The following is a 72,089-nucleotide window of genomic DNA, read 5'->3' as shown; positions in this document are numbered from 1 at the left end:
CCGACAGTACACTTTTTTAGTTTAGTTAGGCTTTTAGTTATTCTGGTAATTTTTTGCTTTTTAACTCTTCTTCTTCATCAGGTGTCACTCTTTTCCGCTACTCTGAGCGTGAATTTAACAGTCTCTTCGGGGTTTCATTTTCTACCGGTTCTTTCACCGCAACCGTCATCAACACTTTGTCAGCGGTCTCGGGTCTTTTTCTTAGCGCATCCTGCTCGGCCTTGCAGGAGCTATCGCAGCTTTGATACCCGTCACCAAATGCCTGATCATCAAATGAACGGTACCTTTTTCCTCGATGAACTCATAGAGTTTTTGTTTTGTTCTAGAGTTTATTTCTAATTCCCGTCGTAGTAAGGAAAGCCACTCTAATTTTCATCATTTCTTAGGTGGATTTAATGAATACTCTAAAAGTTCTGCTGCTGATTTGACTCGAACACACTTACCTTCCGATCCGTGCCCTTTGAATTCACAAAAAAGCGATTATTAAAGCATTTTATTCAAATTACGCAACTGATTTTATATCTTAAATTCGTCGTACCGTTTTAAAATCCGTCCATCAAAATTTTTCATCGTCCGAACTAAAAATCACAATAATGTTTACGAAGCTAGCGCGCATGTATTTGTGTAGGACGGCATGACAAATGTTATTCTGCAAAATTTCTGCAGGTCATGCAAGTTTTCCCGGCTGCAGATTGACGGAAATCGCTATCTCCGTTCGTTGTAACTTGTAGATAATCGCTTTTCGGGATCTCATGCTTGGTAGGGAGGTCATAGTATGATTGACACAGCCCCTCATGGTAATCGTATTCAGAGCCAAATTGGCGTAAATCAGGAATCCATCTGAGCCTACCCCATTTGTACCCAGAGAGCAGAGACCTGCTAGAGTTTTAATGGGAACTATTAACCCATTACCATTCCTGAGAGGTATCATCCTTCCATGATTAGGTAGCAGAATAGCATGACATACAGGACAAATATGGGTTACTAAATTGAACTGAATATGGTATGTTGAACTGCTGTAATTCAACAGGCCCGCTGTCAAGCCCTGTCTGCGGTACTACGCTGTTGATGACATGTGCACTCCTCTCGGCACATTTCATCCACTATGCCATCCCCGCTCAGGGGTAGCAACCCGCTTCGCACCGTGGCAAATCGAAAAGTTTCGAAGATCACGTGCTTGGCTGCATTCCGGACAGGCTGACGTCGCGGTGTGTCCAAACCGTAACACGTATTGTCTGAAGCAGCTGTGACCATGCAGCTGGGCAAAGTGGAAGCCGACTTCTCCATGTTTCCAGCTCTGGATGTGTGTTTAATGACTTTAGTCTTATATTCTCGGAGATAACTGAGAACTGAGCCGGTTCATATGCTATTGTTTTTGTTTGAAAGGTGTTATTAACTAGTAGAATACTATTGAGCTATTTTATAGTTCAAATAGTTCTTCTTATAGTTTTCTCATTGGACCTTATAATACCTTTCAAATAAAACTAATAGCTATATTGCCGCATTCTTTGATGGTAGCGAAGCTGGAAAAAATGGGATTTCCCGAATGGTTGACACGGTGGATATTGTCATATCTCACCAGTCGCGTTGCAGTCGTCTCTACCATTTGAGATACAATCCGGTCTGCCCCAAGGAAGTCACCTGGACCCATTGCTGTTCAATCTCTTTGTAAACGATTTGTGTTCCACGATAAAATCGTCCAAGTATATGTTTGCCGACGATCTGAAGTTCTATCGGGTAGTTGCTTCCAGTGTTGAGCTCTGCCATACAGTTTATGTCTCTCTATTGTGCGGTTATACGCAGTATCGTTGAGTATGGGGCGCTTGTATGGGTGCCCTACCACGCTGTCCATATCAACCGGATCGAACAAATCCAGCGTCACTTCGCTCTGCGGTTGCTGCCCTGGGATGATCCAGTTCGACTGCCTCCTTACGAACATCGGCGCGCTTTAATACGTCTGCCAACGTAGGCGAGTAGGAGGGCCTTGCTGCAACGACTATTCATTTTTGATCTGCTAGGAGGTAATATCGACAGCCCGCAGCTCCTAAGTCGAGTCCGATTCAACGAGCTGATTTCTTTAGGCTTCCATTGCACCGTACTCAGTTCGCTCAAAATAATCCAATTGACGTATGTTGTCGTATGTTTAAAACTACTGTCTTTAATACTACTAAAGAACTGTATGTACGAAATTTCGAAGACTAGTAAATAAATAAATAAATAAATAATAAATAAATAAATAAATAAATAAATGAGGGGCCCTATAGCCACAAGGTTAGCGAGTCGGCTTTGACAAGTGAGTGGTCGTGGGTTCGAATCATAATAGAATCAGGTCATTCGATGTTAAATGAATTTAGAATGGGTTTATTCTCACGTCCCTTCAAATTCTTCCTTCCTGCATTTACCAACAACGGAGCCTCTTACCAGGGTACGTTATAACTTACTGTACTTACTGTACTGTACTTGTGGTTCTTACTTGAGGTGCGAATGAAACCTCTTATCCAAGAGCAAATTATAACTTGTTCCACTATCTGGTTCCAAGAACGAGATTGGTAATGCAAGGTAGTAACGAAAAAGCACATGGAGTAGAGCGGGGCATAAGTGCGATGTTTGGAGTTGTCATCAATTTTCGTGAGATATAAAGAAGGACAACAACATAATATATTTTATAGTGATGCAGTAACTCAATGTCTTCACATTCAACTATAACTCATCTGCGGTAATAGTGTTTTGCAAAATAAATTCTTCTTTCTTTTGATCAAGTGCAGATTCGCACTTTTACCCCACTAGCGGGGCAAAAGTGCGAATACCGCGGGGCAAAAGTTCGAAGCTAGAATCCATAAAATTAGCTCAGCAGTAGCTAACAAAACCATATTATCTTCAGTCTGCGTTATGTTTCGGTAAGGAATATTCTCAATTTGCACCTTTTCTATTTTGCGCTGGTGTATTGCAGCCTTTGTTAGATCGAAACTTTTCCAAACGTTTGTTTTTTGTTTAATCAGCGAAAACACATTGTTTTTCTTCGGCCAACATCTGGAAAGCGCACAGTTGTCTGCAGATCTTTCATTTCTAGTATCTGTAATATAGTGCCCAAAGCTTTATATAATTAGCTATACATTTTTGCCTCGTCCATGATTCGCACTTTTGCCCCGCCCGTGAATCGAACTTTTACCCCGCTAGGCGCTTGACGGGGTTAGATTAAATTACGGAAAAGCGAAATATATTTTGTAAATTATTTTCGCCGTATTTTTAAAACAGATATCTGAGTGATGTAAAACGCTGCTACAAATTTTCAACAAGTAATATCCTCCTGTTGATATCATATTTGCCGTATAACGAAAAATTACATTAAAACCGTCCTAAAATAACATTTGCACATAACTCAGCAACTATGCTTCGTAAGCAACCAAAGTTTACGTTAGATTCAAGCTGTCAAAGTAGTCACCCATCCATGCCAATGTAGAAAATTTACTCAGAATCTGCACCGATAAATCATTGAATCGCACTTTTACCACTTTTACGCTACTGCTGGGTTAATTTAATGGATTCTAGCTTCGAACTTTTGCCCCGCGGTGTTCGAACTTTGGCCCCGCTGGTGGGGTAAAAGTGCGAATCTGCGCTTGATCAGAAGAAAGAAGAATTTATTTTGCAAAACACTATTACCGCAGATGATTTATAGTGGAATGTGAAGACATTGAGTTACTGCATGATTATAAAATATATTATGTTGTTGTCCTTCTTTATATTTCACGAAAATTGATGACAACTTCAAACATCGCACTTATGCCCCGCCCTACTCAGTAATTCAACAATGATTATTGAAAACGAAAAGTCTCTACACCATTGAAGTAGTTATAACTGATTCCTGTCCATTTTGATTGATTGGATTTCGATACTATATAATCAGAATGAGATTCTTATAGAGCGTGCATCAAAATAATTATAATTATGATTTCAACCTTTCGCGTTGCATTTGTGTTGGTTGCTGAAATCAACAATATTATTATTCAAATACGATTTCGTCCTAAATAGCAGTAATTTGGATGCCTAAATGCGTATCTTCTGGTAAATTGCTGTTTTAGTCGACACAATAAAATATTTGCGCTGAAAATGGAAATCGCCCGAATGCGTTATTGGATTAGCTCAAAATTTTCATAATACATGTAGCTCCTAAAGGTCTTCGTTTAAACTTCTGTTCCCAAGCATCCACAAACGCTTAATTCTATGAGTCGTTGTGGTAAAAGCAAATTTTATTGTACAGCATCCGAAAAAAAGATGAAATGACCAACTGCCGGCTGTTTTCAAAGTAGTTAAAAACATTAAAAACGTCAAAAAGGACCTTCTTTTACTAACTTTATTGCTTCTGAATCATGCTGAAAACGGACAGCGTGGCCAACGCAAGCAAAGCGTCTGCAGAGCAGTAATTTAACAGCAACAGCAGATGTACAAAACAACTGTTCCTGGCAGGAACCAGTGGCTACTGTATAAGACAATCATCTGTGATGATCATATTATCTGCACCTTGGCATCAGTAGATCTGCAGCTTAGTAAATGTTTAGTGCAAGGGCTGATATTTCCAAAAAAAATTCGTATATTTTACCATTATGAACAGGCAAGGCAGTGGAGCAGACTATGTAACCTGTTGTATGTTCTGCTATGTGCCGTGTGTTATCCTTTGACGTAGGATTACGCCTTATTTTATTTTTCATATTAAGAGAAAAACCATCAAGTGGACCTTTTCATATGACATCAAAGAAGCCTTATTTTAATTGTTAAGTCCTACCCGTAGCAGATTTTAACATTTACATTTTACAGCTTTTACTTTTACATATTCAACTTGATTTATAAGCCTTGAAACAGTTGATCATTTTAAAACCACATTAAAATAAAATTTAAAAAAAGTTGACCAATTATTCAACAGACTTCTCAAAAGCTTCGGAAACTCATATGACCAACTCACAATAAAATCAACTAATAACCATACTAATTGTGCTCCCTGAAGATAGACCATATCTCATCTGCAATGGTTATGGGAGTATAGCAAAAAAATTAAACATTTTACCTATCTTTAACGTCAGTAACCTGAAATTGATTTACACATATACATTGTCATCATTTCACTAATGTCTTTTGCCGCCTGTTGTAGGTCAGAAAAGTCCGAGCATGCGATTAGCATAACGAATAATAAAATTAGTCATTCAATTAAAAACCTCAACAAGGAAAAACGTCACTTGACATGACAATAAATAGTTTGAGGCGTTGGTTAGCAACAAGAGTGACAACAGCTCCTTATACTTTTACTGACCCGAGTATTCGAACAAACACGGAACTGGGACCAGATGTCAAATTGAACCTGTCGACTGTTCCACCTGCCGATCGCTATGACTACGGCAACGACTGGTACACATAGACGGGCGCTAGTTATGAATCATTTACCGGCCTTTTTGCTCAGGTTGCATTGAATATGACTACCTCTTATATGCAACCCATTATCGAAAACAGACAGATATTAATGATTACTGCAAGTGTGCCATAGCGAATAACGAAAAATATCAAGATGTGCATCCTTACGGAAATGATGACGTAGACATGGGTTGCGTCAGCTTATTACAATGTATGAGTTTTTAACATTACTGCAGTCTACAATCACAAAGTTCATAGCCAAAAACGAACTTGTATTTTACCTCTATTCTCCCTTTCAGAAATTCAGCTACTTGTACAAATGCTATATCATTCCAAATGCAAGAGAAACGCACCCCTTTACCCATTTGAACCTTCCTCCCCCTTGTAAGAGACCATCTCCCTCCTTTATCAACCACCCTGCGTTAATTCTTTTATGTCAAAAATCATGTGTTTGACAAAAACGATTGATGAAAAATTGCCCGGACGTTCCGGAGTTATGGCGGAGCATATATTCATACTCACGTCCCTCGTCCTCTCCTCCTGTCGGCCTTCTGTCACCTAGCTAATTATGCATCGGTTTGCTCTATGAAAATCTCTATAACGGTAGTAAAACAACCCCCTCTTTTCTCACAGTCATTTGCGCTACTACAATCGGTCCCTAAATGCAAGAGAAATGCCACCCCTTCTACTTATTTTAAACTGCCCCCCTCGTTTTAAATTGCAAAAAAATGTATGATGTTGAAAATATTAGATCAAAACTAATAACATCATTCGATTGCGCGGCCAAAGCCCATAGAAAAAAGTATATTTGCATACATTGGAAATATTTGAACCCGAAAAATGACTTTTTTTGAAACTCTGTAAAAAGAGAAGAGGATTTACTGCGTTTCTCTAACAAGTACACTTGAACCACAGAGAGCACACTAACAGGCAATGAGCGAGAAGTGTGTAAAAAAGCTTTTATGTAATGAACGAGTAATCCCTCGATGGAGACCTCTTAAGCAATAAGCGGCACACTAAAATATGATGTCGCTGCCATCGCTTATATGAAACTCCAGCACAAAGTAATACACCAATCTATATATATATATATATATATATATATATATATATATATATATATATATATATATATATATATATATATATATATATATATATATATATATATATATATATATATATATATATATATATATATATATATATATACCTATAAAGAAGGATTTCTGTCTGTCTGTCTGTCTGTCTGTCTGTCTGTCTGTCTGTTTTGTGTTCCTTATAGAATCAAAAACTACTGAACCAATCGGCGTGAAAATTTGCATGTAGAGGTTTTTAGGGCCAGGAAAGGTTTTAGTGATGGTTAGAGACCCCTCCCCCCACTAAGAGGGGGGGCTCCCATACAAATGAAACACAAATTTCTGCATAATTCGAGAACTAATTAAGCAAATAGAACCAAATTTGGCATGTGGGTGTTTCCGGTGACAAGAATTTATTCTAGGGTAATTTGAGACCCCTCCCCTCTTTATAAGGGGAATTATAACTCCTCTCCCCTTTAAGAGGGGGGGTTTCCATACAAATTTCCTCATAACTCGAGAACTAATCAAGCAAATGGAACAAAATTTGGCATGTGAAAGTTTTCGAGGGCAAGAAAATTTTCTATGTTGAATTAGGACCCCTCCTCACTTTAAGAGGGGGGCTCCTGTACAAATGAAATACCAATTTCCTCATAACTCGAGAACTAATCAAGCAAATGCAACCAAATTTGGCATGTGAAGGTTTTCGAGAGCAAGAAAATTTTCTATGGTGAATTAGGACCCCTCCCCACTTTAAGAGGAGGGGCTCCTGTACAAATGAAATACAAATTTCCTCATAACTCGAGAACTAATCAAGCGAATTGAACCAAATTTGGCATGTGTGTGTTTTTGGAGACAATTTTTTTTTCAATGATGAATTGGGACCCCTCCCCACTTTAGGAGGGGGGGTCCTGTACAAGCGAGATACAAATTTCCTCATAACTCGAGAACTAATCCAGCAAATGGAACCAAATTTGGCATGTAGGTGTTTTTGGAGGCAAGAATTTTTTCTGTGATGAATTAGGACCTCTTCCCACATTAGGAGGGGGGGCTCCAATACAAATGAAATACAAATTTCCCCATAACTCGAGAACTAATCAAGCAAATGGAACCAACTTTGGCATGTGAAGGTTTTCGAGGGCAGGAAAATTTTCTACGGTGAATTAGGACCCCTCCCCACTCTAAGAGGGGGGGCTCCTGTACAAATGAAATACAAATTTCCTCCTAACTCGAGAACTAATCAAGCAAATAGAACAACATTTGGCATGTGGGTGTTTTTGGAGGCAACCATTTTTCCCATGATGAATTAGGACTTCTTACCTTTTTAGGAGGGGGGAGGGGGCTCCCATTCAAACGAAATACAAATTTGCTCATAACTTTAGAACTAATCAAGTAAATGGAACCAAATTTGGCATGTGAGAGTTTTAGATGGCAGAATTTTTTTTCTGTGGTGTATTACGACCCCTTTCCCTTTTAAGAGGGTGGGCTTCCATACAAATGAAATACAAATTTCCTTATAATTTGAGTACTAATCAAGCAAATGGAACCAAATTTAGCATGTAGGAGATTTTTGAGTCTTGAATTTATTTTATGATAGTTAGAGACCTCTCACCCCTGTGGTAGGGGGATATGGACTCTCATACAAATAAAACAGAAATTTTGGCGAAACTCAAAAACTAATCCAACTCGAGAAATTCGAGACTCTTCCATAAAACATTAATCAATAACAAGACCACAAAAACTATCTATAGTAACACTAGATCATTCAGGACGAGCCGGTCGCGAGTGTTGCCGGTGACCCGCCGTCGGAAGCGCCGCCCACTGGGGGACTTGCAAAACTCGAGAAGTGATAAAGATCATCCGAGATTCATGATTTATGTACAACACAGGTTAATTTGTGGCAATACGAAGTTTGTCGGGTCAGCTAGTATATATATATATGGGTCATTCCACGGAAAATTTACAGTCAAAATTTTTTTTCTCTTCGGAATATTTTTTTTACGTTCTTTGTGCAAAAAAATCGACACGTATTTTTGTATTTCGATGTTACTGTTGGAATTCGCAAGATATGATTTTTTAAAGTATTGTAATTCGAAAAAATCACTATTTTTTAAATACTGATTGTAAACATAGTTTGTAATATCAAAAAAATGACTTTCTACCAGATGTGTTCATCCCCAAGCTTTCAAAATTAGTATACCATACCTCCTCTCGATTGTTTTTCAATAGTTAAATAGTGCATTTTTATAAACAATTGCAATTTTTTCAAAGTTGGAACTTTTTTTTCTCAATTTTTTTAATTTTAAAATATTTGGTCATCTTTCTCGAAGAAGCATGCAAAATTTGGAAATGGAGAAATGAAAACTCTAGAAGCTATGAATTTTTATATCGAAGTGAGCGTGAGTATGTTTGTATGTTTGTATGTTGCACCATAACTCCAGAACGCCTTGACCGATCTCCTCCAAGCTTGGCACACATGTTCCTTGATAAAAGAGAATCAGCACTGGGGGGTTGACAAAAAAAAGGGGGGGGGTTCATAACAGGGAGGGAGCCCTTAACTCCGAAATGCCTTGACCGCTTTTCATCAAACTTGGCACACATGTTGCTTGACATAAGAGAATCAGCACTGGGTGGTCAACAAAAAAGGGGGAGGCTCCGTAATAGGTGGAGGAGAGTCCCTAATAGGGGAAGGCCATAACTCTGAAACAGTCCTTGAGATAAGGAAATCAAAACCGAGGGTTCAACAAAATGGGGGGTGAGAGGTTCCTTAATAGGTGGGGCAGGGTCCCTAATAGGAGGGGAGACCATGACTCCGAAACGGCTTGACCGTTCTTTATCAAACTTTGCACACATGTTCCTTGACATAAGAGAATCAGCACTGGGTGGTCAACAAAAAGGGGGAGGTTCCGTAATAGGTGGGAGAGGGTCCCTAATATGGGGGATGCCATAACCCCGAAACGGCTTGACCGTTCTTCATCAAACTTGGCACGCATATTCCTTGACATAAGAGAATCAGCACTGAAGGGGTTGACAACAAGGGGACCGAAATATTTAGACGGTTCTCCCATAAGGACAGGACAAAAGAAGGAGCTGATGACCGGAGGTTGCTGACGAGAAGGGGGGAGTAACGCCCACATGACTGTAACAATTTATCCGTATAACAGAAAAAATCTAAATACGAAACATTAAACTGCAATGCTCGCAGCTGTAGATTTGTCAAGTGTATTTATGCACCGAATCAAAGTGACCTGCATAAAAAGTGTTCGATCATTAGTGCTAATTATTGTTGACCGACTCTGTTTGAATCCCAGGGGCAATCATTCAAACAGCGTGGAATTCATCTGAGAACACCATGTTTTACCCTTGGTAAACTTTATGTGGCATGCTGCAGAGTGGGCTCAGCCAATAATTTGTGCATACTTGCTCCTGGTGGTGACACTAAAAACATTGTTTACAAACAAGTTTTGTCTTGAAGTGAAGTCTTGAAGTCTTGTTCCTGTGTTCTTCTGACATAGATAGCATATCTTTGGCGATTGTACTTACGAAAAGCGTTCCATGCAGCAGATAATTGTGTCCTCAAGTAAGGACACCCTGACCGCGAATACCTTCAAAGCGCTGTAGAATGCCTGATTTCCAATTTTCTTCGTTTGGCATTTGACCATGGCGGTTTTGGCAGTGGTTTGAAGCAGGGCATGCAAGTAGCTGGCATGCTGTTTAGAATAAAGCGAAATCGACGGACTGATTGTAAGACCATTCAAATATTGCTAAGCGTGTTGTCAATGCAGAAAAGTCGGATTCGGCAGGTTCGGATACTTCTTATCAACCGCTTCTATGTGACTCGCTGCGGGGGGATTAAATTTCCGTTTGATTTCACGAAGGAGGACTGTATCTTCATTGTCCAAGAAACTCAAATGTTCTAAAGCTTCCCTCGATTCTCTCTCTAAAAGTCTCTCAGCTTTTCTCAGATCAGTTTGGACGTAAGATGTTCAGGGAACTAGAAATTTCACAGTTTACTATGAAGAATATTTTGAAAGATGATCTTCTGACACATTCCAGCGTTACGGGACATAATCAGCATCCATTGTTACCGTGTGAATCACCTCCTATTTCACCAATTTTTTGGCAAATACCTTGCAAAGTAGTTGTTTAAAGAGTACTTTATCTTCTACTAAAATTCCAGGGATTTGATGAAACAGGAACCGACCTGCATAGTAGGGATAATGTCCCGTAACGCTGGGATGTGTCTTCTATTGATTACATACAAAAAACAAACGGTGCACGGTTTGACTTGGGCGATAGAATGGGAATGTTTCTCCAAAATTTTGAAGCTTCCATTGCTGTTCTTTGAACCTGGGGTTAAAATCAACACTAAATATTACTTCGATGATGTTTTGAAGAACCATTCGCTTCCCATCGCCAAAAACATTACAAGAATGCATCATACTGCTTCCAATAAAATTCTGCACCGTCTCACCAGGCGAAAACTACACATACTTGGCGTGACGAATCTACCAACAGGTGAATTCAAGAGGGTTTTTAGTTTGTTTTTTGTTTGAGTTTGGGGATTGAGTTGTGTGACACAAATAGGGACAAAGGGGGACGGTTGGTCTCAAAATGCCGAAATATGACGGGCGTCATATTTCAGTCGTTCCTTAACTTCAATGTTGCACACCGTAATCGTAGCCAACCTTACTCATCGACATTTTCATTAACATTTCTTGCTTTTATTTCCGCTTCTGAGTTCAGAAAACTTGCCTCGACATTGTCTACTGCACAGACTTGCGCCACATTTTATTGTAGAATTGTTTATTCTTTATTCAGTATGCTTATATGTGAGTGGTTAGGTGGAGTCCGATAGGTTCTGGATAATCATAGCTTGTGATGGATGTTTAGTTGTACTATCGCTCCTGCGTTAGAAATGGAGAAGGCATCTCATAAAATCAGCTGGTATTTTGCAGTTGCGGTCAGCGAACAACCGCCTACAAACGGCCATTGATACTGAGAAGCTGTGTGTTATACCAGAACTCGGCGGGAGATTCTGAAACTGAAAGTGATTCAATATGCCTAGTTAATTATTCAATCGTATTTACAATCATTGAGTCGTACAATCGATCGGCTGATCGTAAATAATTATTGCAAATCATTTATCTGAAATAACCGTTTAGACTTGCCAGCTTGTTGTTGTGGTAGTAAAGCGATGACATCATTTCGTTGTTGATTGATTCCTGATACATATTTCAATTAATGACCGAATGTTAGTTTTCTAAAGTCAAGCTAGATGTTTATGTTAAAGAAACGAATCACTTCTTGGGTAATATGATTATTCCTTTTTATCATTTTTTAAAAGAAAAGTCTAAAATACTTTCAGATTATTAGTCTTTGCGGTTGCTCTATAACACACCCAAGATACCGGTTTGTCATATTTTCTTTTTTACGTAGAGCAGACGAAAGGCTGTTTCCAGCGTTTAGCAAAGTACCCGAGCTAAGCAATAAACACGATAAACAACAAGACTATTCGAATATTTTAGGTAACTATAGGTACTGATTACTTCGGTTGAGATGTAAATAAACTTGTTTATCAGAATATGGCTTAAGATCTTTTCAGCTGCCGGTCATTAATTATCGTTGGTCAATGTTTTGGAAGCAATTACACTGCTAAACTGTTCGTAAACTGCTGATGTTTTAAGTGTATTAAAGCGTTGACAAACTTATCGTTTATCTATTGAAAACGGGGTAAACTTGTAACCATTGTTCCCTTCGGTATATCCAAATCGGTTGGGTGTAGGCAGCCACTGTCCGCCATTTCCACTCGTAGAAAGCTGGTCTGTAGCTAGGACAGGACGTGCCAAGTGTCAACCGCGGCGTTGACCCAAAATTGACCCAATTTCTGATTGGCTGAAAGTAACGAGCAACCGTTGACTGGAAAATATAACGCGGCATCGCTTTCAGTGTTGCTGAAACTCAGTGGGAATACGTCAATAAGTTATTATTTCCCAATTTTAATTTCTTTTGTATTCTGTAGTTCTATGCTTGGTTTTATATTAGTTTTGTTTGTACACGGATTTTAATATTCAAAATAAAATGCAAAACATGATTTTGGTCGCATTAACTGTGGCGTATTCGGGAGCTGATTTTCGGCAAACGAAGTTATTCTTAAAACAATATGTGCAGGCAACAGTGGTGCAGAGTGTACAAAGAATATTCAATCGGGATGGCGGTCATAATGAAAAGAAGAGTAAGAAGCCAGATGGCACGTCCTGTCCTAGGTCTGTAGTACAGACGGTAGAAGATAAAGTATAGACGCGCAGAGAGAAAAGCTGTCTAATTCGGCAACACTTTTTTTTGGTTATTTTATTCAAATAGTTTGGGCAACCAGTTAGAATTGGATCAATCTTCCTATAATCAGCAATAAGTTGCGTGAATCGCGAGGTATATTCCGTGGAACTTCGCGAATTACGACGCATATTTTGCCAATTGAACAAGCCAATTAATTTTTTAAAGCATTATATGGTATATTGAGGGTAACTAATCCATATGTTGTTAGTAAATCAATAGTTTATGTTTTAACACTTCAAATAGATTACAAAACTTAGTCTTCCCTGCCTATACAAAACACAAGTTTGTTTACTTTGCTCATTTGGAGCCTCGATTTGACGGTTCGATTGGTATTTTATGCCACGCTCTTTGCGCGTCTGTACTTTATATACCGTCTGTAGTCTGTAGAGCTTCGCTTTTGGATCTTCAGATTCACCTACAAAACTTGTTTTAAATTCACAATTCATTTATTTTTTTAGAACCGATTTCTTGACATTTTGATACTAATATCACAACTTTCGACAGCCCAGTTAGCTTCTAGGTACGATACTTTAAACCCAAAGCTTTGCTTTTTTTATCACAACCTCATGACCTTGCATTCAAGAGTTATCTTTCAAAAACAAAAATTCAGGAAAATTACGAAAATAATTATTGCGCAAATATTTTCTTTTTTACTTTTGCAGAAAAATTGTATCTAGAACATAATTATTAACTTCAAATTTTTTTGTATGAGTAATTTGGATGCTTTATTTCAATTTTGTTATAAATCTGAATTGAAAAAATTACTGGGTAGAGCGTTAGATATGAAAACCGTAAAACAGAAATTGGACTTTTTCTTATTTGGCGTTCTTTCAGACAATTATTTTTGTATTTTTTTTTTTTTGAAACGATGGTTCTACAATTGATGAAGGGACGGTAGGGGAAAGAAATGAAAATTTTTTGGTGAAGGAGGGGAAGAGCGGAAAGGAAGGGGGGGGGGGTATTGGTAGCTATGCTTGACAAGTAGTCATTTTGCCTCCTACCTTTTGTCAAAATGACTACTTGTCAAGCATAGCTACCAATACCAAAAATTTTCATTTCTTTCCCCTACCGTCCCTTCATCAATTGTAGAACCATCGTTTCAAAAAAAATATTAATATATGTATGACCACATTTCAAGGTCAAGACTAAAAACTTGAGATTAGTCAATTATTTTTGCATGAAAATCAAAACTTGAGCTTCTTTTGAGTATATTTTCATGAAAAAGTAGTCATTATGATCACATCATTTACGATGTTGCCCGTTAGAGGGTTAATTTAGATGCGGACACACACACGCACTTGGCCATGCACACATAAAAAACAAAGTTAGACTTCATTTTTTGCACACAATTAATATCACTGAAAGTCTAAGCGTTTACAATTGTATTTCAATATCTTAGGTACAAGCTAAAAGAACATATATAGGTTATGCATCTCACGGGTTTATGTTTGTATAAAAGACGGTTCTCATATTTTATTTTTAACCCATTTACCCTCGGTTTCCATACAGAAAAGGTTGCTAACCTTAAGTTACCTCTCACTGAGCGTACTTCAATGGCATAAATTTGAATTCTAGATTATTGATGACGGATTGTCCTGATTTGAATCATTGCTTCATTCCAAATCAATTGCCATACCATAACAACTTCTATTGACATGTGGCTCGTGTACCTGAGATGCCAAACCAAGTCAGCGTTGATTTGCCGCAATCGAATCATTTTTTTTATTCAAGAATCTGTTTTGAACCAAATATCGGAAAATAAACAATTGTCATTATAAACTGTGATTAGTGATCGGACCGGGTAAAGTCCGGAAAGTCCGGTCCGATACCCGGTCCGAAGTCCGATCGGAACGAAATTTTTGAGTCCGATTTTTTATCGGACCGGAACCGGAACGAAGCGTTCCGGAACCGGACCGGACCAGGTCTTCCGTTGAAAGTCCGGAAAAGTCCGGAGCACTTTTGATCGTAAAACTGACCGCAGTGGAAACGATGACTAGGACTTGCTTTATATGTTTAAAACTAATTTCCTTTAACTTCCTCAGTATTGAGGAAAGACAATAATTTCGCTAGCAATAATACACTTTCTGTTGAAGGCTCCAAAACAAGTCCAACGAATCGATTTATTTTTGAAAAATTAGCAAATATCTGCGGGTCTTAAAACCGAACGTTTCGCAGCATCGGTTCGTGCCTTATGATCCCTCAAAATTTAATTTCAAAGAACTAATTTTAAAAGTTATGTAATTATAGCACTTCATCTTCTCGAATGCCGATATTCACGCTTATGGTCCAATATGAAAGATAACTCAATAGTTTCATCGGATTTTTCAAAATTATCGTATAGGTCTGGGCCAAGAGTCTCAGATTTTCATGAAATTTTGCTTACGAGCATAGGATGTTAACTTTTTAATGAAAACAATATGTTGTCCTGTTTTCCCAAAAAACTCCACCAGAAATTTTTCGATTTTTTCGAACACAGCTCATTTCGAATGTTTATACTTTTAAAACCAAGCATTACAGAACAATTTTTTTTATGAAAATGCAATAAAATTTTCAGCAATCCAGGAAAAATATTAGTTGGAACAAGCTTTCCACATCATTTTCTATGACGGTGCAAAATTCTAAGGAAATATTGGAAAGCCCATGTTCTAAGTCTTAAGAAATTTTGAAATATAGTGGACTCTCGGAAAAGTTAATCGATTGGTGAATGGGTCGATTAACTTTTTCGAAATATTACCTTTTCTGAGTAGTCCTAAGAGTCATTGAGAATGATAAACACAAAAGCGAAAAATATATTCTCGGAAATATGTAGCAAGATCTTTATGAAATAAAGCTTCCCTACGATAAAACTCAACCTTGTCGTGGTGTAGGGCTTTTTAACTAATCAGTAAATGAACAGCGGTCACGTTTACTTCTGAATGTGGGTATATGACAAAATACTTTTATGATTTCAAGTGGAACTCGAGGTTAAAATTTACCAAATTCAATTGTTATGCTTTGTTCAGAAAGTGCTTTTATACAGTTTAAGAATAAGGCCAGTATGGGGTCCCTGATAATTAATAGATGAATGTTTTTGGGATTCATCCATATTTATCACAGCTGTCACAAATATCTCCGAAAAATGTCGGATTGGTTGGGTCGATCAGGGGCTTAGGGTTAGTAAGGGGATGTAAGCGGGATACCGGATCCTGTTGGATGCCGAAGGAACACTCTACAATGATTACGGGTATAATAATAGAAGTGCTTAGGTAGCAGATGGGAAAATTAGGTCAATTCGTGTCGTGTGTTCGAGTCTCGGCTGGGCGGTGCTGCTAGATAGTCAGTAGGATTTTTGCACTGGCCCCGTGGCTGACCTGTGCCTGATGGCCGGCCGCGGGGTCTGTCGATAGGGAGAGGTTGAGTCTTAGAGAGTTTCAGCCCACAGCTTTACTGCACTAGCTCTTTGGTCTCGAGGGTTGGAAGGCGGGTACGTCTCTATAAAGCTTTATAAGCTCTAAAACTTCTGTCGACTACCGCGAACGTCCGGGTTGTACTGCGCTCAATTTACTTTGTATCTTGGGACAGTGCATAAATGTTGGGGGAATGAAAGATTCAATTTGCCCTGATAAGTTGATAACCGCCAATGCTCCGAAATTTGTCTTTCCTATTAGTTCATTTGTCGTTGTTTGTGTTAGAAAATAGAAAGCGGGCGCGCGGTTAATGACCGGTGTCAGGCGGGGCTGACGAATCCTCCACTTCGTTATACTACATTTTACAACTCAAGTATAACCGCATTTCAAGGTCAAGAATAAAAACATGAGATTAGTCTAACTCAAGTAGCACAAAAAGTCCAAAGTACATTTACAAATTCGATCTATCATTTTTCTTCTCATCATTATTATTATCATCATCATCGTCATCATCATTATCATCATCATTATATTTAAAATATGGCATTCCAGCCTTTGGCAGAGAGATCTTAGAGTCAGTTCATGGAGTCTGCGCAGGGCCGGAACGCCTCCGTCTGCGGGCATAGGTGTGACGGCTATGTTTGGGACTCTATCTGTGTTTAAGTGGGCGACATTACCTGCCTCGTCAGGTAGAACTGATGTTTGAGGTCGTGAATCTGACACAATCTCGAGTTTAGCAAGTTTCTGAGGAGCTCAACCTAAGATAACTCATTTTGGCAGTTACGTCACTTCAATTTTTCCTCACAATAAAGTAGAAAACAATCCCCCTGTTACTTAGCCAGATAAAATAAAGCGGATAGCACTTAAATATTCGCAGTGATTGTATAACATTTCGCTGAATACCATTTCGTGAAAAAACCTTACGCGGAATGTCCCATTTCACGGAAAACCTGTTCATGAAAAGTACCATTTCGATCCTCGGGGTGATCCTCTCCTTACTCGTTGTCGCTCGTTCGGACCCAACTGAAGGAAAGTAATAGAGGTCAGTAGACCTAGGAAAACAAATCGACCTAGACAGAACTGATTTCTGCGGGGGGCTGCAGAAAGTTTTTGGTGGTCTTGTTATTGTCTGTTATGTTTTATGGAAGAGTCTAAAATTTTTCGAGTTCGATTAGTTTTCCCAAAAATCCTACAATCAAATTTTCACGCCTACATGCAAATTTTCACGCCGATCGATTCAGTAGTTTTCGATTCTATAATGAACATGCCGACAGACAGACAGAAATCCATTTTTATAGGCATAGAGGATTAAGCGACCAGTTAGATAACCCGAAAAAAAGAAAAAAACATCTTTTTGCAATAATACTTAGTCCCTTTCAGTAAATTTAAAATAGTCGGTTATACTAGTTAACTTTTGATTTTTCGTAATCCACGCCAACGTTTTGATAATGTTCGCGTTTATTCTTCGTCCCTGCTGTTCCTTCTTTTGCATTTAAAACTCAATCTAAGTTTGCGCTTTTCCAGTATGTTATCAAAAATCCTGAGATAAGTATGTGCCCGTATTGAACAGTTACTGTTGCTACAACTGTCCGGTACAAGACTTTAATTTAATCCCAGTTATGATGAGACTCTGTAAGAAACTGTAAAAAGGCGTCAAGAAATCGAAAAAGGAGAAATAAAGATAGAAGGAAAACACACGTGTGTGAATGAACGCTTTGGATAACCAAAAAATTTAAACTCTCAGAAAAGTTAAGGCAAAAATTAACTTTTTAGAGTGTTGCATGTGAGCTAATATTCGCTTAACTTTTCTGAACACTTAACTTTTCAGAGAGTTAACTTTTTCAAGAGTCCACTGTATTTCTTTTCTTATTTGATAATTCATTTGTCTGTTAGTGTCAAAAATTTCACTGCAGTGATTTTATTTTTCTACAGGAGTTTTCCACCACCGTGAGAAATATTTTTTCCAACTGGTATTTTTGCTTAGTGGTTGAGAATTTTTTTGCCGTTTCATAAAACAAATTGTTTAAAAGTTATGAACCTTTGAAGCAAGTGATGTCCGAGAAAACTGGAAAATTTGATTTGAAGTTTCCTGAGAAAATAAAAAATCTGGAATTTAAATTAATTTTCATTAAAAAGAACATAAACTGGCGGTTGAAAGACATTTTTTTAATTAAAAGCTGACTTTCATGTCTGAAAGTGTACCATTCCATGATGGGTAAGCTACCAAGCACAAATTAATGGTGTCGCATTTTCATTTAGTTTAAATGATCCGTTTCAGGCCGGTTAGCGTTTAGAAGTTACAGAAGGTTCCACACATTCAAAGCTTTGCCTTTGACATTTACCTATTTTTAAAAAATTGGTCAATTTTGCATCCGGACAATTTCGGACTTCCGGACCGGAATCGAACCGGAACTGGAACAGAGCTAAATCGGACCGGAACGAAATCGGACCTAAAAAATTCGTTCCGATTTTTTACCGGACCGGAACCCGGACTTCAATTTTCGTTCCGATGTCGAACACTAACTGTGATATAAAAGTGGTATGTTTCGGAATATATATAATACACAAATGATGAATATATAAATAATAATAATAACTTATCATGGCTGCTAGACTTATCATGGCAACGATGGATGGGATCCAGTGCTGTGTGAGAATCTCGGGTGGATTGTCGTACCTATTCGAATCTCGCAGGAGACTTCGGCAAGAAGATGGTGTTTCCGGCCTGCTATTCAACATCAGTACAACAGACTAAAACGCGAAGCAGAGAAAATTGGATTGAAGATAAATACGTCTAGAACGAAGTATATGCTGGCGGGCGGGACCGAGCGCGACAGGGCCCGCTTGGGCAATACCGTGGTAATCGATGGGAATAAGTTCGAGGTAGTCAACAAGTTGATATATCTTAGCTCACTGGCAACGAAGGACAACAATACGAGCCACGAGAGTAAAAGGTGTATCATCGGCGGAAGTCGGGCCTACTACGAACCTCACAAACACTTGCAGTCGAACAATCTGAGCCCTCGTATAAAGTGCATACTGTACAAAATGCTAATTAGACCAGTAACTGGTCTGTTGTTCTCTATGGGCACGAAACGTGGATAGAAGACGACCTCCGAGCACTCGGAGTTTTCGATCGGCTTGTGCGTGTTCTTTGGCGGAGTATATGAAGGCGCGGTAACTTTTCAGCTTAAACTGTTTTATCAGAAATCACTTCTTGAGGCGGACAGTAAAGAAATCAGACCAAACTCGTGTTTTTAGTCTGTGACCTCATTTCAAGATCAGGCATTAATATGTCACATTAATGGAGTTACAACGACTACTTGTTAAGCGTAGCTACCAATAACCCCTCCTCCCCTCACCATTCCCCTCTTTCTCCTCAATTACAAAAAAAAACATTACTTTCCCCTACCGTCCCTCCATCAATTGTAGAACCACCGTTTCAAAAAAATATCAATTAGTAAAGAAGTTGTAAAAGACTTAGAAGTGTACTCAGACTTGAAGCTTTCGTTCAGACAGTCGACAAAGCTAAGCGGCAATTCGCGCTTATGATCAACCCACAAAAAACTTCTATGTTTATAAATCCAGCAACCATTAACGAAACCATCATTTTGATGAAACAATTTGGAATCCAAGAAGTCGCCTGGTCCCGACAGTATAGCTCCCAACTTTGTGAAAGATCATCACAGCATATTCGCACCGTTATTAACCGAAGTTTTCAATAAAATTATTTTGACATGACAGTATCCAGAATGTTGGAAAGTTGCTCGTGTGTTCCCAATTTTCAAATTCGGTGATCCGAAAGACCTGAACAATTAGCGTCCAATCTCTTGCTTATCTGTGCTCGACAAGATTATTGAAAAATTGCTTGTAAAAAGAATAAACAATTATGTGGACTACTACAAATTGCTAAACGCTCATCAGTACGGGTTTCGCGAAGGTTCTAGCACGCTCAGTGCCACTTGTGATCTTGTGGAGGACATATGCGACTCGTTGGATAACAGGAATATAGCTGGCACCCTGTTCATTAACCTTGAAAAAGCCTACGATGCGATAGACCATAGGATATTAGTCCAAAAATTAGAACTTATTGGAATACGAGGCATAGCAAAACCGTTACTGAATAGTTACCTCAATAACCGCCAACAGAATGTTTCAATTGGCGAGCATCGAAGTGAACTGCATCAAATATCTGCCGGAGTACCAGAAGGCAGGAACTTGGAGCCTGTATTGTTCTTGTTGTTCAAAATTGACATATCCAACCTGCCGCTCAAAGGAAAACTGCACCATTTTGCTGATGACACATCTGTGTCCTACCAAGTCCTATTGACAATACAGGAACAAATCAGGCAAGATCTTCTCCTGCTACGAGGTTTCTTCAATGCAAATTTGCTTTCGTTGAACCTAGGCAAAACGAAATACATGCTATTTCACTCTGCGTACCGACGATTACCGCCACGTGCAACTTTGGTGATTCATGGCAAAGTTATAGAGGAAGTAGCTGAGTATACTTTTTTGGGACTAACTTTGGACTCCACGTTGAGCTGGTCAGCACACATCAACCAACTCAAAAGTAAATTCTGCTCGTTGTGTGTACTGCTGAGAAAAATTTCTACGTTCATTCCAAGTAACTGGTTAACCAAGTTGTACATTGCACTGATCCATTCAAGACTCTAGTACCTAATAGCAATTTGGGGCCAAGCAAACAAAACCAGGCTGAAGGAGCTACAAGTAATACAAAATTTCTGCCTTAAAGTAGTTTTCAAAAAACTGTACCTGTTTCCCGTACCTGCCGATAAGAGCTATGCATGAGATGCAGCTCATCACTTTTATGCACCAATTGCTATCAACAACAACAACAACAACGCATCACAACATGATAACCAGCAAAATCCAAAATGAATGTGCCTCAAGACAAGTCGGAAACCTTGCCCTCACCAGATGCAGAAACCAAGTTGGAAAAAAAGGTTTACACATGCCGCCAGTAAACTCTATAATGCTCTGCCAAATACTACCAAAAATACCAAAAGTCCAAAAAACCTCAAACTTTTGATGAAACAAGCCTTCAAATAACAAATTCGTCAATTCCTCACCTAATTAAACTAATGCGCTTTATTTCTTCTGCGCTTTCCACCGTCTCCGCCTAGGTCCACCACCGCCCACCGTCTGCAGCCCAACACCCACCACATATCGCTTACCAACAAACGCCATCGCCAAACAACCTATCATCGTCATACCATAATCATGTATAAAAATCCAATGTAAATGTTACATGCAAATGTTATTATCTCAGCACACTTCTTCAAAAGAGCTTCGCTCACTGGAAGGTGTCTCAGTTATTCTAATGAGTTATTGTAATGTTTATAAAATGAAAAATCAGAGGGGTTGTGTACAAGACACGACCGCATATATAGGTGACGCAGGACTACGTAAGTCTCTTTGTAGTGATAGTAGCATGTATTCATGCTTGTAATCATTCGATTCTTCATGTATACATGCTATATGCAACATATATACATGCTACATGCGTTGTATGTAACATTTATCAAAGTAGTAACATTGCATACGTTCAATTCTCAAAAGATTGTGCATTTGAAAACAATTTAACAAAATCAAGAACACAAACTATTGCTTTCCTGCTACCTTACTGAAATTAAAGATTGTTTTTATTACCCATCGTTGAAGAGATTTTACCAATTCAATCCTATTTTATCAACAGCACATCTTTTCACTACACTTCTAATGAAATGGCAAGCATGCGTATTCATACAGAGTCCTATTATAACCGAACACTACAGCAGTAGCACATTTTTCCAACACACATATCAAATTCGCCGAGATTTAGTCGTCTCGCAGTAAAGAATTTGAGATCTGTTGGGACAACGAGCTTGTGTCATTTTTTCTGGCACACTTCCCTAACACAGACATCTAATTGGACTAGGTTTAATCGCGTTCGTAAGAAATATGTTGGCACGAGGGGGCTTTGTCACTCTTTCTGGCGTACTTCCCAAGCAAGGACATCAAAATGGTCTAGGTTTAACCGCGGTGTTAAGAAATCTTGTTGAAATGAGGAAGCTTTGTCACTTGTTTTGGCTTACTTCCCAAGCACAGATATCAAATTTGTATAGGTTTAGATCATTGCAATGAATCTTCCAACCAATCACGAAGCGAGAATTCTGGTAAAACATAGGTTCATTATTTTCAATTTTTCAATAGTTCAACATCAAGAATCCATACTTTTCTTCATTTGGGTCAATTCTTAGAAGATTTTCCGATCGATTGGTGTAAGAATATTGAAAATCGATCGGAAAACCGCTGAGCTATTAGCGCTCAAAACCTTTCATTTTTCGTGACGCTCGCATTTTTCGATTTTTTGGAATGACACCCTATCTCAAAATTTGCCGTAAGACGTAGTCCTACGTCAAAAGGTTTTTATGCCTATAGAAGAAGTTGCTCGAAAGGTACAACACTTCGACCGGATTTTCCCTGGAAAATATGGAAATACATAAATTCGCGCGATACATAAATTTGTTCAAGAGAGCTAAGGAGTTCAGTGATCAGGACCAATGATGCCTCCGGTCGCTGTACTAAGCGTTAATTAGATTCCATCCATGTTCTTCTGCTATTATTTGGCTCCTACATTACATGAATTGGATTCATCGCATCGAAACTATTTGGCTGATGCTTGTAGGGCACCCTCTAAGAAACCCATAATGGGTCAATCCTAACCACTTGTTGCCTTATGGCAATTGCTTGTTTTTACTGCTCATAAATATCAATTTGAGTTAATGATTTAAGAACGCAGTACCCGAAACACAAAAAAAAATTGTATCACTATTTGCTATAAAGAATAACAAAGTTATGTGAAAAACAAATGGTAACTTCAATGCCATTATTATCTCACTAAGGCAATGATGATGACATCGAAAGCAGGCAGAATTTCTTTTCCGAATTCACGCTAATCCGGTTCGAAATATCCGCTCACTGCGGTTCCGATTCGAAAGGAGCAGTCGTATGCGCAAAATTTAGTGCAATATGGTGCATACATATTTTCCCTGTGCCCTTTCCACTGCAGAGTTTGAATGTGGGCGACGAGTAGTTTGTTGCCTTTTCTACTGAATGCAATTGCACCATATGCACATGTCTACCAGTGAATACGCGCCAATGAGAGCTCCTAGGGTCTCAAATAACAAACATTGACTCCCGGTTTTCCTCGTAAACCTGGTGAGTACTTTGAACCTGCTTCATTTGCCTACTGCATTGGGTGAGGTTCTCAGAGGTTATTTAATTTATAATGAATTTGATGGATGCACTTTTATTTTTACATTGCGTTTGCGCCTCGTCCGATAGCGCACCGAATTGACGTCGTGCAACGGAATTCCGGGAATGATCAATCGGATACTTCCAGCGACACCCCCTGTTGTCGCTACTCTTCACTATTATCCGCGTAATATTTTTAAAACACGGAGTCGTAGTGTAACATGATCCGTTGGAAAGTAAAAACGACTTAGTCGGTAAGTTTGATTCATGCTGTTTTGCAATGAGTCGGAATGCATGACTTTAGTTAGACTATTTCAATAAAATAGGTAAATTCGCATAGTGATAACAATGCAAAGTGAGCGTATTTTTTCAATGCGGTATGTAAGATTAATATACAGTGGTATTCCGATTATATCTACAATCTACACCTACGTTAATCTACTCCCGATTGTAGGCACCGATTTTGTCTACCATTTTGACCCGTTTTTATCTACCTTATTTTTAAATTGTCATTTCAACCATTCAGCATAAATATTTGGAAGTTTTTATGAATTTTTACATAACAGTATTTTATATGACATCTGCGGCATGTAGTTATACACAGAATAGGTATGAAAATGCTAGAGTCAAATACACAAAGTAACATCTATTTATTTAGTAACGCTTCTTTTTTTCTTTTTCTTTGTAAGATTTTGTGAAATTTGATGCTAGCTGGGTTTGAGCTTCTGTCCAATTTTTTTCCTGAAATGCTTATTAAAATACTTTCCATTTGATATTAACATCATTTAACTTGTTTCAGTGGTTCAAAAGTTATAAAGTTTTAAAGAAAAAAAGGCGGCAAAAATGATCATTTTTGGGACCACACTGGCTCAGAAAAGAGAGCCTCAAGTGACAAATAAAAATACGGGTCTAAAATTTATTGCAAACGAATAAGTCCACAAAATTTGAATCAAATCGGAGCAATTTTGAATTTCGATATGTCTGTTTTTCTTAAAATTGCTGAGTTGATATGCATTATGGCTAATGGTTGATATGAATAAAATGAGTCCTATGCGTAAAATTACACTGAAACAATACTTAATTGAAGAAATTGGTCAATAATAACCATATATTTTGTTCTTTTAAATTATTTTAGAGCAATTTACTTTTTCCCAAATTTTTCTACTTTCCAAATATATCTACCAAAAATTTTCGGAGGGGTATATGAAATCGGTAAACCACTATATACCATTCCCATAGGTCAAAAATTTGTGTAAATCTGAACTGTTTTAAGTAATGTGAGCAATTCATATTTTTTTATATTTTCCAAAATTTTCTTATATAAAAATTCGTATAAGGATACAAACTTTTTTTATACATGAACGTAATTTTTGAGATACCTGGTTGCTGCACTAAGGAGATTTGTGATAGAAACTGTAATGTACTCGATGGTGTTCTAGTTGTATCCACAGTTACCTTGTATCAATTTCTCATACATACCTGATCTGCAATCTTTTACATGCATCATACATCAATCTTTTATATTTATATTGTTCAATAATTCATCTGACGCTGTTGTCTACATGAATAAAAAAAACTACTAACTAACTTAATTAAAGGCTGTTGAGAGCAGCGTTGTTCTTTGAATTTACTACATGAAACATGGAAATCAAAATAATTGTATAAACTGTTAAACAAACAACACATAACACGAATGGGTTCATTCTGGCCATATTCGGTGCGTCTAAAGTCCAGTCGAAGAAACTCTCTGTTTCGTTGAAAACTTGGGATGGCACTAATGTTGATTTGAGCCAGGATCGCTGAGCAATCTAATTCGCCGACCAAAACCTTTCTAATGAAGAGGACTCTTTCAATTTTCCGTCGTCTTTCCAAAGTGTCCATATGCAACAAACGACAGCGGTCTTGATACGGAGGCAGATCGTATGTGTTTCTCCATGGAAGATATTTAAGCGCGTATCGTACGAATCTACTCTGGATGGCTTCCAATCTGGACGACCAAATACCTGTATGAGGGCTCCACGCTACAGCTGCGTATTCAATTACGGATCGCACAAGGGAGTAGTAAGGAGCGCGCCGGCAATATGGATCCCAAAATTCTTTGGTGACTCGAAAGATAAATCCCAAGTTTTTATTGGCCTTCGCTATTATGTACGAGTAATGCTCACGGAACGAGAGCTTCTCAACCAGGTCTTTACGCCAAGGTCTTTGATAACTGAGACTCTATCCAGTGACTCGCCATCGATAGTGTAGCTCCATTGAATCGATTGTTTTTTGCGGTTGAAAGAGATGACCGAGCATTTACGCACACTAATGAGGAGCTCGTTCGTTTTGCACCAGTCGACGAAGTTGTTGAGAAGCCTTTGAAGTTCGCGACAATCTTCCATAGACTTTACACTGAGGAAGATCTTCAAATCATCCTTCTAATGCAACTGTTAAAAAACAGCATCGTAGTATGATGTAAGTTGTGACGAAATGTTGGATTTGTAATTTGTAGTCTATTCACTTTATTCATATGTGTGACCATATTTTGCCACGGTCACAATAAAACCCTTTGGTCACAAGCCAGCTTGAAAATTACCTTTATTTATATTGTCATTTTTCTTGTAAATATTGTTAGTAAATATCTAAACAAAAATTAACCATCGGTACTCCGTAGTAATATGTTTGAGTTTGTTTGATTTTTGTTTAATAGCCTTATGTGGTGTCAAATTAGTTATTTTCTTTTTGTTATTAATAATTCTTTTTTCTTGTTAGCAATTAGTTACATTTTTTTCTAAGTATGTTTATTAATTAGTGTATGAAATAAAATAAATATAAATTTAAAAAAATACTAATAAATACTGAGTCAATTGAAAAAAAATTATATATATTCTTTTTTTTCGTTTCGATTATAGTCACTTTCGGTACCTGTGGTCAGAGGACCCAATGAAAAAAAGAGCTACTTTGTAAAAACGCCGCCTGAGAAATAGTTAAAACCCGGAGGTTATTAGTGCACAGGGTCAAATGACCAGTAGAATATCGCCAAGTACCGTAAAAGTTATTACGATCAACGCCATCTCGGGACGGTAATCCGTTCGTTAAATTCGGGTTGCCGCCGCAGTTTTGGGTGAATGCGCAGTATCTCCGGGTTAGTTTAGTCGTTTGTCAGGCCAGGAACTGTAAATTGTTCGATAGCTAGTAGACAGTGCTACTGATAGCTTTGGATCACCCACCGTACCAGCAAATTACTGTTCGGCCGTTTGTCATTAGGCCCTGTGAGTGATATTGTGGACACCCTGTTATCGAAGTGGGACGCCGCTGCGTCCTTTTCCGTAAACCATCAAAGTTTGTGCAGCCCCTGGATCGCCCTTCGCATCGCCCGTCATCACCAAGTCGACCAACGAACAGCAGCAGCATCTTCTGCGGCACGCGGTGTGCCCGAAGGAAGTTTTTGTTTGAAAATCTGCAGGTACCAAAAATACTAACACTTTTGCTAGAAAAAAATAAATGTATGGTCTGTAATTCTTCAAGCTGTTAATTTCTTTTATCTTTGTGCTTCCTTTGCTTGTTTCTGAAGATTGCTCTATATAATTGTTTTCTGCTCAGTGACCATTGGCGTGGGTTGTAAGTTCACCATTTTAGAAGTTTCAGCAGGAGACCAACTATTGTTGTATAGAAATCTCTATTGTACAAATCGTATTGTAACATATGGAAGTTAAAAATAAAATGTATATCACAATTCGCATTTACTTTTGACGTAAGACGACATCGTACGGAAAGCATATTCGCACAGCCCCTATGAAGTAAATTTTTTTGTCAGGTGGTATTTTAGATCCTATTCTTACAGTCACCTCACCTTGCAGTCCCCGTTGGATCTGTATAACAACTCCAAAGACCGGAGTCGCCCAACTGACTTTCAGAATTTTGGCTGATATGTGGAATCGTGTGGAATATGTGGAATTCATATTCCATAGAACATATTTGTTCGTCGAGAGTAACTTTCAAAATGGCGTTCTAAATACGACTAAATAAGACTAATAAAATTACTTGTTTGATCAAAATGGTGTCACAGGAAAAGTAGTAGGAAATTAGGTGTAATTTAAAAAAAATTACACTGAGCGAAAAAAAAACTTTGTAAACTAATAAGGTGGTAACATTGTTAAGAAAAACTTTATTATATACTGTTCACATGCCTCCATGATAGCGATAGCGCAAAGTATTTTAACATTCATAGTGATTCACTGCTTCAAGCAAAAGTAATTTCGCTCTACATGATAAATTGCCGGTTGTTTGCTTAAAAACCGCTGTATCTCGGGATCGGCCCGGAAGATCTCACGATAATAAGTGATTTTTATGTAAAAAAAATCTGGAAATTTTTGTGATCAAATTGTACTCATTGAGTGAAAATTTTTTGTTGGTAAACAGCTCTGTAAACTAAGGTGAAAACTAAGGTTGTATACTAACCGGGAAGGCGGTATAATGAGTCTTGGCACTATAAGATGGCAGCCCCATCGCGAGACTCGGTAGTGTTGCCCCAGTACGGCTACACACCTAAATTAAACTTAAACTAACAACATTCAAGCATATTCGGAGCGGAATATTCGGCATCGACCTAGGCGACGGAACAAGGACGACGAATGGAGACTCGGGACTTGGAACTACAGATCGCAAAATTTCGCAGGTTGCGAGCGGGTGCTGATTGAACAGCTGGAACCCCGCAAACTCGGCATCGTAGCTCTGCAGGAAATCTGTCGCAAAGGAGAGAAGGTATGGAAGATCCGTGGCGGAAAGGCCCAGTTTTACCAGAGCGGTGGCGCTACCAACGAACTGGGAACGGGCTTTGTAGTGCTGGGCGGAATGCAGGATCGCGCGATAGATTGGAAGGCGATCAACGAGAGAATGTGTGTATTGAGGATAAAAGGCCGTTTTTTCAATTATAGCATCATTAACGTGCACTGCCCGTACGAAGGTAGACCCGACGATGAAAAAGAGGCGTTCTACGCGAGGCTGGAGGCAACGTACGACAGCTGCTCGTCACGGGACATCAAGATCGTCATCGGGGATATGAACGCCCAGGTCGGTAGGGAAGAAATGTATAGACCGGTGGTAGGACCCCATAGCCTGCACACCGACACAAACGATAACGGCCAACGATGTATAAACTTCACAGCTTCCCGAGGCCTGGTGATCCGAAGCACCTTTTTCCCGCGCAAGGATATCCACAAAGCCACCTGGAGATCACCTGACCAATGTACAATGAACCAAATTGACCACGTTCTCATAGAGGGCCGGTTTTTTTCTAACATCACGAACGTACGCTCCCGTCGGGGTGCGGATATTGATTCTGACCATTACCTAGTAGCAGTACATGTGCGCTCAAAGCTGTTCACCGTATACCGGACACGTCAAAGCCGTCCTCCTCGGCTGAACATCAGGCAGCTAGATAAACTACAAGCTGCCGAGAACTACGCACGAGTACTGAATGAGGCACTGCCTTCTTCCGAGGAGTTAGGTGCTTCAAATCTCGAAGACGGTTGGGGCAGAATACGCTTGGCCATCGGAGACTAGGCAGTAGGTATTGAGTCTCGGAGTACACAAAATGATTGGTTCGATGGGGAATGCCAATAAGCGGTGGAGGAGAAAAAAAAAATGCTTGGAAAAATTATCTAAGTATTGCCACTAGAGAGAACCTGGCCAAATACCGACGAGCTAGGAACCAGTTGACCACGATCCTGAGGAGAAAAAAGCGCCAAAAGGAGGACAGAGATCGTGAAGAATTAGAGCAACTATTCCGAGCTAATGACACGCGCAAGTTTTATGAGAAGATGAGCCAAACTCGGAAGGGCTACACACCGAAACCTGACATGTGTAGGGACGAGGGAGGGAATCTAATTACAAACGAGCGCGAGGTGGTCGACAGGTGGAAGCAGTTCTTCGATGAACACCTCAATGGCGAAGTCGCAGAAGGAGGCGGAACGGAAATTAACCTAGGAGCGCCCATTGAAGATAGTAATGTCCTAGCACCTAATCTCCAAGAAGTCAAACGAGCTGCTCCAAGAAGTCAGGCTGCTGAAGACCAATAAAGCCGCTGGGAAGGACCGCCTATCGGTAGAGCTTTATAAACATTGCGGAGAAACGCTAGCAAAGGCTCTACACTGGGTTATTTCGAGGATTTGGGAGGAGGAAAAGTTACCGGAGGAATGGATAGAAGGAGTGGTTTGTCCCATCTACAAAAAGGGTGATCGGCTAGACTGCTGCACCCAAGTAACCAGTAAGCACTAAACACTAGTCCTTGGACAACATTGTATAAGCATACAGAACTATGATTAAAAGCATATTTTTCTTTATATACTTCTGTAGAATTCACATAATGCTAAAAAGGCGAAATAGCGGGTTGTTGAAATGCTAGGCCACAAGCATCCAATGAGCATTATCAGTGTTTGTTTGAGGCTTAAACGAAACGTCATTTTGTCTACATTATCGACGTATCGAAAAAGTATCGATGGCATATCGTTTGCTTGTTATGGTAAATAAAAATAGATTCGGTCGTGATTTAAAAAACTAAAAAAGCTAGCGATTTTTTGCTGCATCTCAAGGGGAGCAGGATAAACAGAAACCATTTTTAGAAATGCTGAATAATCTTACCACCTAGACAGGACTCGAACCGGGAGTTAGTCATGCAACCTCATTCGTTTCCTTGCACCTTTGCTATCTAAACCATAGCGGATGTGATTGAGTGAGGTGAAATTAGTCGCATTTAAATCTTGGTGATATACCCTCTCATATCATAGCTACTTGTCCTGCATTACCAATAGGGTAGAAAAAGACGGCAACCGTCAGATGGAAGAGGGCACAAATAGTGGCCGCGGAATAGCAAAATAAGAAGTCAAGTACAAGCCGTTCATCAACACTTACGGCTCGTTTTAATGCAATTGACTAAATGCATTATATTGTTACGTTATATGCGCATATATTGCTTTCTTTAATGCTGATTTACGTTAATGCTTCTATGCATCAACAATGTTAATACCGTGTACCCCCGTTGGTATGACCTTCTTTAATCTGAACATTTTTAATCTGTACCCCGGTGGTATGAATGCGTTCACATTAAAACCCGATCAAGCGTCACACACAATTGACGTTAAAGTTGACCGGTAAATTCAAAAAAAGCAAAAAAATTTAATGCGTTTCCTCTTGCTCAGGAGCTTTGGCAATATAGCTCATATGCAACTTACCTCTCTCCAGCACTCAAAATAGACCAGTTTAGTCGAAACTGCCGAGCCCATTTCGTCTTCTACAAACCGAATGTTTAGAATTCGCGCATGTTTGAAATGTTTTCAAAACGTTTGTTTTCGTCAAATCAAAACAACCAGTTCATAGGGTGAGCGTCTTGCGCATATGTTGAAATGAATAGAGTTACCAAATATTCAGATTAAAAATGAACTGGCCCAATCTGAACGAGCTGTTTTTCATATTAGCGGGGGTTGAGTGTATACGTTTTATAAGCATTAAGATTGCTAATATACAAAAGTTTGGCACTTGGGATGCAGAATTATTTCCAATATACGGTTTTAGATTAATGCTTATGGTTACTTGGGTGGTACGTCAATCTGACAGATTCAATTAAGTTTTCTGTCAAGAAATACTCCGAGATATTTGACAGCGTCTGAAAGTTTTAAAAGTGTTCCTTTCAATCTGATGTTGGTTAATGCAAGTTTTTTGCTTCTCGTTAATGGTATGATAGTAGTTTTATTGGAATTTATGTTGAGGCTCTGCCTATGACACCATGACGAAATCAAATTTGAAGCAATTTACATTCGGTCAGCGATAATAGAATCAAATTTTCCTCTAACAATTATGACTATATCATCTGCGAAGTCAATTATTTCAAAGCCTAGCGCTGTCAACTTTTGAAGAAGATCATCAACTATTAAAGACCTCAATAGAGGTGATATTACGCCTCCATGTGGGCACCCTTGTTTTCCTGCTATCTCTTACAATTATGCCTTATGTTACTGATTAGCTTCGTAATCAAATATGATTTGCTTGTGATCGGATAAGGATTCTTCATTCGATACGTACCAATTTTCTATTTTATCAGTCATCGTTGGACTGCATAGTGTTAAGTCAAGTACTTCTTGCCTTATTGCGGTTACAAAAGCTAGCTTTTCCCCTTTATTGCAAATATCTATATCATTTGATGATATAAAGTCTAAAAGGAGTTCACCTCTGTTATTGGCATCTGCGCTGGCCCACAGTCCAATTAGAAATGCTTCGTTTCGTTTCTTGCAGTAAGAAACCACATTTACTACTTCTGATGGAGGTACTTCACCCACGTCTCCTGGAAAATATGCCGATGCTACGCAAATTTCAGTCTTGCCATGGGTCGTTGGAACCTCCATCATTATTGCAGTGATATCTTTTGTAATAAATTCTGTAATTGGAACATTTTTTTATGTTTTCACTTACCATGGCAGTTCTTTGCGAGAGCTCACCTTCGGCATAAATCAATTTACAGGAATTCCTTGTATCCTACCTTTATAGATTCACGGCTCCTGGATCAGTGCTACATCCAGGTTGCTTTCTGTAAATCTTCTCCAAAGTACAGCAGTTGCTACCTGAGCATGGTGAAGATTCACCTGGACAAATTTAATGTTTTTTCTACGTGGGTTTATATGATTTGTGGTACGACCGGGTTGTTTTTAGTTTAGTCCTGCACCGTTGCCACCACTAGGTCCTGAGATTTGACTGATTATATCAGCATCACCAGTTTCCTCTTGGGTCTTATCGATATCAGGGTCACTCCTGAGCGCTGATCCCCCACTTGATTTGTTATTTACATTTAAATTAGAATTTATTATTAATTAATTGTTTCCATCCCGATGGTTTTAATTTGCTGGGAGAAAGAATCAACTGTCCTTTACCAGCTTAGAACAGAGGGAGCAATTTACTGCACGGGGTCACGGGGTGCCCTGTTACCATACAGGCCCCGTTTGACCTTGGGAGACTTAATTAGACCTCCCCCCCAAGCACTGATCCTTAGGTACGGATCGCGTTAGACCGAGGATTGGGATCCTTTTCTGCAATTTACTCAGAATGCAGCATACTCCAATGTTGCTTGCTGCACTGGGAGCAAAAGTTTTTTACAAGATTTGCCGCGGAAGAGACTTGGTGTGCTAGTCTAGTTGGATCCATCACATGTTTGCCATGGAGCCATCCAGATCTACATACCGAGAGACAAATCTCAACACTCCTCCTTTATCCTGGCTTGTGACAGACAGCTCAGTTCCCGATCCAATTTCCCCATCACTTGTTCACTCTTTTTATGGAGTCACACATGCTAGTTCATCAGCAAAGGTCCCTAACTGGCGAAGTTTGATTTAGCTTAGAAATTTTTTTGATTGTTTGCTGTCATTAACTCATTATTTTAAATTTTGCGACTGATTTAACACCGACCAATTGTGCAAAGTTTTTTCCGTCAGGGTTTTTTCTTTCCAGAAAGTATACTTACGTTCCTATAACTTTTCTTTTGACGTCGTTCTGATCAAGTGAAAGTAGATTTCAAGACTTTTTTTTGGAAAAAAAATCTCATTTCTAAATACACCCGTTTGAAAAGTTACTCTCGACGAAAAAAAATGATGTGGTCATGGTTACTTGGGTCGGCCATCTCCGCTGCCAGAGCTCTTATTGTTATTATCATTCAAGATTGACCGATCGTGCCAATAAACAGAATACGTGTCGTCGAACAGTTGCTTAAATAGTGTGTTGTTTTTCAGCCAGGTTTCCGTGAAAGCGTAGATATCGTAGCATGTGTCACTGCAGGCTAGCTGGTAGGTATTCGGCGAGGGAACTGGTGGTACCACCAATGTTCTGGTAGTATAGAAAAATGTGCGCTGGTGGCTGCTAGAGCAGCTGATTGCGAGCTAGAAGTGGAAGTGATATCAGGTCAAGCAACGCCACGAGAAGATGGATACTTGCCAAGGGGAGTAGCTTGGTAAGCCCTGGTCCCAGCACTAAACTCAGAGCCGGAACGACTTTGGTGGCAGGAACAACTTAACTGTAAAACCGATAACGGACGAGAATGAGCTACTGTTTTACCAGACTCTTAGCGAATATGCGTTGTGTTCGCGGGAGCTCAAAATCGGGAAAAAGTTGGAATGAGCGACGTTCCCTCGCTTAATTCGCACCCCTGAAAATAACTTACAAAAACGTTATTTTTCAAGTGACAGTAGTATGCAATGCTTTCTTTGTTAAACAAGAGTGTTATTCGTGCAACTTTTTACAGGTTTAAAGCAATAATAAGAACATAACTTACAAAAAAACTGACCCCGGCAGTTAGGTTCCAATCCTACCCCCGCAGAAGTCACGAATGACCCAAGCTATTGTTAAAGTAACTATAATCTAACAAAAATGTCCAAAAACCGGGTACCGGTACCGATGCTGATGTGGCAAAAAATGCTGATGTGACCATTTGCCTTCAAAATGTCTTTATTATACTTCCATCACTCTTATTTTATCAAGTCTGGCTGGTAAACGGCTGAATAATGCGTACCGTCGGTGCCTTGTGCACGTGTAGGAATAAAATAGACCCTACAGTGGTTCATAGCCTCTTATTCAGCAACTCCTATTCCTACCCCCTCGTGGTACCAGCCGAGATACGAGCAACTTTGGTGGAGATCGGGTAACCAACCTTGGTGGAAGCCAATGTCGTATGCTGACAGAAAAGGAGGGCTCTTTCGAGCTTCGTTGGCCCTCCGGCGAAACAGGGGGTTGGTGTAGCAGGCTTTGCAAGCCGTCACCACGAAAAATACTAAAGCACGGAACGAAGAACAAATAAATTCTTACTGGAACAATCAGAATAGACCCACGCGACGAAAAAGGGCTATGGATTGGAAACTCGGGACGTGGAACTGCTGATCTCTCAGCTTCCAAGGGAGCACTCGGGTGCTCTCCGACGTATTGAAGAGCCGCAAGTCCGACGTCGTAGCGCTGCAGGAGGTGTGCTGGAAGAGCTCAACGGTACGTACGTTCAGAGATGGACATACCATCTACCAGAGCTGCGGCAACATACACGAGCTGGGTACAGCTTTCATAGTGACGGGCGAGATGCGGAAACGGGTGATGGCCAATCAATCCTCGAACGTGCAGGTTGAGAATCAAGGGCCGATTCTTCAATATAAGCATCATCAACGTGCACAACCCTCACCTCAGAAGTACCGATGACGACAAGGATGAATTCTACGCGCAGTTGGAGGGTGAATACGACCGCTGCCCAAAACATTATATCAAAATCGCCATCGGGGATTTCAATGCTCAAGTTGGCCAGGAGGAGGAATACAAACCGGTGATTGGAAGGTTCAGTGCACACCAACGGACCAATGAAATGGGCCTAAGACTTTTCGACTTTGCCGCCTCCAAGAATATGGCCGTACGTGGTACCTTTTTCCAGCACAGAATTTATCACAAGTACACCTGGAGGTCACCAAATCAGACAGAATCACAGATCGACCACGTTTTGATCGACAGTCTGCCGACTTCTCAGACATTATCGACGTCAGATCCTATCGAAGCGCTAACGTTGACTCGGACCACTACCTAGTGATGGTTAAGATGCGCCCAAGACTCTCCGTTGTGAACAACATTCGGTACCGACGCCCGCCTCGGTTAGATCTCGCGCGGCTGAAGCAACCAGACGTCGCCGCAAACTACGCGCATTCACTCGAAGCTGCGCTGCCGGAAGAGGACGAGCTGGACGAAGCCCCTCTCGAGAACTGTTGGAACACTATCAAAACAGCCGTCAGCAGTGTAGCGGAGAGCATCATCGGGCATGTGGCCCGGAATCAGCGGAACGATTGGTTGGCGATGAATGTAGGAGGGTGATGGATGAGGAGAACGCTGCGCGGGCGGGCAAGATGCGCAGTGCCACACGTCAGAACGTGGAAAGACACAAACAGAAGAAGATGCAGCGAAACCAAATCTTTCGGGAAAAAAGCGCTACCTGGAAGAACAGGAATATGCAGATTTGGAGCGGCTGCATCGTTCTCAGGAAACGCGAAAGTTCTACCAGAAACTGAACGGAACCCGCAAAGGCTTTGTGCCGCGAGCCGAAATGTGTCGGGATAAGACTGGCAGTATTCTGACGGACGATCGTGAGGTGACCGGTAGGTGGAAGCAGCAATTCGACGAACACCTGAATGGCACCCAGGCGGAGAACCATGGCGGCGGGGAAAGCGATTTCGACGGTGCAACAAACGGGGAAGAGGTGCTAGCCCCAACGTTAGGCGAAGTTAAGGAGGCCATCATGCAGCTAAAGAACAACAAGTCAGCTAGAAAAGATGGTATCGGAGCGGAGCTTATTAAAATGGGACCAGAAAAGCTGGCCGTTGGTCTGCTCCAACTAATTGCTAGAATTTGGGATACGGAACAGCTACCGGAGGAGTGGAAAGATGGGATTATCTGCCCGATCTATATAAAAAGGGCGACAAATTGGACTGTGAGAACTATCGAGCGATCACCGCTCTGACTGCCGTCTATAAAGTGCTGCCCCAAAACATTTTCCGCCGACTGACACCAATTGCGAACAGATTTGTGAAAACGTATCAAGCCGGCTTCGTCGAAGGTCGGTCTACAACGGATCAAATATTTACACTGCGGCAAATCCTCCAAAAGGGCCGTGAATACAGAGTTCCCACGCATAATTTATTCGTTGATTTCAAAGCCGCATATGATACCATCGACCGGAAAGAGCTATGGAAAATCATGTACGAGAACAGCTTCCCCTGGAAGCTCATCAAACTGATTAAATCTACGATGGATGGTACACAGTGCTGTGTTCGGATTTCGGGTGGATTGTCAAGTTCATTCGAATCACATAGAGGGCTTCGTCAAGGTGAAGGTCTTTCATGCCTGCTGTTCAACATAGCGCTACAAGGTGTTATGAACCGAGCGGATATCAACGCGCGGGGCACGATAATCAACAAATCTAGTCAATTCGTCTGCTTTGCCGATGACATGGATATTATCGGCAGAACATCTGTGGCGGTGGCTGAACAGTACACCACGCTAAAGCGCGAAGCAGAAAAGATTGGGTTAAAGATAAATACGTCTAAAACAAAGTACATGCTGGCCAGCGGAACCGAGGCCGAACGACGCCGCTTGGGCACTGGTATATTGATCGACGGCGATGAGTTTGAGGTAGTCGACGAATTTGTCTATCTTGGCTCACTGGTAATGGCGGACAATGGTACCAGCCGTAAGATTCGGAAGCGTATTACCAGCGGAAGTCGTGCTTACTATGGACTCCACAAGCAATTGCGGTCGAGCAGACTAAGTCCCCGTACAAAGTGCACCCTGTACAAGACGCTTATTAGACCGCTTGTTCTCTACGGGCATGAACCATGGACAATGCTCGAGGAGGATCTGCGGGTGCTCGGAGTTTTCGAACGACGAGTGCTAAGAACGATCTTCGGCGGTGTACAGGAGAACGGAGTATGGAGGCGGAGGATGAACCATGAACTCGCCCAGCTCTATGGCGAACCCAGTATCCAGAAGGTGGCTAAAGCTGGACGGATACGATGGGCAGGGCATGTTGCAAGAATGCCGGACAACTACCCTGCAAAGATGGTGTTCGCCTCAAATCCGGTAGGAACAAGACGACCAGGAGCGCAGCGAGCAAGATGGTTAGACCAGGTGGAGCGAGATCTGGCGGAGAGTACTCGGTGTCGGAGGAATTGGAGAGCGGTAGCCCTCAACCGAGTTACATGGAGAAACTTTGTTCAACAGGCTTTGTCTTAGGGCGGCAAGCCACCTAAGTAAGTAAGTAAGTATTTTATCAAGTCGATATGATTTGATGTGCCGCAAAATAAATTGTCTCAAAATACAAAAATGTCCCCCGGAACCAGATTCAGGTAGTGGATGTTCCAGAACCGAAGCTGAAATGACCATTAGTCAACAAAATATTCCTAAACTTACCTTCGGCACCAGTTTTAGGTCATACCTTTCAAACGAACCAAAGAAAACGAAATTCGGATTGAAAATAGATGAATGAGAGCAAGCCTAAAATTTGAGTCATTTCGACCTCAATGACAATGTGTAACATTTTTCTAATGCATTGGGAAGATTAAGCATAAATCGTTGAGTGTAGAAGCATAAAGCATAAGCTTTAGTACAAGTACATTTCTCCGCGCATGAAAATAAATTTTGATTATGGCTGCATATTGCCTATTTACAGGAGTAACTGTATAGACAACTAAGGCCCCGTACAGAGTAAACGCGACAGCGACGCGACACGACTTCGCTCTCATGTTGCCAAATGCACAGTCCTGCTTCGGGCGAAAAAGGGCTGCGCGTATAACTACAGCAAGAAATGTCGCGTCGCGTCGCATGTCGCTTGCACTCTGGCGGTACCCTAAGGTACCTCAAGGAATTGAGAATCCTTAATGAGTGAAAACAAATGACAAACGCATAAAATAGTTTAGCTAAACTTTCAACGGATGAACCTTTCTGAAAATATAAGCATTTCAAATTGATCACTTTTTACGGAATTAAAAAACACAAATAAAATTGCAACGTGTTGAGAGGTATAATATATTTCTGATGCTGGAAGTAGGAACAATAAGTAAGAAGTAACTTTCAGCGCTTCCAGCAGGAAGCCTCTGTTCTCTTTTGATATTTGCTTGCACTCCACCAGCCCAGTATTATAGTTTTCAGTTCAGCAATTGTTATCGGGCTGCGTTCAATCATTCAGCAAATTTGTTACATATTACAGTAAAGATTTGTATAACGCGGTTGGTGGTGCTCTACGCCCATCCCGATATCTCAGCTGTCCATTAACCAATATAGTTGATTGTTGGTAGTTGACTAGGTTATACCACATGCTAACAATATACCAAAAATCAACTATATTGGTTAATGGACAGCTGAGATATCGTGATGGGCGTAGAGCACCACCCACCGCGTTATACAAATCTTTACTGTAGGTACATACCTTTATTTATTTGATGAAAAATATGACAACTGACAAAGCTGATCTCACTCAATGTTAAAACTAAAGTAAACTAATAATCGCATAACTGTGCAAAGGACATAGTTAACATTGACAGACTCTTTGGTGTTCTTCTTTCTATTTATTATGACCACATAAATTCTTTTCAATATATTTAAAGATAAACACTTTTGGATTCATGGCGATAGAAACGGTTCGTCGATGATATGTACACCATATTGAAAGACCACAACCACAAACACTAAATAAATTAGGTAAACTCCCAGCATGAAAAAATAAAATTCACGATAGAACGAAAGCAAAAAAATTGCCATTTTTGGGCCTACTGTTCACTAGGAAACAAGACGACAAGCTGAAGTTCAGTATTTTTCCCGTACACCAACGTTCGAGGTTAAAAAAAGCAGCTTATCACTCCATGGCGTACCGGTTTGTCAATCTTCCCATAGAGATTGAACCAGAAAGCTGCTCATTTAGCCCTCTAACGGGCAACAACACAAAAACGATGGCTGGATCGCAATGACTATTTTTTCATTAAAGTACACTCAAAAGAAACTCAAGTTTTGATTTTCATGCAAAAATAATTAATACATGTAAGTATATGGAAATGGTGAGCCAGGTAAGAAAAAGTCGAATATACCTTTTTTTTTGTTTTTCATGTCTAACACTCTATCCAGATATTTTTTCAATTTATGCATATTACAACATTTGAATAAAGCTTGTAAATTATTCACAGAAAAGTTTTGAGGTCAATCATTTTGTTCTAGATGTCCTTTTTCTTCAACTGTAAGAATATCCCCTTTTCGCGCAATAACATTTTTCCTGAACTTTTGTTTTTGAACGCATGGTCAGAATGTTGTGATTATATATCAAAAAATCAGTTCTAAATACATTTTTCATATTGTCAATTTAAAACAAATATCGTATGTGACTCTGGAGTTCCAAAAGCGAAGTCAGTCTACAGGCGGCCTAACCCGTTAGGGTTAAATGGGTGCGGCAAGAAGTTTGTGGATAAAATAATAGGCAAACATCTCCGCAAAAACAGTCTCAACTCTCAAGACGCCACCACTGTCAGTTCAATAGCCCGGGAGTCAAAAGGCGGATGCATACAATCAAAGGAAACAAGGAAACTGACATGATTTTATTCTAAAACTTTTACATTCATTTCGACGTAGAACTTCTGAACCACTCTAATCTTTTTTAATTGCGTGGGTGGAATCTGTCCGAAAGCTATTCTTCAGGTTTGGGAATTAGCTAAACTTTCGTGTTCACTGGTGTAGGAAATTTAGGCGTTTGCTTACGGTCATTTTATACCATCATCAAACCGTAATCATGGTGAATAGAGAAATCTATACTCACCATGACCGCAATGTTGTACGTATTGCAGTATCGCTATAGAGTGAACGAACTGCTTATTATCCGTGCTTAAAGTATCGGTGTGTTTTTACCCCTTTTTCCCTCTACGCTTCTTACTACTTTTCAACCAATCTACCTCTAGAGCCAGGAAGTGCGGAGACTAGTTATAATTTGTCCGTCCTTGGACAAGAGGCTTCATTCGCACCTCGAGCAAGTATCATTCTTATAACCAGCCCCGGCTAAAGGGGAATATTTTTAGTTCAATCACACAATATTATTATATTTATTTACCAACAGACATATTGTCCTTAACGATAATTTAGTCTAACGAAGTCGAACCCAACTGACACTTGGCTAAAAATTCGTTGTAGCCCAACGATGGCCCCGTTTGCTGCATAATTTATCCTTCGAAACAAAAGTTGGAGGAACATTCTGCTACGAAGAGCTCGTAGACTAATATGATTGAGAAGCCATCGACAATCGGCCCTTGCCATCAGGATATCAGCTACAAGGATTGCTCTGCACAGATTTCTCCTGGTTGCTAGGGTGTCCAGTACAATTAGCATCAAGAGCGCTTCGTATCTTGATGATAGCTGGAGCGAGTTGTTCCAAGGCAGGCGACGCAGGGCGAATCGAATGAATTTGCATTGTATTTTTTCTAACCGATCGACGCTGTTGAGGTAATGGGGATTCCAGATCGCCGAGCAATATTCCAGCTTCGAACGGACAAGCGTGGAGTACAAATTCTTCAAGCAATGTATATCGGTGAAGCTTTTCGCAGTTGTCATGACTAGGCCAAGACTGCGGGATGCTTTAGCAACGATGTAGCTGATGTGCTGCTTGTAGGTCAGCTGTGAGTCAAGGAGGACTCCTAGGTCCTTGATGCAGGACTCTCTTTTAATCAGTTCACCTCTTAGATGATAGTTGAAAAGGATTGGCTGTTTTTTCCTGGAGAACGACACCGTTGAACACTTGCTAATGTTGAGCACCATTATATTTTCGTTACACCATCTAGAAAAGCTCTCCAGTTGCTGCTGGTGCAGAAACATGGCGTCTTCAACATTTTTGACCTCGAAATAGAGCTTAAAATCATCAGCAAAGGAAAGCCTGGGCCCTCGTAGCAAAAAGTTTGCATCGTTGAAATATAGCACGAAGATAAGCGGGTCTAGATGACTGCCTTGTGGAATACCGGAAGTAGCAACAAACTCGCTAGATAGTGATTCTCCGATTTTAACAGCCAGATGCCGATCAGCCAAGTAGGACTTCAGCCTACAGAGACTGTAGATTACAGAGGCGACTTGGCACTCAAAAACCGCTGAATTTTGAATCAAAACGGAGAGTACCATCATAAGCAAAGGTAACTGTCCGTTTTGATTCAAAATTTAGCGGTTTTTGACTGCCAAGTCGCCTCTGTAATCTATAGTCTCTGTACTTCAGCCAGAGCAATAGGATGCCGCCAAGTCCCATCATGATTCAACTTATCAAAATCAACAGAGAGGTCGGTGTAAATATCGTCCGTTTGGAAACGCCTCAATCCGTAGCATAAGTAGTAAATGAGAGAAGATTCGTCGCGGTTGATCGACGTGGCATAAAGATAAATCCATGTTGAGAATCGTCGATGAATTGCTTAGAATTGTAGAACACTGGTCCCAAGATTACTTCTTCGAATAGCTTGGATGCCGCACACAATGTATACACAAATTTATGTCGGTAAAACTTTAAAATAAACCCGAAAAGCACTAGACCAAGAGGATTCAAAAAGGAAATCCGTTAACATGGCTTATGAGGAAGCAAATAGTTTGGTCACATTCTGGAGACATATAAACGATAAATTGACGCTAGGAAGGTAAAGTTGATATATTATAAGCTACTCTGCGACTGGAAGTGAAACAATAAAGCATTATGGTTGTTATAACGTAACTATTATCGTAAATTATCGTAACTCTTTCGTATAATTGGGCATGGTAGAACAGACAGATCATAATAGTATTTTCGCGCTATTGAAGAATGATTAATTATAAATTAAGAATTTGATTACGAATTTGATACAGTAACCTACAGATTTAACTACATTGCATTACAATACTTCATTATGGCTTAGTTGCTCACGATTTGTGTTTTAGATCAATTGAAAGTCGCCCGTTGTCATAATGATCTGATTTTGTTCCGGCATTTTTGGATGAACAATTAGTAGAAATATTGTCAATTACGCACCCTTTCGTCGCGGGCGAAAGCGTCACCAGAATCGTCGCGAGGGCAAATATCGTTTATTTTGTCAAGTAAATCAATAGCTTACGTGCTATGCAAACATAATATATACTTAAAACTTACATACAGTCAAGCAGATTCTTTCTGCGACGATTTCAAGCTATCAAAAAAGTGAGCAGCGCGTTTTGTTACCAAAGAAACGGGCAATATTGTCTTTGATTTTTATCAATGCTTTAATGTTGCTGTATATTGCAGACACGATTTTCTGTTATTTTATGCGTTATAAGGCAAGTGGGACCAATCGCCACTTTGAAAATTCTGCTCAGATTGATTTCAGGTAAATCGATAGGAATCGAAATGATACCTACCACTTAAAAGTTACTGTGCTGCAAGAATTTTAAAATAATCATAGGCATAGATTCACAGTCGAATAAACCCTAACTATGCATTTTTTAGGTCCCGCTTGTCCCGGAGTACGTTATTTAATTCAAAATACAGCTTTTAAGTATGAAATGCATTGTCTCTTAAGTTCTGATAGTGTGGTTGTACGTCTGGTGGTCCTAAACATCGAATTGTGTATCCTTGTGCAAAATTCCTTTAAAGAACTACGAATTTTGTGAAGCACTACATAGTTATTTAATTAGGTATTCTAATCTCTACCGCATTTCTAATATTATATCTATGGACCATTCGACCTCACAAATATCGAGGTAGCATTCGTATGCATCGAGATAGCAATATTGTGTTAACTACTTTAAAAATAAGCACCAAGAAAACAATTCGTTGCTTCACCGACGACCATTGCAAAGTGGTATGTTGCAATAGGTATGTTTTTTTTGTGCGAGTTGATGGGCTACAGCGTATTGCTATTTGGTTTTCGGGCCGACTCGCGAGTTAACCATGCAAAATAAGCCGGCCGAACTAACCATAGCGGGTCAATTGAACGCCGTTCCTCGGACCAAGAGGACTTAAGTTGCCTGAATTAAGCTCGAGGTTTTTGTCGGTGAATTGTCATGTAATAGTCATCGTATTCAGTCGTCTCCTTTTTTGTCCGTGTCTGACTTCTGGCCCTTGCTTTCTTGACTTTTTATACGCGCATTGCTATTTTAACCTTTCTACCGCACATCATTCATTTCCCATAGCGTGATGATTCTGTTCACTCTTGTCCTATAACATTTGCAAAAAAACGTAAGACAAAATATATTGTAAAAACAAACCGCGTTAATTCAAAAATGGTCATAAAGCCGTATTAACTCCAAAATTGTCATAAAACCCGCGATAATTTGAAAATCGTAAAAAAGTGTATAAAGAGGCTTGAGATGCAAGTATGAGACTAACCTAGATATTCGAAAATTTTCTTGTTAAGCCAGTACCACGAAAATGAAGATCACATTTTTTTATAAATTTAATATCATGGTAACGGTACTACGCAATCAACCATAGTTTATATCTAAAAATATTATGCACATGCGAGATTTAGTGACTCGAAAACTACCTGAAAACAAAAATCTGGCATCATGAAACAAGCCAATATAGTCCCTAAGTTGATAAGCATTTCCTCCTATGAACGTTAATATGCAGAGATATAGCGCCCTACACGCTTAAATCTGTTGCAGTAGGTATATATGTTGATACTAAATTTACTAAACATTTTATTCGACAACTGAAGAGAGATCAGAGTTTTCATAAATCTATAAACATTTTCATAATCTATTTAATTTTGTGTAACTTAGGGTTTTGCCACAGAATGGTTTAGACAATTTTAGACAATAAACAAAAGAAAAATTTTTTGAAGAACACACTTGTTGAGCAGTTGATTTTCACAAAAAGTAAAAACAAATATACTTGAATACCACACTATACGGTTTATTGATACGTTACGAATACACTCAGTAAACTTTTGAGACGAAACTCGACATAAACTACTAAACATATATCTTTACTTTTTAGTGTTAAATACTTACGAATCTGCATCAGCTTCGCTTGTCTGTTTCTCGGCTCTAAACCTTTTAGCGGGTGGTGGCTTTTCTGTAGAGCTTTCGGGTGACGGTTCAGAATTTACAGCAGCTTTTGCCTTAGCTAGCCGTACAGATGATCTCACGGTTGGTGCAGTTTGTGGTTCGTTGCTAACCTTTTCTTGCTTGTGTTCGTTTTTTGACTCGCTAATAGAGGCATTTACGCATGCCGGTGCTGATATCAACTTTGCTGACGATTCAATGCACAGTTTCGTTACCACAGGTTCTCCAGTATGTTCCACCTCGGTTGCAGGTTCCACAGATTTAATTTCTGTCTCTTTTGCACAAGACACGTCAACTGCTCCCGTTTGCTTCTTTGCTCCTGCGGATTCTGAAAGACAATTGTCTTCCTTGGATTTTGTTGTGATAGTTTCCTGAGTTGTTGAATCTGTAACAGTTGTTTTTTGTAATGACTCTTGCACATTTTGTGTAATAGGCGCTGCTTCTATTGGAGGCTCAATATTAGCGGGTGTCTCTTTTCCCTGCACTTCATTTGTTGCGTGTTCACTTTCCGTAGCAGATGTCTTAGTCGTATCAGGTGTTATTTGTTCTGTTTCGCGTTCTTCGGTTGTCTTATTCGATTGTTTTTCCATTTCTGTCGCTTTTTCAGAATCCTGATTTTCTTCCAGCACATTATTTCCTGTTGTCTCCTTTGTTTGAGATTGTACTTCATCGATTGATTGTGATGACACTTCGCCAACCACAGCTCTTTTGAGCGCGACTTCTTCAGAACTCGCTGCTATTTTTTCTACTGAAGCGCCGTTTATGCTCGATTCTTCGGACGATTGCTCTATGTAGCTATTTTCATCCTTTAGACATTCTTTCTTAACCTCAACCTCGGTAGGTTCGACTTTTATTTCCGATTTGATATCAACATAAGTATCATAGACTTTTGTTCCACTGATAGTACATGCAGTATCTGCTTGCAATTTAGTTTCATTTGCTTCCAAACAGTTTTCATTGATTTCTGATACCGACGTAGTGGCTGTGTCTCCATTTGTCTGTCCTGTTTTAGTATCTTTTTCAATCTCAACATTTTTGCCATTGGTCATTGTAACATTGGTAGTAGTGTTTTCGCTACTGGTACTGTCATTATTAGTTTTTTGCTCTTTTGTATGTTTCTTCAGGTGATCTTTGTAGCTAGACAGGTTTAAATAGACCTTATCACATGCATGACATTTGAACGTTACTCGTTCATTGGGATGATTGCTTCTGTAGTGCTTGCGCAGTGATGTACTGTCCGTTTTCGGTAAAGTACAGTGTCCACATCGAACTTGAAAATCATTCTGTGGATGGTTGGTAGTAATATGGCGTTCCCGATTAGATAAACTCATGAAAACCTTCGGGCAGTATGGACAGTTATGCAATTTGAGGATTTCCGTTGAAGTGCTGCTATGAAAACGTAAACGATGCTCTTCCAACCTAGCTGGATAACCAAAATCTAGACCGCAGTCAGGGCACCGGATCGTTCGGTTTGCTCGATGCTTTCTCGAATGTGCCGTAAGAAGTTTTTTGGTTTTGAAACGCAGCATGCAACGACTGCACTGAAACGCTCGTATAGTCTGATGAGTTGTGAGACTGGATTTCTGTTTGAACAGTTTGGCACAGCAATGACATTTGTAACGAGTCTGATAGCGGTGCTCTTTTGGGTCGTACTCGACGTCATGATGCACTCGCATATGCTGCCGACGATAACGAATTGGTTTTACACAAAGTGGGCATTTATAGAGTAGCATGAATGTTGGATGAGCTTTAATTAAATGCTTTTCAAAGAGATCTTTCGAGTCCAGTTTTTTATCACATTTAGTGCAAGGAAATACTTCAGAAACAGAAACAGGGTTAACAACTGTTGGTGGGGGTGGTAATGGTGGTGGTGGCAGCAGTGGTGGTGCTGGCGGGGACGATAGAGTTGACGGATGAACGCTTGCTTCATGCTTCGCTAGTTTCTTTTCATCGTCGAACGTTTCATCACAAGTAGTACAGCTGTGGATCGGAATTTCAGTATGTTCTTTTTCAATGTGTTTCAACAGCCAATGACGGGTAGCAAATGCTGCATTGCAATTTTGGCAGACAAAAGGTAGCATGCCCAGATGCACTACAAGCAGATGGATTCTCAGCAAAGTCATTGTTTTCAAATCTTTCGAACATCGTGGGCATATGGGTGTTTTCAAAGGTGGATCAGATACATGCATAGTTTTAATATGCTCTACCAATAGCTCACGAGAGCTGAACGTTGCCAAACAACGTTCACAAACTTGTATAGTATCAGTAAGGTTCTTCAATCGTTGTGGTTTTCGCTGATGATAGATCCTAGAATGTAAATCGTGGTACTTTTTCTCAACAAATGCCAAATTGCACGTAGCACATTGCGTACGATCTATAGTAAAGCTACTCGAATTCGTATCATGAAACAGAGCATAGTGTTGCTCAACCCTTTTCCTTGAATCAAACATTTGGTCACAATCCGAACATTTGAATGCGTGATTGAGGGTATGGAAGTGAGCATGCCGATCGCGGATTGCCGCTGACGGGAATCGACGCTTACAATGTTCGCACTTGAAACTCTTCCACTCGGTTGGATGTTGTGCTTTTGTGTGCTTACGTATTTGCAACAAATGGCGGAATGTTTCTGAACAGACCCGGCATTGGTAAGAACGGTTTTCCAAACGGATGTATGTATCGTCCTCTGAATCGTTTTCCATATCGTCTATCTGATCAGGATCGTCCTTGATAATAATGTCGTACGACGACAAGCTGGTAGAGCTGTTGTTAGCCGATAATAACCGATCACTCGCGCTGGACAAATCCACAATATTGTTAATCGACGTATCTAACGAATCTTTCTCAACCTTAATATTGAACGCTGAAGTATTGTTGGGATTCAAGAACCTACAGGGGAAGAAAAATGAAAGCAATGTAGTTCGTTTTATTTAGTAGACCTTTGCTGCATTGCAGCGTAGAGATCATAAGCAAACTGATCTGCGTTATGGGTATCTTTACCACTTTATCGTTATCCGTATCATTTACTTAAGAGGATAACTCGAATATGTTTGGGTCAGTTGAACACTCTCCTAAAAACCCGAGATTGAAATGATGTTATCGATCTTGGATTCACCTAAAACTAAAATAAAATTATCCGACCATAAAACTTCCAAGAAATAGATGACGAAAAGAAGAGAGGAACAACAGACCATTTCCGGATTGCAATCAACTGGTTCAAATAATTTTGTGCTATTTTTTTATTTCTTTAAATGATACATAACGTACTGATTCTCCAGTTATTCTGCAAAAATTAATATTCGAATTGTATACTTTTACCTATAAAACTCAAAATAATGAAGTGAATACCTCCCGTTTGTCTACGTTATAGTGACTCAAACATTGTCTCTGTGGTCCCCAAGCCTTCTTTATCGACACAGACTTCGCAGCCGGTTATTAGAGTACATTACAGGGCTAGTGCATCGATCCTATATTTTGACTTCAGAAGCGCCGCCCAGCCGAGATTCGAACATACGATGACTGGCTTTTGTTATACCTACCAGTATCACAACTCGAAGCTAACTGGGCGGGTAAATAATATTCGGATTTTCATTAAATATCTAAAATATCTAGCAATTCCGTTTTGCAAATGATACGAAAAATATTGAAACTTGATACCCGTATAGCCACGGTTTAAAACGGTTGTGTTTAAAACATCGTGTGAAGAGCACTCGAAATATTCAGTAGATCAAGACATTCAGTGTCCTAAAAATAATCAGCGGGTCAAAAAATATCCACAATGTCCATTTTCGTCACGCGTTGAATACCTATAAAGTTTGATAACCAAATTTTATTGTAATATTTCTGTAGATCATTTTTTCACCAGCACCGGATCCAACGTAGATTCCCCCTAATGCGGTCTTGAAAGCTTTATTTTTTTAAAGTTTTAATGGCTTTTGTCAGCGTTATGTTTGGGCAAAATAGCACTCAATCTCTATTGATTTACAGGTTGAAATTATAGTGCACTAGAGATAGAGCGCGGTCTAAACTAGAGAAGTAGAAATCTTGTACACTTCCAATTGTGAGTAACGTGCTGCTCGAGCCACAGGTGCTATTGGTATTGTAGAAGTCGAGTTCAAAACGATTTTGTCCATTATTTCAACTGAGTTAACAGCTTAGCGAAGAAAAATAATCCACTTATATAATGCGACTATTTCACTCGACTCGATAGTGCTAGACTGAGCCAAGCTAACTTACATGACTCGACTTATGTAACAGGGCCAATAGTGACTTAGAATAAAGTCATCAATATACCGGTAGTTTTTATTTAATACAGAATTTAGAAAAAGGGAAGTGAAGTGTTAGTGTGATTGCCGTTTGGATTAGTTATTGCACCAAATGTTTTTCAACGTACAATGGATGAAATGCTTACGGGCTGTGGAGGAACGTATTGGTATCTAGACGATGTTATAATTGAAGAATCTACTGAAGAATAATGTGAGAATATAATAATTAGAACTAATAAGCCAGTCGTCGTATGTTCAAATCTCGGCTGGGAGAGGCTGTTAGAGTCAATAGTATTGTAGCAACTGGCCCTGCAATTGTCCTGTATTCTAACAGCTGGCTGCGAAGTATGTCGTATAAAAACCGAAGGTCAAGTTTTGATAACGGAATGTAGCACCTAGGCTCTTTGCTTTCATAATAAATTAAAATATAAATATAGATAAATAATCCCTCCCTTGGGTAGGTGGTTCATCGAGTCCTTCATCAACCGCTTATATGTTAGTTCTATGTGTAGAATACTATGCAAATAAACTTATCTTAGATGTAGAATGTATTTTTGTGCGACCTAACTCGATGTGTGTTGTGTTGTGTCAATCAAAGCGGAGTTGAGCAGGTCTGACGCCAGATCGTTCAGAGGGTCCACAGTAAAATCGAAGCTAAAGCCTACCCACTTCGTTACCCAACTAGATTCGGCTTACTATAGAGTCTCAATTCCAGTCATTGTATGCTCGAATCCAGAATGGGCCTCCGATTGCCACAGGCTTTATTCGACAGGTGGCTACGATAACTTCCCAATTTTTATGAACTGTCACATTCATCTCATAGATTTGACGACTCGTGGAGGGATGAAGTTCATATACATATCATATAACTTGATGGAACAAGATTGGCAAGGCAAGTCTGTCGTCCTGTAAACCTAATGGGGATTCACTTTTACGTCAGGGACTTGTGTGCTGTCAAGTCTGGCGAGTACGACGCTCAAGCCGTGTACTAAGGCAAATTGTCTGATATTGTCAAGTCGCATAACTTTCAGTAAATATAGGTCTATTGATACCTCATGGAGGTTTGGTATAAATTACCGCCAGCCGGTATGAATGTTTAAAGTTGGTGTACTGTACCTGGATGCGCGACCGAGACATTCTCTATGGAGATGCTATCGAGTTTGTGGCTGTTACGTAATTATGGGCAGTAAACAGCGATAAAAAATATGCACACACGAGCATGCATGCAGGCGTAGAAATACGCATGTGTGGGTGCGCATATGTGTATAGGTATGTACGAGATATGTATTAGTAAGCATAGTGATAAGCCGATACATTCTTCAAACCTGTTCTCTATTCATATTAGAATCTGAACATATACTTTTAAAGTTACTACGGTTGTTAACGTTTCTCTCACTATCACCAGTAATGTTTTGACTTTCTACATCACTATTGGTAACATTTCCTGTAATATTGGAATTACTCATTGGTTATTATACAACCAAACTTCATTGATTGCGCTAAGCGTAGCGTAGATTCTAATGTTATTTTTTTTTTGAGTTTTTGACAAAGAAAGTTAGGTATAAATTAGGAGAGAATTACACTGGACACACACGTCATCCAATACCGTGCGTGTACACACGGGGAAGAAACTACCACCACCCAAACAAGGATAGTTACGGCAGAATGGCTCAGGACGCACTAAGGCAAGGCAAAAATAGCTACACTTGTTGGAAGCAAGGCAATGACGGCTTTAATGGGAATGGGAACTCCTATTTAATTAAGTTAAAATTCATTAAAAAAGGTAAGAAGAACGGAATATGAATACCCGAACAATAGGTATGAAAAACATGTATTAGGGTGTAGACTCAAATCCAAAAAATAAAATTCCCTGACTTTCCCTGATCCATAAAATATTTTTCCCTGACCCTCAAAATTCGAATACAAAGCTTATTTGAGCGATTTCTGGGTATAGTTTTTAACCCTTTAACATGGCTTATGCGACCTTCTGAAAGCAAAAGCTAGATTTCATCATGTTTTATGAACACATATCAAAGATTCTTAACCTATTTCCTACCAGCGTTTCGAAGACCCATCGCACTCTTCTTGCTTCTATGAACAGTTAAGTTTAAGGTATCAATTTGAATCCAAAGAAACAGAGATTGAGAAAAAATCTAATCGACCTGTTTTTGCACAAAACTTGGATGTTACATATAACAAAACTACGGCCGTATAAACATAACAAGTCTTGCTAACTTTTAGTCAGCCCAAACTAGTAACTTTGTCCCTGGAAGGTGAACACATGTCACACAATAAAACAAAACTTTCTTGGAAGTTTCAGCTTATTATCTCTGCTGAAAAAAAATGTGGGGCTAAGGAGATGATTGCCTAAAGTTTTTGGTACACAAATGTGCATTTTGCAGGCCTCGAGGTACGGCAAAAGCTTAGCTAGATATATTATTACAAAATGTCCACATGGCAAATATTTTAATCCTCAATTGTGGACACAGTATGCGAAGTTAAGACTAAAGCTGGGTGTCATAATTTCGGATTGCAACTATCAAGGCTCGAGAGCTACATCGATTCGAAGTTCTCTGGAAGTTCGGTGGCCATTTCCAGAGAAACGGAGTTCTGTACAGAATTAGCCGGTGAAAGCCCGTAGATGACCGTATACGGGTGTTAAGAATTAAGGGCAAATTCTTCAACTACAGCTTAAACAACGTATACTCACCAACTAATCATAAATCCGATGATACTAGGGACGAATTCTGATTAAATCTACGATGGATTGTACACAGTGCTGTGTTCGGATTTCGGGTGGATTGTCAAGTTCATTCGAATCACACAGAGGGCTTCGTCAATGTGATGGTCTTTCATGCCTGCTGTTTAACATAGCGCTACAAGGTGTTATGAACCGAGCGGATATCAACACACGAGGCACAATATTCAACAAATCTAGTCAATTCGTCTGCTTTGCCGATGACGAGGATATTATCGGCAGAACATCTGCAGCGGTGACTGAACAGTACACCAAACTAAAGCGCGAAGCAGAAAAGATTGGGTTAAAGATAAATACGTCTAAAACAAAGTACATGCTGGCCAGCGGAACCGAGGCCGAACGACGCCGCTTGGACAGTGGTATATTGATCGACGGCGATGAGTTTGAGGTAATCGACGAATTTGTCTATCTTGGCTCACTGGTAATGGCGAACAATGATACCAGCCGTGAGATTCGGAGGCGTATTACCAACGGAAGTCGTGCTTACTATGGGCCTCACAAGCAATTGCGGTCTAGCAGACTAAGTCCCCGTACAAAGCGCACTCTGTACAAAACGCTTATTAGGCCGGTTGTTCTCTACGGGCATGAAACATGGACAATGCTCAAGGAGGACCTGTGAGTGCTTGCAGTTTTCGAACGACGAGTGCTGTGAATGATCTTCGGCGGCGTACAGAACGGAGTATGGAGGCGGAGGATGAACCATGAACGCGCACAGCTCTTTGGCGAACCCAATATCCAGAAGATGGCTAAAGCTGGACGGATACGATGGGCAGGGCACGTTGCAAGAATGCCGGACAACTATCCTGCAAAGATGGTGTTCGCCTCAAATCCAGTAGGAACAAGACGACCAGGAGCACAGCGGGCAAAATGGTTAGACCAGGTGAAGCGAGATCTGGCGGAGAGTACTCGGTGTCCGAGGATTTGGGGAGCGGTAGCCCTCAACCGAGTTACATGGAGAAACTTTATTGAACAGGCTTTGTCTTAGGACGGCAAGCCACCTAAGTAAGGGACGAATTCTATTACAGGTTTGAAAGGATTTATGGGATGCGCACGATTAGAAAATTCAAGACTCGATTCAGAGATCGATCATGTCCTGTTAAACGCTTGACGCTTTTTGGAGCTTTTTTATCGACTTTGACACTATCTCGTCGTAAGATCCGCGCAAGCTTATCGAAATCAGCGATGGCTCGCACTGAGAGGACGTTGCGTTTCAAGTTCAACATCCAGGCAATCAGTGGTAAAGTGCGCAACAAATTTACCGCACTGCGTATGCGGCTGCCTTTTCTTGATGCGCATAAAACACGAAAGAGCGTGTTCAGCAAAAGAGACGCGGAAGGGAATTATTGGGAGAACACACACCGCATGGCGAGTGTTGTGTTGTTTAAGAATGTGTGTCTTTCGGTCTGCGCTGCGGTGTATGCCACCTCTGCCTGCAGCCGTAAACAAAAAATAAACGGAACAAATGCCTGTAAAATGTTTAACGCAAAATGTTTAACGCAAAATGTTTTACGCAAAATTAGGCTCACAGTAGGTCTTCGTTACATTACTGTATTATTTATAGATCAAAATATGAAAGCCAAAAAAAATGTCATCTACTCCGAGACTGCACTAAAAAATGCTGTGTAAATGACCCAAAAAGGCGCTCATTTAGTATTTCATTATTTGTCCGCAGAAGCTGCAGAGAGCACGTTCTCAGGGTAGACCTGCGGTTTAAATGCTAGGGGAGGAGAAATTTATAAACGATTGGATATATTAATAGTTGATTCTGTCCTACAAACACAAATATGTACTGATTAACTAGAGGATAAATTATAAACCTGTTACGAAAATTCAAAGCTAAGATTATCCAAATCCAATGCTTTTACAACAAAAGTTTTTTGATGGGCAGGGTATGCCATAGAAAAAATGTCAATGTAATAAATATATAATCCTGGAGTTATCTGCTGCAATTTCACTCAATTATCGTTAGGAAAACTGGATTTCCTCAATAACACTTATTTTCATTACTAGCAGATATCTATCACTTACCTCGCCATATCTCGTAGATAGTCCCATGCCCCGTTTTCAAGTTGTGATAGCAACAGTGGGAAGCTCTCCGGCCCAATAGGCAATGGTGGTTGTGCTGTCATCACTGTTGGAGATACAACTGACGATCCCGGCATGGATGACGGAATCAATGAAGAAACAGCTGGCGACGCCATCGCAGACGACTGCCGTTTTCTAGCGTCGGGCCTTAGTCGATGCCGCTCTGGTTCCCGTTGGGTACCCAAGAACGCTTCCTTGTGAGTACTGGCATGTTGCTCCATCTGCTGCATTGATTTGAAGTACATTCGGCAGAACCAGCAGCGATAACGCAATTGGAATGCGGAATCGACATCATCGACATTGATAGAAGGATGTTTTTTCATCAAATGCATTTTCTGATGTTTTACAAAATTACGACAATGTACGCACTTCCACCAGCTAGGATCTTGATGAATTTTGCGGTGTGATCGTAGTTCCTCTTGAGTTTCGCATTCTGCTGTACATTCGGTGCATTTAAAACCTGACTTATTTTTTCCAGTTGTACTTTTCGCTTGAGAATGTGACGGACTTGGAGTCGGGAGACAATCTCGTATTGGTTTTGCTGTTCCGCTTGTACCAGGAACAGGCGATAATGATACGATAGGTACATGGATGTCATCCTCATGGTCATCTTCTTCGTTGAAAGACTGCCCTGTGAGCTCCAATTCCGGAGCGGATATGACAACACCGTGATCGCTTTGTAAATGAACGAGCAGTTGGCGATTATAACCAAAGCTAATTCCACAATGTTTGCAAACATGAGGCAATTTTCCCAAGTGCACACGTAGAATATGATTACGAAGAATAGTAATTCGACTAAACTGCTTCTGACATGTAATACAGATTAGAGGATCTTGTTTAGGATCATTCGAGTGATGATCTTTTAAGTGAATTTTCAGTAGCTTGTAAGAATCAAATGTCACCATGCATTTTTCACATACTTGTAGTCTGTCACTGTTCATATCCATCTCCTGGGCATTGTTCGGTTGGTGAGAGCGAATATGTTGCAGTCGTGCCGTTTTAGTCATGAAAGATTTGGTACAGTATTTGCATTTAAACACTTTCGATTCTTCCGGATGGTGCTCCTTGCAGTGATTCATGAAAGCTGTTAATGAGGGAAACACTTCTAAACAAATACGGCATTGGTAATGTCGATCAGCCAGCCGAATATATGCAGGTTCTTCTCCGTCTTCCACTTCGTGATCATCTAGTGGCTCACTTTTAATTTTATCCAGACCTAATCTTCGTCTTCTAATGGCAATATCCGCTTTTAGACAGTTTTGCCGGAAAAGATCAAACTGGTCAAGAATAAGCTGGCATGACTGACAAATGGCACAGCGGAATTCATCCGGACTATCAGTAAGGTCAATACCAATATATTTTCCAATCAGCTCCAATACGTACAAGTTGGGTTCACCGTTCGGCGGAAATACAGCTTCCACACCAGGCGTCGTCAAACACAAGCGACAATACGACTCAGGGTTGTCGCTTGGGCTGCAGAGAAAGAAGAAAATGCATTTGGAACGTAGAATACAGTCTCGAAAAGGTGGAAAAAATAACCTTGTTACATGTATACTTACACGACAGGAAGGTCCTGATGGAAGAAAAAGTTTCCTACAGAAAACGGATCCTCCTTGGAAGCAGTAGAAAGATCCATTTTTGCTTTTTTCGACGGTCAGAAAAAAGTTCTGGTTGCGTTTGCCGTCATCGGTAAAATTTGCAAGTGCTCTTGTCAGAAAAGAGCTGTTTATACGCCGACGATTGAACTAATACAGGTAAAAGTATTTCAAAAACGTTGAAATGTGCGTTTCACTAAAGCGACTTTTAAGCAGAGATGCCATATATCTTTATTGGCCTTGCCAGCGTTGAAAGAGATTTCGTAGGCTGCTCGCACTTACAGGAAATCTCGTGCCGAACTGTCAACGCGTGAGTGTTGACAAAAGCAAAAATACTTCCCTTTCTTTTTTTCTCACGCAAAACCCTGAACAATATCAGCAACGCTGGCAAGGCCAATTTTAAACATTCTGAATGGCGGTCATCAATAAAATAGAATTTCCTGATGCATATAATGCATTTAATATGTAAATACCTGAGAGAGATTCGCGGATAGGAAAAAATCCAACGTCAAATGCAGCCAGTTAGAACTGTCAACTGCAGCCAGTGGTTATTATTCGTCAGAAATGGAAAAGTATTGGTAACTCATGCAAGTTTTCGGCTTGTAGTTTTTAGGAAAACTTGACAAAAGTTGAAGTTCCGATTTATTGCATGTTTCATACAGTATTTTTGCAAAAGCTGATGTACCCATAGACCAACTAGCAGCAAAAAATGTCACTCCAAGACACGCACTAACAGTCAGCCAGAAAATGAATACAAACATAATAGGAAAAATAAAAACGGTCAAAGCATGAAAAAAATAAGACCGTCTTCGCGACTCTCTCTCAGGTAAATACTAATTTAGGCTTTGACACTTGTTTTTTTTTAACAATTTTTTACAATTTTTTAAAAAATCCTTCTGCTTTTCCGTAAATCACGTAGGATAAATGTCGACCAACATTTGAAAGGGGCGGATAAGCCAACTGTCAAACAGAACGAGTGAGAGTTATTTTTTGCTGGAGCAGCATAGGAAAATGAACTCTCACTCGTTCTGTTTGACAGTTGGCTTATACGCCCCTTTCAAATGTTAGTCGACAAATGTAGTTCCCGTATCCAAGACACGAACCAGCAACATGTTTGCCACCAAAATATCCATGAAACACCAGCGACACTGGCATTCTATATATATTGATTATACTGTTTTAACCCATAAACAAGCCTCTATAGAAATTTTTTGGTTCCTGTCAAAATCAACAGTTTGCTACCTATGCGTGGGACATCGAAAATGTATGAGTTTGACAACCATTTCACTCCGTATCCTCCGTATAGATAGAAACGTCTTTACCAAATGTAACACAAATATCTTTGAAATTACGACGTGTCTGCACGTCTGGCACCACTGTCTGTCTAAATTATGGCTAAGACATGGAATAAAATAAAATACAAATACGGGCACACGCATAATATACAGTTACCATTTAGAAACAAGGATTATACTCATACAAGAGGTACAAGAGGAACTAGGGTACATTCGTACATTATTCGGTGGTAAGCCTTTGATGTTTCTCTTATTCCTTTTACAGATTATTAGTAAGTGAATACAAAACGCTTTACAAATATCAGCTACTCTGCGTGCAAGTTTTGCGTTATGTCCAATTGCAACAGTTTCATGGTATATATTGGCCAAAATAAACGGTTCAAGCTAATAATCCCCGAAACTATATTCGATAGACTTCAAAACGGAACGGGTTTATACAACTGAGAAGTCACCCTATTTAATTTTTGCGTGCGTGCTACACGTCTATTAAGAAACATTGTAGTATATGTCAAAATCTATCTATAATAGGTATAAGTTTTTGACATTCAAGGGGTTTGCAATATCTATGATTACAATTACAACGCACCTTTGAAAAAAGTAACACAGAGAACAGACTACCAGGTAATTGACAAAAAGTGTGTAAAAAGTTTATGTAATCTACGAGTAATCCTTCAATAGAGCACCCCTCGAGCAGTAAGTGGCAAACTAAATCTTGATGTCGCTGCCATCGCTGCTATGTAACTCCAGCACAAAGAAATATTGATAAAGGTACATGAATATTTTTTAATGCGTTTGGCAAACTATTTCTGGAGGGCGCTACCGACAGATTTTACACACAAAAAATCGATTACTTCCTTCGAGCCTGTTAATCTGTTCTCTGTGGTATAAGTGCGTAGTAATCAGAGTTTACTTTTGCAATCATTTACGAATTAATTAGGTAATCAATAGTAATCAGTAGAGTAATCAATGATAATCTTAAGTAATCATTGGTAATCATGATTAATTTATAGTAATCACAAGAGATTGATTACTGGTAATCAGAGGTAATCAGTAAAGTAATCAAAAGCAACTTTCTTCAATGGTGCGTAGTAATCATTGCTGTTGGAAACCCCTTGGTAAAGAGTAAACAAAAAGATATAGAACTTAAAATCCAAAATAGCGAATGTCGCAAGCGTAAACAAACCGAGTGAGAGTTGATTTTCCTATGCTGGCCCAGCAAAAATTAACTCTCACTCGTTTTGCTTACATTTGAGACATTCGCCCTTTTGTTAATTCTATCTAGAAATAATAACAAAATATTTAATATTATATTGCAGCTTGCAAGAAAAATCCTCAAAATGCGATTATCTTGACATGTTGGATCAAGTTGTCATAATGTAACCGCTTAACATTAAAGTCAATGCGTTATATACAGGTGAGAAAATGCTGCAAACAGGGTATTAATGCAATGTCAAATATTTTTCTAATATTTTCTAAATTGATAGTTCAGCAATGTCGAAACAGAGCAACGCTTAATTTTAAAAACAAACTCCATTGTTTGGTGCGGTTATTTGACGTCGTAGCTAGTGTGATAATCGATATCTTGATATCTTTATAGTAAATACCCACAAATACCTTTTTCTTCTATACCTTTTAATATCTCATTGGGTAAAACTTACACGCACCTGTCATCTGTTTTCCTGACTATACATTCCAGATAACTCGATTTTGTTTTTATTTCTGGTGGACATTGCAGTTTACAATTGCCTCCAACGGAAACTATATGGAACGTGAAAAACTACCTGAGGAAGAACACGAGTTCGATCATGTCGATTATGAGGTGGAATTCCTCGAGGATCTCGACGGACAAAATACGTTTGATAGTTTTAATGCTGGCGACAGTGGTGATACTACTGCACTGCTCTGTTCGGAACCCGGACCATCAAATCCAGCTAAACGAGTAAGTCCATTTTAATGTCTTATCTTGTATAATTAAATTATTATTATTCCTTTCTAGAGAAAAACGAACAAACCCGGAAATCGAAGTGTTTTAGCAGTGCCAGAGGAGCTGTTGCTTGGATCCATGGAGAAGGATAAACAATATTGCTTCAAAGGCGTTGTTTACGAAAAAAAATTTAAAAACCAGAAGTCTTTCGAACGGTGCGGAAACATCATGGTATCCAGCGACTATGTGGATGACGTGCTCGAACAGATTTGGCAATATTGTACCAAATTTATTTACCGCGGGGTTATTTTTCCGGATACGTCCGATGATAGAGGAGAGTTAAAATGGGAAGATCCACCTATGTATAAAGACTGCGATAAATTCATGACGTTCCACGATAAAGTCAGCAAGCGAAATATTGCACCTTCTAAAGTTGATGGCCATGCACTCCAAAACTGGCTGACGAAAGACGTAACAGTTATTTTGTACAAATACTCTGATGCTGTTTCTACGCTTCAAAAATGGAACTTATTGGAGAGCCAATTGCTACGCTCGCAATCAACAGACCGTGCAGGGGCTGAATCTATAACATCACTTAATGAAATCAAAGAAGAGCTTAAGGATCGCCATGGACGTTATTTGAGTGCTGATGACGTCAATTGGGGATGCTGGGCAAACTGGATTTGCAGCAAACCACTAAACATGCGCGATGACTTGATGCGACAAACACCACCCCAGCATATTATTGGACTTTTCAGTACGGTTCCTGTTCACAGCGATGTTCTTTTGGCAAAGGCGAGATTAGATATGCAGGTAGCTTCCACTGTAAATAATGTTTATGTGAAAGTATTACATGATCTAAAAGAAGATCATCAGCAATTGGTAAACATAACATCCGTTATCGGCCAGCGAATCTCGATGCTACAGGAAAAGCAGGTTGAATATGAAAACATGCTCACTGCCATGAATAGTTCAATATCAGTAAGGGAAAATAAGTTTTCTGTAGAGTTGGCACAATCAGTAACAGATTCTATTGATGTAGACCATGAGTAAAAATTTCTTTTAAGTTTCTAAACGAATAAAGAAATATTTATATATAATATATATAAAATTAAAGATACTGTACAAAGGTCGATATCCTTACACTATTTAATTTATGTTTTGAATCCAAATGTTCTCATATCTTGACCCAAACCAATGCTGGGATCAAAAATTCCTCCGGGGAAATACCCACATTTTTTAAAGATATTCGAGCAATTAAAGTTTTTGAAATGACCCAAAGCCTCACAAATGTAAATAATCATATCTTTAGAGCTATTCTCAACATATGTTTTTTTAAGATGCCTTTTAAGGTAGCCAAATATGTACTCGATGGGATTATAAAAAGGAGCATATGCTGGTAAAAAGATGACATTAATACCTAATGATCGTAGGTACTCTACAATTGCCTTATGACAATGAATACGAGCGCCATCCATTATCAATGTACTATATTGTCCTGGGTGCCGTTTTACTACTCCACTCAACACAAATGAGCGAACGCAATCAAAAAATTTTTGCCGCGTGAAAGTACCTTCAGTGGAAAAGGTTTCAATAATCCCATTGCATCCCAAGAAACTTAACATTGAGCATCTAGGGCGCCTATTAAACTCCCCACGAAATATAAGTCGTTTTCCCAATGGTGCATAACCTTTAGTGCGAAGCATGCCACGGTTATCAAAAGATACTTCATCAAAAAACACCAGGTTGTGTATATCCCATTTTATGATGCTCATATCTGAATGAAATCGGTAGATATCTCGTTGCCGTAGTTGAATTGCTCGTCTTTCCAGTACTTTCCAGCTATAACCTTCTGCATGCAGGATCCGGCTGATCGAAGCAGTGCTGATAGACTTATGAAATGTCCTTTGAAATCGTTCTTTGGTTTCGTAGAGGTACAGAATAGGACAATTTCGGTACAAATCCACAATCCAAGACCTTTCCTTCGGGCCAAATTCCAAGTATACTTTTTCTCTTTCCTTTCGACTAAAATACTTATTTTCCTCATACAGCCGAATCCATTGAGAAATTGTGGAACGATGTTTAGCATAAATTTTAGCTAATGTAGACTTGTTGACGCCCAAATAATAATATCCGTAGAGACAGTGGTAAACGGTGTTAACGGAAGCATGACGACCAAAAACATTTTCGCGTATTCCGGCCATTTCGAGTTAGAGATCGCCACAAGAGAATTCACATACCTGTAAAAATTGTGTAAAAATTTCAATTCAGGATTATTAATGATCCATTTCTGAAGAAGTTTCATGGAATTATTTACCAATGAAATATTTAGAATCATCCGTATACAACATGTTTAGTTGAACTCGATTAACAAATGAAAAAAAAAAATAAACAAAACAACCTGACTTTTGACATTGCGTTTATCTCGCGGGTATCTTTTGAGCGCGTTATCACCGCCGCCCCATGCGGATTTTTCATAACCGCCGCAATATCGATTTTTGCGAAAACGATTACATTCCGTAAACAAATTTGACATTCGTTATCATTTATGGTGTGTTTAGGTTTTTGAATCAATTTCTCAAAGTTTGGAATTTCAAAACGATGGAAGCTACCACAGTATCGGCACTGTTGCAAATGTGAGTGCGTCTAATTAAGTTTTTTTTTCATAATGTAATTTTAATTTTCCTTCAGTCCTAGCAGCAATCCGGTATCGTATTGTCGTCTTTGTCTATCAAGCTCGTCAGTAGAGCCTTTGTATCCGAATTCTCCAAAGCAAGACTTGATAGACCTAATTGCAAAATCTGTGCAGGTACTCATAATTGAGGAGGATCTTCCATGTGCAGTCTGTCAGAATTGTCGTTTGAAACTTGAGGACTTTGAGCGATTTCGTGATCAGTGCCAGAAACTGGATGACTTTGTCCGAACTAGAAGAAGGGAGTTAGCTTTATTACAGGAGACAGTCGTCGTACAACAAGTGGGAGATTCGGCTAGTATGGTCGTGTCAGAAGAAATTGCTATAAAAGCAGATCCAGAAGCTCTACTTGGTGAAGAGGATAGCTTGCCATATGTCTTAACGGAGGATAGCTGGCATAGATGTAAGTTTTGCTCAGAAGCTTTTCAAAGTTTATCTGTACTGCTCGAACATTTCCGCATGCGTCATCCGGATGAATCTAAAATGTACAAATGTCCGCATTGTGCACAAACTTATTCCATAGAAATTAGTGGATCAACCAGTCCAGCTTATAAATGTGACGAGTGCGATGCTGGTTTTGGTCACAGAGTCGGGTTAACACGACATAAAGATCGCTACCACGATAAATCCTCGCCAAACTATTCTACCGAAAGATTCAAATGCGATCACTGTAGTAGTGTATTTGCTGATTCTAAGCAGCGTTCCAAACACCAGATGCAGACACATATGAGCATTTCCGGTGGAACAAAAATTTCGGCTCAGGTTGATGGCATACATGTGTGTGAGAAATGCGCCGTTACATTCTCACCATACCAAGCTCTTCTAGTACATATTCAGGAGCATCACTGGAATGACCCACCACAGGAGACGTTCAGTTGTTCAGTTTGCTCGAAACCGTTTGACAAACGTCGCCTGTTGCAGTATCACATCTTAGTAGCTCACTTGGGACAAATTCCGTACGCTTGCAACCATTGTGGAGAATGGTTTCGAACAAAATCCCACCTTAAGCAGCACAAAGCTATGTTCCACGAACGCGCTACAGGAGACGTTAGTCGGTGTGAATTTTGCGGGCAAACTTTTGAGGAAGAACCAAAAGATCAAATATCGTAATATGGGCCATATTCAATTAATTGAGAGTAACTGTACCTTTACATTAACCTGCTAAAAAGTTGCCAACTAATAGCGAGTTTGATTTATAGTCGCTATGTATATATTAATATATAATGACTGTAGTTTTATTTTGTAAACATTTTCACGGGTTTCCCCTGAAAGGTTAAAAGATAGAGGTGAAATAATTCAAATCTGTTCTTTTCCGGCACTTAAAATTAATTCTTTTAGGAGCGATGTTTTGGTAGTATTCGATAGAGTACTTCTGTATATTAGTGATACGGCCAAATCGTATCATAATGCCACATAATGCGTTATGTACAAAAGGCGCAAATACGTTATGCTTTAGTTGTTGCCATATGTTACGTTGAGCTTGATTGATTTGTATACTAGGCCCTGAAGTATGTATAAAGTAAACCCAAACTTCAATTTCCCATGCGACCTATTCTCTTGTTCTTGTACAAAGTACAACACAAGAAAAGCTGTGAGGTCGCTTTTACTGTGTATTTATCTCTATTTATTAAACATAACGATTTTAACGATTGCACACACCAGAAAATTCAAAATCGCAACTGATATAAATCACAGTTTTCGTAGATAAGTGAAACTATTCATAATGTCTGTAACTTCTACAGAAAAAATAAAGCAATCTGGAGTCTGCAAGTCTGATATGTGATGCACAGACCACAGACCTGAAATTGTTATTTATTTTGTTTAAAAATATCTCGTATGTATCCTATATGTGTGTATCTTAGGTAGTAGTGTTAATTGTCTTTCTCTTATTGTTTTTGTTAAGTGTGAACCATTTCGCGAAACTTCTAGGCTTTTTACCAACTTTTTATATAGTTTAGTTAAAATTTGACAGAGTTCGATATATATATTTTTAGAAATACTCACAGTAAGTTAAGTGAGTTAAGTAGAAACTAAAGCCAACAATTTGGCGTCAGTGTTAAAAAACTGCCAGCACTTGCTGCGGAGCAAAATGCTGTAGCAGTGTGACTTGATTGTTTTCAACATGATCTGCTTCTGTTTTGTTTACATCAATTTTGCACAATAGAGCAATATATCTTTTAACTTAATCTATGTAAATGCATTGCAAAGCTTTATACACACCGTGTCCGAGTATAATATTCAAGGTGCGTGACAATAGCTTAAGTAGATTTCATAACTATTTCAATACTTGCAGAGGTGGGCACAATTCCGCTAATCCGCCAACAGCTAATTAGCTCAGCTAACATTTTGGTTAGCGGTTAGCGTTTTCGCTAATTTTAAAAACCGTTAGCGTTTTTGTTAGCTTCCGCTAAATTGGGTCTCCTACGAAAGGCTGAAAATCAAAAGGCTGAATATCACGTAAGGCTGAAACATCATAAGGCTGAAAAATATATAAGACTTTGTCTATAAGGTTTGCCAGGGGAAAGCAAAGCAAACAGAACTGTTTTATTCATACGGGCGAGTATGCCATAAAACTTTCGCGGCTTTCTGCCTGCTCAAGTGTTCGTTATATGCTGTCCTTACTCGCTGCCGCTCGTTCGGACTCAACTAAGAGATAACCCCTACTAGTCAGTAAACCTAGGAAAATGCTTGCACCTAAATAGAGGTGGTTTCTGCGGGGGAGCTGCCCCCCCGCAGTGGCCGGCGCTTCCGACGGCGGGTCGCCGGCGAACACTCGCGGCCTGCGGCCGTCTCGTCCTGAATCATCTAGGAATGTGTTTGGCACATAAACATGGGATCATTGTAAAAATTTACTGGAACACATTGAAACGAGATGAAAAGCATGCAATGCCTTCTCAGTGCACAGGTTAAGCTTAAATGATACGCTTTCCCCGTTGGACACTATAAAATGTAGTGTAATTATTTTTCATAATTTATAAAAAATTATCAAAAATTAATTAAGTTTTCTTCGATTTAAGTTAAAATTGTGAAAAATTCTGAAATTTCTGCCTTTAGCATTACATACGTATTGTTTATTCAAAGTTTCAGCCATTCGTTATTCAGCCTTTCGAACATTCAGCCTTATGAGATTTCAGCTTTTTGTCCATTCAGCCTTATGTAGGCGTTACTTAGTTTTCAGCCTTTCGAATTTCAGCCTTTCGTGTTTCAGCCTTATGATTTTCAGCCTTATGTTGCTAACCCGCTAAATTTATGTACGGGTCGATTTGGGTCGAAGTAACTCAACTTAACTCATTTCGTAAAGTTTTGTACGCGGGCAAAGTTAGTGGACTTATGAAATAAATCAATATTTAAATAATTGGAGGTCACCAATATTCTTAGAAAACATCAAGAGAAATTTATCGATTTGTTCACTTCACTTGCATTACTTATTTCACAACTTCAAAAGTCTTGAACCAAGCACAATTGAAAAAAACCCGATTTAATCCACCTATTGATGAAAGGAACCTTTGTTTTACTATATCATTTGTCATTTGAGATAGAATTAGACACGCCTTCGGAACATAATTAAACTTTTTGATAAGACTCACTATGGTAATTATCATCAATACATATGCATGTGTATGTAATATACTGATAAATTTGCATAATATTTGAAAGCAATCAAAAAATGTCTTCCTATTATTTATAATTTGTTATTTTGAGATAATAGCGGGGTCGTTTTGGAATTTGGTTTAAGTTAGAAACTGGCGGTTTTTCTTGCACAATTTATACGACTACCAATGGTCTAGTTGTGCAATTTCGAATACTTGGAGGTGTCGCATGACGGGTTTGTTATGATTCAAGGTGCTTCTATGTTAAAGTTTCATATATTCCGGAACTTGTTCCGAACATATCTTCGGAACCGTACATCCGTTCCAAATTATGTTCAATAGAATTCTTCTAGCCCACAAAACTTTGCGTTTGGTAGTTATTCAGTCAAATCGGTCCAGGTATTTCCTAAAAGCAGCTGTTTATTATTATATTTTCACTACTGAGACTGTTAGCCGTTTTTTGTAACTTGTGACTGACAGTTTGATATTTTTTTCAAAATTTTGGGAACAAACTTAACATTACTGTTTGAAATATTGAAAGCATGAACAATTTAAAGATGATCCCTAGGCTTATCTCAAAAGTGGTGAAATTCACATGGGACTGTTGTGCATTTATGGGCAGTAATGGTAGTTATCATCAACTGGGTACCATAAAATTTTAAAACCTAGAATACAGCAAAGATTCGTTAATTGGTGGTTCGTTAATTGGGCGGTTCATTAATTGGGTGTAGTGATGTCCGTTAATCGTTCGATTAATTCAACTAATCGAATAACTATAAAAATATTCGAATAATTTTTAATCGAATACTGCCAGCACGAGTAGTTGAATTAATCGAATAGTTCAAAGGAAATAATATGAATGCGAATAATCCCCGCTAATCGTTCATAATCGTTTGATTAATCGAATAAATGAAAAAAATATTCGAATACAGTAGACTCTCAGAAAAGTTAACTCTCTGAAAAGTTAATTGTTCAGAAAAGTTAAGCGTATATCAGCTCTCATGCAACGCTCTAAAAAGTTAATTTTTGCCTTAACTTTTCTGAGAGTTTGAATTTATTGGTTGTCCAAGCGTTTCTTCACACACGTGTGTTTACCTTCTATCTTTAATTCTCATTTTTCGGCTTATTGTCACCTTTCCACAGTTTCATACAGAGTCACATCATATCTGGGATTAAATTAAACTCTTGTATCGGACAGTTGCAACAATAGTTCAATACGGGCATATAGTTACTTCAGGATTTTTGGAAATATACTGGAAAAGCGCAAACTCAGATTGAATTTTAAATGCAAAAGAAGGAACAGCAAGGAACTAAAAATTAGCGCAAACGCTTATTTTTAATCAAAACGTAGACTACGAAAAAACAAAAGTAAACTAGTGTAACCGACTGTTTTAAACTTAGTGAAAGGTATTATTTTATAAAAAACTATGAAACTATAATTTCATAAAGATATTGCTACATATTTCTTTCCATTACAACTTCCAGGTACATAAAAATATGTATCCTATATCCCGGAATGCATTTTTAGCTTTTGTATTCATCATTTTCAATGACTTTTAGGACTACTCAGAAAAGTTAATAGTTCGGAAAAGTTAATCGACCGATTCCCCAATCGATTAACTTTTCCGAGAGTCTACTGTATTTCTAATCGAATACCACTGGCACGAATAGTTGAATTAATCGATTAGTGCAGACAACGCTCGCCGATTAATCGGTAATCGACCCAATTTGGGTCCTAAAATTTGTGATAAAAAGATGATTTTTTTAGAAGGAACGATAAAGCTTCCCATTATGACTACCAGAGTATAGTTTTTTCTTTTTATCACAGAGCATTAAAAAATTAAAAAACAAAAATATTGTAATTTATTCTTCCTTGACATTAGAGATCTTCCTTGACATAACGAAAATAACACGTTTCTGGCAACAATGATAACTATTTGTCACTGGCAACTCTGGTTTGACATTCGAGCAGTTGATCGTTTTGACAGTTACAGCTTTGCAGTATGCAGTTGTCTCTTGTGCTTGTCTGCGTTTTGCTGGTCGTGAGGAAGTGGAACATCAAATTTGTACTAGTTATCGGATAAAAGTTTTGATTCGGGCAATGTATTCCAATCCATCGATTCACGGTGCTAGACCACAGAGAACAGACATCCAAGCGAAAGGTCCCCACTTGGATAAAACTTATGTCAAATTAGTTGGGAAACTATAGTGATGATGTCGCTGAAGGCGCAGAAAATTCTACACTAAACTCACAACAGCTAGCTTCTGGCGCTAGCATAACGCTTATTGTCCATATATAGTAGCGCCATAGGAGCCAAAGGTTGTCAGTGTGCAAATCAAAAGAATCATTTAGTTGGGAAACTATAGTGGTGGTGACGCTAGCATATTAGATGATTTTAATTTGAAATTTTATCCAAGAATTACCGAAAAATTTGTTCCTGAATGGATGTCTGTTCTCTGTGGCTAGACTTTGTCCAAATCTAGTTTGCGCTAAGAACGACTAAACGATGTCAAACTGATGGCCAACAGTATAATCACAGACAAACAGACATAACTCTTGGAAGAAAAATCAACAAAAATTATCGTACCTCACATTTAGCCTGAACACTAGCACCATCTATGATCGACGTTCCCAAATATCAAATAGCAATATGGGTGTCCCTCGAAGTAGCAAGTATTTTTTATGGGGAATTCCACTTCTTTCGTCAAAAAGCGCCACTTTGACCAAAACGGAGACATTCCCAACTAAGCTCAAATTTGAAATGACGGTTTTATCGGTACGATGAATGGAAAACGAGTGTTATGTCTGTTTGTCTGTGGTATAATCTCGGTACAATCGTTCCCGCAGAACAGTATGAAAAAAAAACGCCAGTCGAAACTGACACCGTATAATCAATCAGATTGGTATGTTCTGCTACTCCGACGTGCATCAGCAGTAGGCCGAACGGCTGACCAAAAATTTCTGTGCGTTTCTAACCAAACACGGTCGCATCTCGATGACGGGTGTTGCATCCGAAAACTGACTTTTTGCAACTTTTGACTTTTTGATACACTATCACATGAACGTGAAAGTAAACAAAAAGTTTTCCGTGACATTTCAAGACATACTATGGTTAGAGTGACTATATACAGAGTGGCGACAATGTCAAAATTGGAATGTTAATTATCTGTCAGTGTCATTCCAATCGAGCAGACGACCTATCCAACGCGTATGCAGGAAAGAGAAAGAAAAACCTTGGAAAAACCGCATTGCATACATTTGGGATGACTTGGCGCCACTCTGTATATAGTCACTCTAACTATGGTTTCTTTTTATAATTCGTGTTGTCTAGACATCGCTTGATACAACCATGCACAACTATAGTTTGTCTATATAAGGTTGCCCAAATGTTTATTTTTTGTTCAAAATTTTACAAAATTAAAAAAAAAGGTTTTTAACGGCAATAGCCTAAAAATATAAAATTGAATATCAAAATATGTGTTCCTAACCCTAACCTCATCGATTCAAGATAAAAACGACATAGGGCTTTAGGACCCAATTGAAAATTTCGGACATCACTAATTGGGTGCTCGCTAATTGGGCTATGTGACAACTTGAATGTCAAAACTGTATGGAATTTTCAAGTTTAGAAATTTCTAACAACTGTCAGTCGGCCCAATTAGCGAATCAGCTGGAGTGCAGTCGTTGCCCAATTAACGAATTCAGGCTGTATATCAGTTACCTGGCAAAAATCTGCTGCAAATTGTGGTGCAGCTCGTTATCGACAGTACCCAGGTAACCAATAAGCATTTCCAATGCAATTTAAATGCAAGCAAACAAGCATTTAAGTTGCCTTAAATGCTACTTAAATGTTATTTTGGCAAAATATGCGGCTAGTTTACTGCTAGCACTCTTATAGTGCTGACAATGCTTATTTACAGCTAGTTACTGACAAGAAGAATTTAAATACACGGAGCGAAAAAGCTCTAGTTTGTTTCAAACAAAATGATTGTTGTTTTAAGCCTCAATAAAATATTTTTATAACAACCTGAAAATATTGTTGTTTCCAAACGAGATTCTGTTTGAATCAAGTAAATAACAGTTTTGAATTAAAAGTAAAGTATTTTCAAATTTGAAGTTGACATTGATGTAACAATAAATATTTTCATTTCAATCATACATTTCAGTTTGAAACAAAACGAAATTTTTGTTTGTGCGTAAAACAACCATAAATATGGTTGAAACTACATTTTTATTCTCCGTGTAGAATTGTGAATGCCAATTTACAACAGCTATGCAGTCAAAAGGCTGATAAACAGCAACCTGCAGTATAAAACGCCAGGGATGCTAATAAACGATTGATTTACTGCTTATACTAATGCTTATTGGTTACCTGGGTAGTTGTAAGCACCCACAGGCCGCAGCCTTGCAGTTTGTCTGCATCGATTCGGAACTCAATCAGTTTCGAACGGATTTGTGAAACGATACCGCCGAACCCGCTTACCGTTCAGATAATCAACGGCTACATCTGCAGCTGACTACGCAGTATTTCCGCAACATTTTTTGCAAAAAGAATCTTCAAGTGTGTTTAATATATCAACGTTATCCCGTTATCTGATTATTATTGATCTGCACAAGTCAAATGTAAACAAGTTTGACATTTGTAGCACAGTACATAGCAAAACAGAACATAACCTGTAAATATCTAGTGATGCCAGCGCCAATACTTGTCTAGGGACTATGAAGTCTGTTGTTTTGCGTTTATTCGCCTATTGGTGAACAAAAGCTTCACTCGACAAGTAGTTGGCGCCGCGGTAAAAATGATGATACAGCAAAGTTTCGTTAATTGGTGGTTCGTTAATTGCCCAGTAAACCATTTGGTTTGTATATCTCGATTGCAACTGAGATATACGAAATCATATCCGAACTAAAAAGTTATATTTCACGCAATATAAGAACATATATGTACCAAAGTGGAGGCGATATACGTGCGAAAATTTTGACAACTATTTGTAATTCTATATTGCGTAGTTTTTATAACATGCAACTAAATACTCCTGAATATATAATTAAGATATAACTTAATATTGCAATCGTCTATCCTGCTTTATAATTCACAGTCATGAATTGTATATGAAGACACGCACGACTGCAGAACAACTTATTGTTCACTTCGGTTTGACATACTCTAATCTTTATACAATTCCAATGTGAAATTGACATGAAAACGATTTAATGTGAACTTTCTATTACGATTTTGTGTTATCTGGGTGGGCGGTTCGTTAATTGGGTGTTCGCTAATTGGGCTGTGACAACTTGAATGTCAAAATTGTATGGGATTTTCGAGATTAGAAATTTCTAACAACTGTCAGTCGGCCCAATTAGCGAATCAGCTGGAGTGCAGTCGTGGCCCAATTAACGAATTCAGACCACAGAGAACAGATTAACAGGCTCGAAGGAAGTAATCGATTTTTTGTGTGTAAAATCTGTCGGTAGCGCCCTCCAGAAATAGTTTGCCAAACGCATCAAAAAATATGCACGTACCTTTATCAATATTTCTTTGTGCTGGAGTTACATAGCAGCGACGACGGCGACATCAAGATTTAGTTTGCCACTTACCGCTCGAGGGGTGCTCTATTGAAGGATTACTCGTAGATTACATAAAAATCTTTTACACACTTTTTGTCAATTACCTGGTAGTCTGTTCTCTGTGTTCAGACTGTAGTTGTTTTTGCCTTTTTCTTTTTGGTAAACGTAAACACACTTTTGACACTTGTAGCTCAGAAGTGCTGGCTTCTTGCTGGAAGATGATTTCCCAGGAATACAATGGGCACACTAGCGCCAATACTTGTCTAGAGGTATGAGGTCTGTTCGCAAAACAAATGAAGCCCATGCGACTCCTACATTTGGCTGTTCGAACTAGGAAAATGATGATCAGTTACAATTGTTCGCTGGACGGATATACAAATCAAAACATTTTTTATTTAAATCTCAGTAAAATGAATATTGCAAACATTAAATTTTCTGCAGCGGGTTAGAAATCTTATTTACTTGCTAGCGCACTGATGGTTGCAAATGAAATGTGTACTTAGGACAAGTAAATTGAGATCCAGATTTAGTTTAGGTGTGTATGGTTATGTTTATAAGTGCGGAACCGCAAAATTTAGATCCAGATATATTCATGAAAGTGTTCTACTCAATTGTTTAAGATAATTTTAATGGTTTTACTCAATGTCATTCTGAATCAATGTCCTTATTGTTTAGTATTTATTATGTAATAAAATTTTAATAGTTTTAAATAAAATGCAGGAAAATAAAAATTATAGTAAGTATATATGTTATTTTCTAACGCAAACATAACATTTGATTGATTCCAAAGCACGTATTTAAAAAAAAGTCAAATTCGCTTCTAATGATTTTAGTTTTCCTTGTTTTGACAGCTTGAAATAAAAATATCATCATTTTTACCTCGGCGCCAACTACTTGTCGAAAGAAGCTTTTGTTCACCTATCAATAATATTTCTTTGTGCTGGAGTTATTGTCAATTGCAAGAAAAATTGTCCAAACAATAAGTGCGCAAATGCTCATAAAAGTGCTATTCTAGCTTAAATCGTTTCGGTCTCTTCGGCGCTCTTATTGCTTGGAAGATAACGAAAACGTGCGCCGAAGGTACCGAAACAATTTAATGCAAAATAGCACTTTTATAAGCGATATCGCACTTTGGATTGTACAATTTTCCTTGCAATTGACAATACATAGCAGCGATGGCAGCGACATCAAAGATCTAGTTTGCCACTTACGGTTCGAGGGGTGCTCTATTGAAGGATTACTCGTAGATTACATTAAAACCTTTTACACACTTTTTGTCGATTACCTGGTAGTCTTTTCTCTTTGTGTAGACTTTTGATGCAACTGAGACTATCCGACATTACTAGGAATTTTCCTGAAGGTAGCTGCGAAATGATGTAAACCGCTTTGCGAATTGCCAAAAGCTCTGATAGGTATATAGATGGCGTTGTACCCAATTTAGTTTCTTCTATCTCAGCTCCGAAATCGTTGACTACTGAAAATCCTGTACCAGAGGTGGGCACAATTATCGACCAACATTTGAAAGGGGCGGATAAGCCAACTGTCAAACAGAACGAGTGAGAGTTATTTTTTGCTGGAGCAGCATAGGAAAATGAACTCTCACTCGTTCTGTTTGACAGTTGGCTTATCCGCCCCTTTCAAATGTTAGTCGACAATTCCGCTAATCCGCTAACAGCTAAGCAGCTCAGCTAATATTTTGGTTAGCAGTTAGCGTTTTCGCTAATTTTTATAATTATTAGCGTTTTTCTTAGCTTCTGCTAAATTTATGTGCCGCTAAATAACTGCTAACTTTTTTTGGCAATAGGAAAATTATCGAGAAATATCGCACAGGGTCGAACACAACAACTTTCGTTCAAATATGGCTTCAAATACACTTCCATAAGCATAGTTCACCGATAAAAATAGACACGGCGCTACCAAAAGATCTTACACATGAATTTCAACGTGCAAATATTGATAATCTTGTTTAATTTGTCAATCATTCGGGTATCAAAAGCGTTTCCCTTCGATTTAACGTGAAATGAAATATGTCAAAGGAAAACACGTTAATCAACCAACAAACCTTCAATCAACATGGTAGTCACTTTTTTTGCACAGAAAATACACGTGTTTTACCATTAGATCGTATCCTGTTGCAATCCACATGAAATTAAGGTGTAAGTTTTTATAAATATTTCACTGGTTTTACACGTTTAATCAAAGGGTAACTCTTATGAAATGTCATTCTATTTGAAATTCACGTGGCTTTCACGATGAGTTGATGTGAATATCAGGTCATCTCAAAGTGTTTTACCCATCC

The 72,089-nt window shown here is 39.2% G+C and overlaps 4 protein-coding genes across 5 annotated transcripts; 2 read left to right on the top strand and 2 right to left on the bottom strand.

Annotated features, from left to right (window-relative positions):
- Positions 1-43,888: 43,888 nt before the first annotated feature.
- On the bottom strand, positions 43,889-54,809 carry LOC128733986 (zinc finger protein Xfin-like). Its single transcript, XM_053827931.1, has 3 exons — positions 54,685-54,809; positions 53,069-54,598; positions 43,889-46,906 (listed from the first exon to the last, which is right to left on the bottom strand). The coding sequence occupies exons 1-3, from the start codon at positions 54,759-54,761 to the stop codon at positions 43,963-43,965; spliced, it is 4,551 nt and encodes a 1,516-aa protein (XP_053683906.1). The 5' UTR covers positions 54,762-54,809; the 3' UTR covers positions 43,889-43,962.
- Positions 54,810-57,777: 2,968 nt separating this feature from the next.
- On the top strand, positions 57,778-58,992 carry LOC128745728 (uncharacterized). The gene is made up of 2 exons (XM_053842808.1): positions 57,778-57,954; positions 58,012-58,992. Exons 1-2 carry the CDS (start codon positions 57,778-57,780, stop codon positions 58,990-58,992), a joined length of 1,158 nt encoding a protein of 385 aa, XP_053698783.1.
- Positions 58,993-59,093: 101 nt separating this feature from the next.
- On the bottom strand, positions 59,094-60,331 carry LOC128732580 (uncharacterized). The gene is made up of 2 exons (XM_053825862.1): positions 60,257-60,331; positions 59,094-60,179 (listed from the first exon to the last, which is right to left on the bottom strand). Exon 2 carries the CDS (start codon positions 60,141-60,143, stop codon positions 59,094-59,096), a length of 1,050 nt encoding a protein of 349 aa, XP_053681837.1. The 5' UTR covers positions 60,144-60,179; positions 60,257-60,331.
- A 143-nt stretch (positions 60,332-60,474) lies between these two features.
- LOC128742587 (zinc finger protein 813-like) lies at positions 60,475-61,968 on the top strand. 2 transcript variants are annotated; one of them, XM_053839394.1, is made up of 2 exons: positions 60,475-60,575; positions 60,631-61,968. In XM_053839394.1, the coding sequence occupies exons 1-2, from the start codon at positions 60,541-60,543 to the stop codon at positions 61,739-61,741; spliced, it is 1,146 nt and encodes a 381-aa protein (XP_053695369.1). In that variant the 5' UTR covers positions 60,475-60,540; the 3' UTR covers positions 61,742-61,968. The 2 variants fall into 2 exon arrangements, with proteins under 2 accessions (XP_053695369.1, XP_053696133.1); XM_053840158.1 differs by having other exon boundaries at positions 60,479-60,575; positions 60,640-61,968.
- Positions 61,969-72,089: the final 10,121 nt, after the last annotated feature.

This window comes from Sabethes cyaneus, chromosome 1 (assembly GCF_943734655.1).
Source record: "Sabethes cyaneus chromosome 1, idSabCyanKW18_F2, whole genome shotgun sequence".
NCBI classification, from domain to species: Eukaryota; Metazoa; Arthropoda; class Insecta; order Diptera; family Culicidae; genus Sabethes; species Sabethes cyaneus.
Note: the sequence above shows the minus strand (reverse complement) of the source record. Positions and strands in the feature narration are given on the sequence as shown.

Coding starts and splice junctions, on each gene's coding strand:
- LOC128733986 (XM_053827931.1), bottom strand. CDS start 54,761: ATGGATCTTTCTACTGCTTCCAAGGAGGATCCGTTTTCTGTAGGAAAC. Junction 54,599..54,684: donor CATCAGGACCTTCCTGTCGT/GTAAGTATACAT, acceptor CTTTCTCTGCAG/CCCAAGCGACAACCCTGAGT. Junction 46,907..53,068: donor TATCTACGAGATATGGCGAG/GTAAGTGATAGA, acceptor CTTCCCCTGTAG/GTTCTTGAATCCCAACAATA.
- LOC128732580 (XM_053825862.1), bottom strand. CDS start 60,143: ATGGCCGGAATACGCGAAAATGTTTTTGGTCGTCATGCTTCCGTTAAC.
- LOC128745728 (XM_053842808.1), top strand. CDS start 57,778: ATGGAACGTGAAAAACTACCTGAGGAAGAACACGAGTTCGATCATGTC. Junction 57,955..58,011: donor CATCAAATCCAGCTAAACGA/GTAAGTCCATTT, acceptor ATTCCTTTCTAG/AGAAAAACGAACAAACCCGG.
- LOC128742587 (XM_053839394.1), top strand. CDS start 60,541: ATGGAAGCTACCACAGTATCGGCACTGTTGCAAAT. Junction 60,576..60,630: donor GTATCGGCACTGTTGCAAAT/GTGAGTGCGTCT, acceptor ATTTTCCTTCAG/TCCTAGCAGCAATCCGGTAT.